Genomic DNA, 72089 nt, shown 5'->3' on the forward strand with positions numbered 1-72089 from the left:
AGAAGGTGATTGAAAGCCTTAATGTAACGTTCAATGACACCAAATTGGAAAGTCTGCAAAGAGAAAAGGATTATAAATCTCTAGAATTTGAGAATATTTCACATGATCCTTTATATGAAGACGAACTTGATATTGCTAGTGTTATACCTATTGTACGTGGAAATAATGATCCTGAATTAAGTGGTCGTGGTAGTGGTAATGCAGATCATACAGAAAGCTCTACAAGAACTATAACGACTCGTATATTTTATTATTTAAATGTGCAATTATTGAATAATTAAGTATTTAAAATATGTGTATGGGTTCTGTCAGTTAGATATTATTTTGTTATTAATTATGTGTGATTATTGGTGTTCGAGGATCATTTGTGTAACTAGTTGTGGTGTTGTGTTAATTTATTTTTATAGTTAAAGGTGATTTTATTTAAAATTTATTTCCATAAATATTTGGATTGTCTCTAAAATAATTTTTATCGCTTTACAATTTTATTTATTATTTTTAGGAGTTTATAAAATTTAGAAATCAATATTTCATCAATTATTTAGCCCGGTACGATTTTCTGATTGCATTTATTTGTAAAATCCGTACTTATTTGTAAAATCCTGCCCGAAAATTTATTCGTTAAATTATTATTTGCGGGTCAGGATTAATTTTCGGGAATACTGTATGGAAAATAAGTTTATTTGTCCTTATCTTTTCTCTCAATTCCATACCACAACAAACCATTTTCTCTCGGTCATTTGTTTTCATTCCTCACATCTCTCTCGATTAAAATCTCTCTGGAAGCTCTCTCTCCATCTCTGTATCTCTCTCGATCCTATCTCTCTCCCTCTTTCTTTTTCTCTCTCTATTTCCCCCATTTTTCCCTTTGCTTCCTGTTTTCCGGTACCGTCGCCGCCGCTCAGTCCGGTAAGGCGGGTGGTTCTGGTTGGTTTTCTGGGTTATGTATATATATAAACAGATGCATATACATGTGTATAGCTGTGTGTGTACTGCGTTGCCTTGCTGTGTTGCTATTTTTTTGCCTTACTGCCGTCCGCGATGAATTTTGATGAGCGGACGGTGGACTATGATGCTACTATCTGAGTCCTATGATTTAAAAATATAAAATACGAATTAAAAAGTAAGAAAATGCGAGTATTAATTGATAATTATTTCTAATTGGTAATTGAGAATTTTGGACTGATATTGATGGTTGAAATCGGTGGTTGGGAATTGGATTGTGATTGGTTGTAATTGACTTGTTTAACGTCGGGATGTTTGACGGGTTAGCCGATAATTAAAGGAGGTGATGCCCAATTTCTGGAAAATTAAATTTCGGAAATGCGAGGCCGTACACAGTAATTATCGGAACGTCGATTGATTATATATAAGTTGTTAGTCCCTAACAATACAACAAGAATTACATAAGGGGGTTTGAATGGAATTCTCAAAACTTTTTCTGAATTACAAAATGTCTATCTTAATATTATATTTAGGTGTTTGATTTGCTAGGTGCGGAATAAGAGTTAGTTAAATCAAAACACAAAGTAATAAAAACACAAGTCTTTAAAACTTTCTGGTGGATTTTTTTTATCGTAGGTAACCCGCAGCTGCTACCCTTCGGGTGCGCACTGGGTAAACCCTACGAACTCACGCAATAACCTGCAAACCACGTGAACCAAGGTAAACCGCATTTAACTGACAGGCTCTGACTCAGGAGGCATAATTATAAATTCTCCTCCCGTGGGATTCGAAACTGTGACCAAGAGGATAGTTATCCACCAGAGATATATATATATATATATATATATATATATTAAGAGAACCCTGTGAAGCTTGAATTGCTCACAGCTGCTTACAACAATAAGAACAACTAAACTTACAGAGAAATACTAAGGATACAGCTTATAATTATTTCTCTGAGAAAATGTGTTACCTAGTCTACTTTTTGTTCTAATTGCTACTCTTGATTTATATATCACCAAGATTACACAGTAATAAGACAAGATAATAAAAACAAAACATATCAAGTCTAATATTATGCTACTTCATTACTCTGTTCCAACATCTTTGAATATCTTCATAATAGCATGGAAATGGCAATGCTTCTTTGTTCTCATAAACCCAGTTGAATAGGCTTCCACATTCCTCTTGCATACACTCGACGTATGTGACTGTGTTGTCACTGTCAACTGATGTTTGAATTGATTATATGTCGGGTACATAATCATCCGTCGGGTTGCCTTGTTGATCATCCATCGGGTAGCTTTGTTGAACATCCGTTGGGGAGCTTTTTGGCACTTGCCTTCATTTCATTTATGCAGAATTACAAGACATCATCTATGTACAATTAATCAACCTATTCTTCATATCTAATTAAAGACAATATGACTTATATGCTACTACAGAATCTAAACAAAGGTGTTTGCAGAAATGTGCTACATGACTTATTACATAAGCTACTCACTTGATGGATAATAAATCATCATCCGTCGGGACTATATTGAGTCATTCGTCGGGACTATATTCCTTATCCATCGAGTCCTACATTTTTCACTAAGTTAAATATACTAAGGTGTTTTGTTAATAAAATCATCAAGTTCAATACATATTCACAACATAAGTACTTTATACGAAACCTGATTATGTGTTGTGATGAAATACTTTACTGAAACTGATAACCTTAATTTCGTAAAATGACAAATATACCTATTTTCTGAAAATGAACATCGAACCGACTTTCGAGAACGTGAACCCTAATTGATACGTGTATTATAATATTGAGTATGTTACGAGTCAGGTTTTATTAACGTACGGGTAAATTGTAGCGAGGATATGTCAAGCATAATCGAATGTCTAAATTAGGGTATTTCGACTCTGTAGGTTCTAGTCGGAAGGCCCAAGAGTTGGCGTTGGTCTAACGATAGCCTAGTGGACAGTCGACGAGCTCAGTAAGGTTCCAACCGAAGGACCTGAGTGTGGAAGTCGAATCCAGGGTAACCTAGTGGTTAGACGTTAAAGCCTGAGCGTCTGTGTCGGCTCAAGGTCAATCGATAATATTTGTAAAGCTCTGCAAGGCAAGTAACCCTGAACAAATCTTTTACAGTTCAGTAATATATGAATAATTGTTGATTTAAATTTATGTACTGGAACAGAATGATTTAAGTTACGTATCCCCTGGGTTTCAAATTGTTTTGTTAACTTGTGTTTTGGGGGAAAAGTATCTTCTGAAAATACCTATCTCTAAACTTTGAATAAAATGATAATGTTTTGGAAAGTGTGTTGTGATTGAATGGTTTTGAAAAGATATAGGTAAGTGATTTGGAAAACTGGATAAAAATGATCAGATAATTGGATGAGTGTGCGCAAGGGGCCCGTAACGGCCTGAAAGATAGCGTAAGAGGCGAAGTGGTTGTGCACCCTACTATAAGCACCAGCCCAGCGTGACAGGGACTTAGCTAGTCTCTGAGTTCCGGAACAAGTTTTCATAGGATGGCCAAGATAGAGTTATCCTATGGAGATAGCCTGATCAGCTGTCTCACCAGGGATCATCCAATATATTTATATATGAGCAAGTGATTTTATGGGTCCTGTGATGGGACAGATTTTATGGGTCCTGTGATGGGACAGGTTTTATGGGTCCTGTGATGGGACAGATTTTATGGGTCCTGTGAGGGGACGGAAGATTTGAAAATGAAAGTAGCATGCTAAAATTGAACTCTGGTATTTACACAGCACAATTAATGAAATGTTTTATAGAGCATGCTGGCTATTGATAATCCAGTTTTCATCAGTTTCATCGGTTTTCTCATGTTTACTTGTTTTATATACGAGTTATGAATTCTGTTCCTATAATTGTTTATCATAAACTATTTTTGATTATTATTCATATAGTGGTACTGCTGAACAATGATTGCTCACCCTTGTAAAATGTTTTATATATGTATTGCAGATACCTAGGAGATTCTTTCGTAGTAGTCGGGGCAGAGTTCCAGTTACTTCTATGTCAGGCTCCTCTGAGGTGGTTGTAACGGACCAGAATTGGTCCGTTGAGTTGCTATATTAAGATAGTATTGTCAAGGTAGTTGCAATGAATTAGTTTTGTGGTAAGTATAACCTAAATCATACTTAAACCTGGTAAATATCTTGGTAAGAGGGGTCGTAATTATGTTTTATCAGTGAAATAAATTTTATTATGCTGGTTGTTGTGTTGTGGATGACGTCAACTCCTGACACTGGGGTTGAGGCCGTCACGGTTGGTATCAGAGCTACAGTTTTGAGTCCCTGATTAAGGTTCAAAATAGAGTGAAAAGAGTGCAGAAAGGTTTATTTATTGATATGAGTCAGCAACTCAATCAAAAGAGCGAGTCTATGAGTTCAGTCAAGGGTTTCGGAGGTGTAACCCTTATGTCTTTTGAGGACTGGCTGGAACCGCCCTAGCTTTTAGTAAGTCTCCCTTGTATATAGGTATCAGTGGCAATGTCTGGTAGAGGTTTCTAGTTTCCTTCTCGAGGAAGCGAGTCTGACCGTGAAAGTTTAGATGGAATGGTAATAGTCAGCGACTGCCATGACAACCGAGTATCATAGTAAATGTGGATCTGTACTGTAATTTATACCTTGAACCTTTATATTTCTTTCCTCGGAGGTTCCATCGGTTGATTGGGGAAAACAATACATATGATTTGACTATTTGTCTGTGTGACAAAGGGTCTGGTGGGCCGCGACCGAATTATGTGTTGTGAACTGCATGGTACTAAGACAGGCCATCTTACGTACTTATATGGTTGCTCCCAGTCATATCCGCATCTTCTTGACTTTTCTTTTGCAATGGATTATCTCGATTTCGAAATTTCATTTGGCATTTTATGGCAATGAATTTCCTTCGGTAACCTCTGTGGTCAGATCATCCTAGTTATGGAAAGTCAACGAAGAGTTGACCGTTAGGAGAAGGTTTTCGTCTTAGAAAAGTTAATTCAGTGGTGGACGAGTCAATGGCAAATAATAAGAAACCGCCTTTAGAAGAATGGTTGGTTGAAATAGGACTAGTATGTCCAACAGTATTCGGAGTTCCTTAAGTTTGACCTGGTTTGCGAGGCTGCTTTTTGGTAGTTGTGGCTGATATAGCCAACCCTGTTTTGTTAGGTTGGTTAGTGATACATATGGTTATTAGTATGTTGTGTGTCACAGTATTGTAAATCGTGGAGTTGAGTGTTGGCAGATGGTTAGTGTGTTTGTTGGTGGTTTGGTTGATGGTGATAGATTGATATGGTTGTTGGTTGATTATTGGTGTCGGCTTGAGTCCGACTGGTAGTCAATACTACAGAGGAAATGCTGCCCAAAATTTTGAAAAAAATACCCTACTTTTAAGGATACAACGTATACTTTTGTCTGTTAGTGGTGTTTCGGTTGATACTCCAATTGGTCAGTTAGATAGAAGTTGGTTCCAATTAGGTTAAGTTCAATTCTGATGTGATTTTCAGATCCGAAAACAAAGAATGTTTAATGTTTCAAATGTGGTCATAAGGGTCATTATGTGTCGGAATGCAACCCAGAAAATCCAGGAGTTACTCGTTACAATTGTGGGAAGGTTGGGCATATTTCAAGGAGTTGTGGAACAGTTACTCAAGGTACTACATCCCAAGGGCCAACATCCAGCACAACTAGAGGCAGAACTTTTAGAGTGACCCAGAGATCGAACGCCTAGGACTCGGGCGTAGTTGCAGGTGCCTTTTTCTCTCAACTCCATACCTGTTAAAGTTTTTTTTAATTCAGAAGCGTCTGATCCTTTATACCAAATAAATATGTGAGTAAAATGAATTTGATATTGGAAGACTTAGTCGAGCCTTTAATCACAAAAGTGGTCAATTAAGATGGACTTTCAGTGAGTCATTTATGTCGTAACTGTCAACTAAACTCCATGAGTATTTTTTTCAGCAAAGCTGACATCCTTTGAGTTAGATCAGTTCAATGTGATATTAATAATGGATTGGATAACGGATTGGTTGTCCTGTCATAAGGCAAAAGTTGATTTTCAGAAGAAGCGAATTGTAAAGTGTACGTAAGCCAAAAGTAAGGTAAGTTTCTAGGGGCAAAATCAAGATAAGGGGTTCTTCCAAGCATGCGAGAAAAGGAGTAATAGGCTAAGAATATAAGGTAGATCCACCACATGTAGAGATACGAAGAAGAAAGTATTTAAGCTGGAAGGAGTTCGAGTATTGCATGAATGCCCTAGAGTTTCTCTAGTGGCCATTGGGAATGAAGTAATTACAGAAATTATCGGAAGGGAGGCGATCATACCAGATATATCTCCGTGGGGCGCACCAGTGATGCTATGGGAGAAGAGGGATGAAATTATGAGATTATGTACTGATTGTCGGAAGTTTAACAAAATGACGAATAAGAATGAGTAACCCCTATATAAAACTGATTACTTTTGTGACCTTATTTAAGGAGCATATTATTCCTCGAGGGTTGACTTAAGATCCAGCCTGAGGACGTATCGAAGACTGCGGTTAAAACAAAATATGGGCATTGCAATTTTTGGTAATTAACAAATGTATCAGTCAGGGAATATGGTGTATAAGGAGTGCTTGAATAAGCATGATTGTATTTATTGATAACATCCTCAGCTATTGAAAGACCAAGGATGTCCTTGTGGAACGACCAAGGATTTCCATACGAAGATTAGAAGGGAAGCAACTATATGTTAAGTTTTCAAGTATGAATTTTGGATGAGAGTAACAAATGATTCTGATTATTCCATTAATGACCATTTAAGCAAAGCCCTATGTGAACATAAGTGTAAGTTCCCCTATATTGAGAGAAAGTGGGAGTAGAAATGTTATTAGGTCCTGAGTCGGTTCAGTGCACCAAGGACGTAGTGGTGTTGATTCAGAAAGGAGTTGAAACAGCTCGGGATGGACAAAGAAAGAAGACGTATTTACATCGAAAGAGTATAGGTATAGAAGTAGGATTTCTGGTATTGATAAAATCTTCACCTTGGAAGAGATTGGTTGAGTTCGATTAGAAGGGGCGAGTCGAGTCCTAAATATAGTGAACCGTTTGAGGTATCGGGGAAGATAGATAAAGTTGCTCATGAGTTAGTATTGCCCCTGCATTTACAGCAAATTTATGGAGTATTCCGCATATCAATATTAAAGCGATATGTTTCTGATTTAAATCAAGTCGTTGACTAGGAGCCAATGGGCTCTCATCCAAACTTGTTCTACGTGGAAGGATTTATCCAAAACCTAGATCGTTATGAGCAAGTCCTTAGGAATGAGTTTATATCTATAGTGAGTATGCTTTGATTGAATCCTCGAGTAGAATAGTCTACCTGGAAGTTAAAGTCAGATATGTTTGACAAATATCCTCACTTGTTTAATTAAGTCAGATTCTGAGGACGGAATCTTTTTAAGGGAGGAAGGATATAACAACTCGTATATTTTATTATTTAAATGTGTAATTATTGAATAATTAAATATTTAAAATATGTGTATGGGTTCTGTCAGTTGGAAATTATTTTGTTATTAATTACGTGTGATTATTGGTGTTCAAGGATCATTTGTGTAACTAGTTGTGGCGCTGTGTTAATTTGTTTTTATAGTTAAAGGTGATTTTATTCAAAATTTATTTCCATAAATATTTGGATTGTCTCTAAAATAATTTTTATCGCTTTACAATTTTATTTATTATTTTTAGGAGTTTATAAAATTTAGATATCAATATTTCATCAATTATTTAGCCCGGTACGATTTTATGATTGCATTTATTTGTAAAAGCCGTACTTAATTCCAGAATTCTTCAAAAATTATGAAATCCATATTTATCTAAGTTTGGAATATTCTGAGGGTTTTAAAATTATTTTGAAAATTTTTGGGATTAATTCCACACCGTATGATTGTTCGTTAAATCGTTAAAGACAGGTTTATTGCTCGAGTAATAAATGCCTTAAAAATTTCAAAATATTTATTTTTATTAGTTTTAAATTCTTGTGGGAATTTTAAAAACTATTCTCGTAATTTTAGATTATTCCTGCCCGAAAATTTATTCGTTAAATTATTATTTGCGGGTCAGGATTAATTTTCGGGAATACTGTATGGAAAATAAGTTTATTTGTCCTTATCTTTTTCTCTCAATTCCATACCACAACAAACCCTTTTCTCTCGGTCATTTTCTTTCGTTTCTCATATCTCTCTCGATTAAACTCACTCTGAAAGCTCTCTCACCATCTCTGTATCTCTCTTGATCCTATCTCTCTCTCCCTCATTCTTTTTCTCTCTCTATTTCCCCCGTTTTTCCCTTTGCTTCCTGTTTTCCGGTACCGTCGCCGCCGCTCAGTCCGGTAAGGTGGGTGCTTCTGGTTGGTTTTCTGAGTTATGTATATATATATAAACAGATGCATATACGTGTGTATAGCTGTGTGTGTACTACATTGCCTTGCTGTGTTGCTATTTTTTTGTTACTTTCCGGCCGCCGCAGTTTGTTTTTCCGGCATGGTGGCCGGCGTGCATGTGATGCACGCGCCCATGTTCCTATTGCGTGTATATATGTGTTGTATGCGTGTATATGTTATTGGTTCTGAAATTTGTTTGGTAATTCGAATATTTCCTTGTTCTGAGAATTCGAGATATTGATTTAAATTATATGAATATCTCGGTTGAATATTGTGATAAATGTAGAATTAATAATTTTTAATTATTTGGAATGATATCGGTGAAAATTCATGATTGGAAACCCAACTCGGGTACCTCCGGATTTTTACTGCCGTCCGTGATGAATTTTGATGACCGGACGGTGGACTATGATGCTACTATCTGAGTCCTATGATTTAAAAATATAAAATACGAATTAAAATGTAAGAAAATGCGAGTATTAATTGATAATTATTTCTAATTGGTAATTGAGAATTTTGGACTGATATTGATGCTTGAAATCGGTGGTTGGGAATTGGATTGTGATTGGTTTTAATTGACTTGTTTGACGTCGGGATGTTTGACGGGTTAGCCGATAATTAAAGGAGGTGATGCCCAATTTCCGGAAAATTAAATTTCGGAAATGCGAGGCCGTACACGGTAATTATCGGAACGTCGATTGATTATATATAAGTTGTTAGTCCCTAACAATGCAACACGAATTACAGAAGGGGGGTTGAATGGAATTCTTGAAACTTTTTCTGAATTACAAAATGTTCTATCTTAATAATATATTTAGGTGTTTGATTTGCTAGGTGCGGAATAAGAGTTAGTTAAATCAAAACACAAAGTAATAAAAACACAAGTCTTTAAAACTTTTCGGTGGATTTGAATGTATCCACAAGAGATATATATATATATTAAGATAACCCTGTGAAGCTTGAATAGCTCACAGCTGCTTACAAGAATAAGAACAACTAAACTTATAGAGAAATGCTATGAATACAGCTTACAATTATTTCTCTGAGAAAATGTGTTACTTAGTCTACTTTTTGTTCTAATTGCTACTCTTGGTTTATATATCACCAAGATTACACAGTAATAAGACAAGATAATAAAAACAAAACTTATCAAGTTTTATATTATGCTACTTCATTACTCTGTTCCAACATCTTTGAATATCTTCATAATAGCATGGAAATGGCAATGCTTCTTTGTTCTCATAAACCCAGTTGAATAGGCTTCCACATTCTTCTTGCATACACTCGACGCATGTGACTGTGTTGTCACTGTCAACTGATGTTTGAATTGATTATCCGTCGGGTACATAATCATCCGTCGGGTTGCCTTGTTGATCATCCATCGGGCAGCTTTGTTGAACATCCGTTGGGTAGCTATTTGGCACTTGACTTCATTTCATTTATGCGGAATTACAAGACATCATATATGTACAATTAATCAACCTATTCTGCATATCTAATTAAAGATAATATGACTTATATGCTACTACATAATCTAAACAAAGGTGTTTGCAGAAATGTGCTACATGACTTATTACATAAGCTACTCACTCGATGGATAATAAATCATCATCCGTCGGGACTATATTGAGTCATCCATCGGGACTATATTCCTTATCCGTTGAGTGCTACATTTTTCACTAAGTTAAATCTACTAAGGTGTTTTGTTAATGAAATCATCAAGTTCACAACATATTCACAACATAAGTACTTTATACGAAACTTGATTATGTGTTGTGATGAAATACTTTACTGAAACCGATAACCTTAATTTTGTAAAATGACAAATATACCTATTTTCTGAAAATGAACATCGAACCGACTTTTGAGAACATGAACTCTAATTGATACGTGTATTATAATATTGAGTATGTTACGAGTCAGGTTTTGTTAACGTACGGGTAAATTGTAGCGAGGATATGTCAAGCATAATTGAATGTCTAAATTAGGGTATTTCGACTCTGTAGGTTCTAGTCGGAAGGCCCAAAAGTTGGCGTTGGTCTAACGATAGCCTAGTGGATAGTCGACGAGCTCAGTAAGGTTCCAACCGAAGGACCTGAGTGTGGAAGTTGAATACAGGGTAATCTAATGGTTAGATTTAAAGCCTGAGCGTCTGTGTCGGCTCAAGGTCAATCGATAATATTTGTAAAGCTCTGCAAGGCAAGTACCCCTGAACAAATCTTTTACAGTTCAGTAATATATGAATAATTGTTGATTTAAATTTACGTACTAGAACAGAATGATTTAAGTTACGTATCCCCTGGGTTTCAAATTGTTTTGTTAACTTGTGTTTTGGGGGAAAAGTATCTTCTGAAAATACCTATCTCTAAACTTTGAATAAAATGATAATGTTTTGGAAAGTATGTTGTGACTGAATGGTTTTGAAAAGATATAGGTAAGTGATTTAGAAAACTGGATAAAAATGATCAGATAATTGGATGAGTGTGCGTAAGGGGCCCGTAACGGCCTGGAAGATAGCGTAAGAGGCGAAGTGGTTGCGCACCCTACTATAACCACCAGCCCAGCGTGACAGGGACCTAGCTAGTCTCTGAGTTCCGGAACAAGTTTTCATAGGATGGCCAAGATAGAGTTATCCTATGGAGATAGCCTGATCAGCTGTCTCACCAGGGATCATCCAATATATTTATGTCTGAGCAAGTGATTTTATGGGTCTTATGATGGGACAGATTTTCTGGGTCCTGTGATGGGACAGGTTTTATGGGTCCTGTGATGGGACATATTTTATGGGTCCTGTGAAGGGACGAAAGATTTGAAAATGAAAGTATCATGCTAAAATTGAACTCTGGTATTTACACAGCACAATTAATGAAATGTTTTATAGAGAATGCTAGCTATTGATCCAGTTTTCATCAGTTTCATCGGTTTTCTCATGTTTACTTGTTTTATAAACGAGTTATGAATTCTGTTCCTATAACTGTTTATCATAAACTATTTTTGATTATTATTCATATAGTGGTACTGCTGAGCAATTGATTGCTCACCCTTGGAAAATGTTTTATATATGTATTGCAGATACCTAGGAGATTCTTTCATAGTAGTCGGGGCAGAGTTCCAGTTACTTCTGTGTCAGGCTCCTCTGAGGTGGTTGTGACAGACCAGAAATGGTCCGTTGAGTTGCTATATTAAGATAGTATTGTCGAGGTAGTTGTAATGAATTAGTTTTGTGGTAAGTATAACCTAAATCATACTTAAACCTGGTAAAGATCTTGGTAAGAGGGGTCGTAATTATGTTTTATCAGTGAAATAAATTTTATTATGCTGGTTGTTGTGTTGAGGATGACGTCAACTCCTGACCTCGGGGTTGAGGCCGTCACAGGAACCATTATTCACATATCAGAATTATCAAGTCATGGTGGTAGCAACTCAAGGGGAGCAGGAATATGATCTATAGTTCACACTCAACATAATATTGAACAAGGGGAAACATCAAGATCTTATCTGCCTAGACAAAGGGTATGGAACAAAGATCATCCATTTGAATTGATCATTGGTAATCCTGACACAGGAGTGAAAACTAGACGTGCCACACAGAATGAATGTCACTTTTTAGAGTTTCTCTCCGAATTGGAACCTAATAAAGTGGATGAGGCACTTGAGGATTCAAATTGGGTTATTGCTATGCAAGAAAAACTCAATCAGTTTGAAAGGAAGATGGTATGGAAGCTGGTAGCCCGACCAAAAGACAAGTCACTAATTGGAACCAAGTGGATATTCAGAAACAAATTAGATGAAGATGGCATTGTGACAAGAAACAAGGCCAGACTGGTAACTAAAGGTTACTCTCAAGAAGAGGGAATAGATTATGATGAAACCTATGCTCCAATAACTAGGCTTGAGGCAATCATGATGTTTTTGGCATTCGCGGCATATTCAGATTTTAAAGTTTATCAAATGGATGTGAATAGTGCATACCTGAATGGGGAGTTGGAAGAAGAAGTGTATGTAGAACAACCTCTAGGCTTTGGAGATCCAAATCTGGTTGACTTTATATACTTTCTATTCAAATCTCTATATGGTCTCAAGCAAGCACCAAGGACATGGTATGACACACTCTCAGAATTTCTACTTGGAAATGGCTTTACTGGAGGTGTTATAGATAAAACTTTGTTTCATAAAATACAAAAAACTGATATGATATTAGTGCAAGTATATGTTGATGACATTATAATTTGGTTCTACTAATGATGATCATTGCAAGAGATTTTCTAAGATAATGCAGAGTAAGTATGAAATGAGCATGATGGGAGAGTTGAACTACTTTCTTAGGTTACAAGTGATTCAAATGAAAGATGGTTTATTTATTTATCAATCCAAGTACATCAGAGAACTTCTCAAGAAGTACAAACTGGAAAATTCAACTCCAGCAAAGACTCCTATGCCAATAGCATATAGACTTGATCAGGTTAAAAGCAGTAAGAAGGTAGACATCACAAGCTATAGAGGTATAATTGGCTCATTATTATACCTTACAACAAGTAGGCCATATATTATGTTTGCAACATGCTTGTGTGCTAGATTTCAAGCCGACCCTAATGAGTCTCATCTTATAGTTGCTAAACGGATTTTTAGGTATCTTAAGGGAACTCCAATTCTTGGTATTTGGTACCCTAAACTTACATGTTTTGACCTTGTGGGTATACAGATTCAGATTTTGCAGGTTGTAAAATTGATTAGAAAAGTACCTTAGGAAGCTATCAGTTTCTTGGAAGAAGGTTGGTATCCTGGCATAGCAAGAAGCAGTACTCGGTATCCACATCAACTGTTGAAGCTGAATACATAGCTGCTGGAGGCTGTTATGCTCAAATCTTGTGGATGAGCAACCAACTTCGAGATTATGGTCTGTTGATGTCAAAGATTCCAAAATTCTGTGACAACACTAGTGTCATAGCAATTCCAACAACCCAGTTCAGCACTAAAAAACAATGCACATTGATATCAGGTATCACTTTATTAGAGAACATGTCACAAATGGCACTGTGAAATTATATTTCGTACCCGCAGAGGATCAAATTGCAGATATCTTCACAAAACCACTTGATGAAAATATTTTCTCTAAGCTGGTTAGTGAACTTGAGATGTTAAATATTTCTAATTGAGTAAATTAGAAATCAGTACTTACATTTTGCTTCAAATAAATTCACATGTTAATTAATGTCAATATTTTTAAGACATGTGAATTTATTTATCATTATTTATTTCTCGTAATTCAAATATTTGTGTGCTTGTATCTAGTTGATAAATTTTTAAGCACATTTAAATTGTCAAAACTATTTGAAAATAATGTAATCATTATTGATTAAATTATGAGTAAAATAATTGCAGCATAGTTTTGATACAGAAAGTTATAATATTATTAATTTAATGATAATTGTTGTAATTCTGTAAGCAAAGTTGTGAATTATTGATTTTGGTGGACTTTAAATAATTTAATATTTAAAGGGTTTACTAAAATTAAAATGAAACAAGCAACATAAATTTATCTCAACAAATGTATGATATTATCCAAATAATGGTAATTATTATATACTTGTGAATAAAATTATAAATATCAATTTTAGTGAATTTTAAATAAATTAATATTTAACAGAATTCACTAAATTGGTAGTGAAAGAGCATAAATATTGTTAATAATTTGTTAATCTCTATCGATTAATGATATAAGTATAAATAAATTATAAAAACATAATGTGGTGCAACAACTTTAAAAAAATTTTAAGTACCAGATTGGGCACAGTAGTCGCAACTTGGATATTTGTTTAAATACCTAAGTTGCGTCAAAAGTCTTCCCTATAGTCGTAAATAAAGGGCACTTAGATTTATCTAAGTACTAACCCTGTAGGCGCAACTATAGGTATTAGAAAATTTTACAGGTCACAACTCCTTTGTACTCGCAAGTGAGGTAACCAAAATTTTTCTAAGTTTTTAACCTTTGTAGGCGCAACTTAGTTTTTATACTAAGTCAAGTGTCGCAAGTGGAGGAGTTCTCATGTAGTCGCAACTGGGATCATCCTTTAAGGGATTTCCCCTGTAGTCGCAACTCAGGACTTAGGATATTTTTTCTATTTGTGTAATATATTTATTCATTCACTCATACTTAGTGTTAGGTCACACACACACTGTAGAGGGGGTGAATACAGTGTAAAGTACAATCAAATCGAACTTTAATAACTCAAGTAAAAGAAAACAAACTTTATTGAAACAATAAACTCTGTTACAGTATGGAACTGTTACCTCTCGGTGATGAACAAATATCACAAGAGCTGCTAGGGTTACAATGAATAATCTTCTCGAATATGATAACACTTATAGTGTAAACCCTATGTATGTGTTTATATACTACACAGTTACAAGATAATCACTAATTGATATGGAATATAATTCTGCTTCCTAAAATATATCAATCAGATATCTTTTCTTCCAAGTATTCTATTCTTTATAGAATTCCTTCTTCATGCATATCTCTTCTTATGTTTGTCTCGATCTTCTTTCCTTTAATCAGCTGCTGTCCTTATCTGAACGTCCTTCAATTTCTTCTTCATGCATATCTCTTCTTATGTTTGTCTCGATCTTCTTTCCTTTAATCAGCTGTTGTCCTTATCTGAATGTCCTTTAGTACTTAAGTTCTGATATCCATCTTCTGATGATTATCTCCTGATAATTATAAGTACTGATATCCTTAAGTCCTGACTTCCAGTAAGCACTGATTTATTTTGTTTAAGTAAGATCTAAAAACTAAACATAAATCATATTAGCCATGACATTATCAAATATATCTAACAATCTCCCCCAACTTGTAAATTAGCATAATATACAAGTTTAACAGATATTTGATGATGTCAAAAACATTAAGTACAAATGCATGAGAATTAGACTAGATAACTACAACTTACAGTCCTTAAAGCTTTACCAATCTTTAACTTCTGATAACAACTTCAGTCTGTACAAATATCAGAATCTAAGAAGTTGTAGATCTTGACTTGGCTTCATCTTCTGATCTCTCTGATGTCAAGAGTTGTTCTGAGATAGTTCTTCAACAAACATTTCTCAGCATATCTAAGTTCATCAATCATCCTCCTTTTAGCATCTTTAAGCTCTGCAGTATCTTCACCAATTTGAAAGATTGCAGCCCTGAGATCATTAATCTTAGCTTTTCTTATATCCTGATCCAGTCTGATCAAATATGCTTTATCAGACTCAAGATTGAATTCCACAGCCCTGTAACCCAGAAAGGTAGTTAAAATCTTAGCAGTGTTGGGCTTAATTTCAACTATATCACCCTTGTGATCTCTGTACTTTGAAAGATATGTGCTATCAGACTTAATAGAATAAAGCCTTTTCTGTCTCTGAATCTGATCCTTCAAATAGTTTGCAGCACTTTCTGTTAATCTGTCATTCACTTGAAGTAAGAATAGTACATGCTCCAGTTCTTCAAAATACTTCAATGGAATGGCATTTTGCCTTATATGATAAACCCTACCATCTGTCATGAAGTACAACAAGATGTGTTCTTTCAAGTAGGTATGGTAAACCATTTGTACAGATTCCAATTGATTCAATCTCTCAGGAGTTGCTCCAATACCTGGTTCACTCAAGGAAGTTGGATCATTGGTAGTGTTCTGTATTCTTCCCAATCCAGTTTTATCTCTTGCTTCCTTTCCAGTAACTACTCTTGCTTCAAAACCACTTACAGCAGTCTTCAAAGGTTGAGTTTGTTTTGCTTTAGTGAATCCTGGTAGGAGTGTCTTTGATTTATCTTCTGATATCAAGTTAACTTGAGCTATGTCAGAGGTTACTTGCTTCTTCGGAATATCAGAACTTACTATCTCTTGATTCTGAACAACTTGAGCCATGTCAGAGGTTGTCTTAAAAACTTTTCTTGAAGTCAGAGCAAGATCATCCTTTTCATCAGTGATTTCTTCATTCTCACGAGGCACATAAACCTTGATAGGTTCACCAAATTTTTCTTTACCCTTGGATCTTGGATCTATCTGTGGTTGTGATTTAGCCAATTTTGCTTCAGTATTTGTCCTTTCTTTTATCACAATGCCTTTGAGTTTTGGAAGTGTCTTTTTACCAGAAGCTTCAGATTTAGATGTGACTTTTTCTGATTTAAGTTTGGCTTCTTCTTCCATTAAACTCTCCAAGTCCATTCTTGGATTTTCCTGAAGAAATAACTGTCTTGACATTTCTTCATCAAGATCTAAAAGTTCATCAGAACTTATCCTTTTACCAATAGCAGAACTAATTCTTTTTCCAGTATCAGAACTTGTCCTGTGACTTGTGATTTCAGCTGTTCTTGATGAGAAACCTCTACCTTGACTATGACCTCTACCCATTCCAGGGTTTCCATGATCATCCTTTTCATCATCCTTCCCCTTCAGTGTCTTATCAGTTTTACATTTGGACTTAATTACTTTCTCCCCCTTTTTGGCATCAGTAGGTAAGAGAAGAGAGACAAGCAATTCCATTGAGGCTTGGATTTCATTAAGTTGAGATTGCTGAGAAGCTTGATTTTTCAGAATATCATCAATTTGAGCTTGTTGTTTCTCTTGAGTCTTCTCAATATAAGCAACTCTGTCAAAGGTTGGTTGGAAGAATTTTTTCTTGTCAATCTTTTGAACTTGTTCTTGCTTAATGAATTCTTCCTGAATCTTATGTAACTCTGCATGAGTAGTTGAATGAAGACCTTGCAGATGTTTAGTACTCAATGCAGTGACTCAAAGCTGTGTTTTAAAATCTTCAGTAATTAACATCTCATCATATTTAGTCAAGTGCTCAACAAGATGCTGTGCAGATGGAGCACAGGTAACTGAGTTCCCTTGGTCCACTCCTGTCCTGCAGGAGTTTCACTCCAAGGCACTGGTGCTTCTCTTGTAACAAACTTCTTAACAAGTTCAGATTTAAGAACAGTTTGTTGAGGAGCATGTCCAGAAGGACCTGCTTCATCAGCATCTTCATTTGGAGCAGCATCACCAGTATCTCCAGCATTTGCAGCATCAGAACTTACAGAATCAGTATCTTCTGATAAAACAACAGTATGAGTAGCAATGGAGGCTTTAGGATCATCCTCTAATTGCTGATCTGGTTCCAAGTTCTGATCAACAACCATATCCTGATGCTCACCTATATTCTGATCATCAGCATCTATATGCAAAGAAGGTGTTGTAGATAATTCTGGAGTTTGAGTAGCATCAGTAACAGGTGTTGTTGATGGATTAGCTGCTGTTGGAGCTTCTAAGTAAAGTACTTCAAGCACAACCAAGTTCTGGATATCAATATCAGCACTTGTGCCTGAATTAATAGGAGATACAGTCTTAGGAGATACAGAAGGTGTGTTGGCCTTTTCAGTAAAAGCTTCCTTAGTTGAAGTTAATGGAGAAGTAGGGGCCTTAGCAGAAACTGGTTCTTGTGAGATCAGAGATTCCTGATCTCCTTCCTTAGTTGATGCTTCCTCATCATCTGAAACTGGCCTTTTTGCCCTCTGTTTCTTGTATCTCTTTGAAGATATGGATTCCTTGGGAGTTTCATCAACAGCCATTCTTCTAAGCCTTTTGAGAAGCCTAGATCCCCCAATTGCAGAATCCTTCTGAGATGGAACTTTCGCAGCTTCTTTATTAACAGGTTTTGAAGTAGAAACATGTTCCTCACTATCAGATACATCTCTCAAAACAATCCTCCTTCTCTTCTAAGGTGTTTGAGAAATAGTCTTTGTCCTCTTAGCCTTGGAAGATGAAGGCTTCACAGTAGGTGCTGAGGATGAAGGTTGAACTGTCTGTGAAGTGGAGAGATATGATTTGAGATATTATCTGAGGGTAGGTTGAGTAGTATGAGTGGTTTGTTCTAATGGTTGCTATGGTGTTTGGGAGGTGGTGGTTGGTTGGACATCAGGATAAACAGATCTGTAGATATCAGGATCAGCATTTACTAAGATCTGTTTTACAGATTGAGGAATCTGTAAGGGTCTAACCACCCTTTTCTTAAGATCAGCATTTACTAGGTCAATAAAAGCTCGTTTTGCAATTTTGAATGGTGAAATTAAGGTACTGGCTAATTGAGGGGGATTAGTACAATAAAATTTATATATAAGCTGACAAAATCTAGCAAAATAAACTACATTTCTATCTTCTATCATCCTATCCCCTATGAAACCTATCACAGTATTTGCAAAATTGAAATGAGTTTGGTTAATGATTGCATACCCGATGTGCTGACTCATTATAGGGTGTTGTGCATATGTTGTGTACTTGATGATTTCATAAACAAAACATCTAAGTAGATTTTACTTAGTGAAATTATGTAGCACTCGACGGATAAGAATTATAGTCCCGACGGATAACTCATTATAGTCCCGACGGATGATTAACTTATTATCCATCGAGTGAGTAGCTTATGTAATAATAAGTTTATAGCACAGTTATGTATGCACCTTTGTATAGAATCTGTAGTAGCATATAATTCATGTTGACTTTAACTAGATATGCAGAATAGGTTGATTAATTGTACATAATTGATGTCTTGTAATTTTGCATAAGTGATATAAAGTCAAGTGCCAAAATAGCTACCGACGGATGATTAACAAAGCCATCGACGGATGATCAAATGACTATCAATGGATGTTTAATATAGTAGTCGACGGATGATCGATTAAATCATCAACGGATGTTCTGAAAGTCGACGGATGATCATATGAAGAATTCAAACAGCAGTTGAACAGTGAAAGCTGACACACAGCCGTCGAGATGTATACAAACACACTGTGGAAGCCCATTAACTGGGTAATAGAGGACGAAAAGTAGCAAAGCTGAAGCATGTTAGATTTTATATTTGTTCAGTCTTTTTGACTTTGTAATCTTGGTATTATATAAACCAAGAGAGTAGCAAATAAAAAAATAACTGAGATAGCTGAAAAACACAAAAATAGAGAAATCTTTGTAAGCAGAATCTTTAGCATTTCCTGTATTCTCAGTAGTTCCATTTGTAAGCAGCTGTAAGCATTTCTGCACACAGAGTCCTCTCGATATATTATATATATCTCTGGTGGAATTGTTTAAATCCACCAGAAAGTTTTTAAAGACTCTTGTTTTTAATTACTTATGTTTTGATTCAATTAAGTTTACATTCCGCATTGTGCTAATCAAAATAAATATATCTATAATCGAGTTGAACATTTTTATTTCAAGAAAAAGGTTCAAGAATTCCATTCAACCCCCCTTCTGTAATTCTTGCTACATTGTTAAGGGACTAACAATTGGTATCAGAGCAAGCTCTTAATCTACACAGAGTTTAAAGATCAAAACAATTCAGCAAGATGAACAAGAAAGATGTTGGAGTCAAGATTCCTTTTCTTGATAAAGATAATTACCATCATTGGAGGCCTATGTGGACTGCATAGAAAGAGGCCCTCATGTTCCAATGAGAGCTGCAACAGGAAACGAGCCATCTGTTCCAAAGCCAAGGCATGAATGGTCTGATCCTGACATTGAACAAGTCAGGAAAGATAAAAAGGCCATGAACATTCTGTTCAATGGTGTTGATGCAGATATGTTTGATAACATAATCAACTGCAAAACTGCCAAGGAAGTTTGGGACATAATACAGATAATTTGTGATGGCACTGAGCAAGTAAGAGAAAATAAAATGCAGCTCCTGATTCAGCAATATGAGCACTTTCACAATGAAGAAAGTGAGTCACTCACGGACATTTTTAGTAGATTCCAAAAACTACTAAATGCTCTTAAGTTGCATGGAAGAGTCTATCAGACTAAAGACTCCAATCAGAAATTTCTCAGATCTCTTCCAAAGGAATGGAAACCAATAACAGTCTCATTGAGAAACTCACAAGATTATAAGGAGTTTACTTTGGAGAGACTGTATGGCATTCTTAAGACCTATGAGCTTGAGATAGAGCAGGATGAAAGAATGGAGAGAGGAAAGAAGAAAGGAGGATCCATTGCACTAGTTGCTGATCTGGAAAAGGAGAAGGAAGTGAAGATGGAAGCTGTAGAATCAACTTCAAAGGTCTGTGAGAATAAGGGTTAGGGGCTAGCTGCAGAAAGTGAATATTCATTGAGCCAAGATGACATGGAGGACATTGATGAGCACCTAGCATTTCTTTCAAGAAGATTTGCCAAGCTCAAGTTCAAGAAGAACTTTGGAGCAGCCAAGCCAAATAGAAACATGGTGGATAAATCAAAATTCAAATGTTTCAAATGTGGCTTGGCAGGGCATTTTGCAAATGAGTGTAGAAAGTCAGATTCCAGTAAGAAAAGATTTGAGTCTGTGGATTATAAGCAAAAATACTTTGATCTACTCAAACAAAAGGAAAGGGCTTTTATTACACAAGAGAATGACTGGGCAGTTGATGGTTTGGATGAAGATGAAGATGTCAACTATGTCAATCTAGCCCTAGTGGCCAAGTCTGATGAAACAGAGACAAGTTCCTCAAGCAATCAGGTAATCACTACAAACCTTGTACATTTATCTAAAGCTGAGTGTAATGATGCAATAAATGACATGTCTACAAAACTGTATCATTTGCGTGTTACACTTAAGTCTCTCACTAAAGAAAATGCTAAAATCAAAGAAAATAACTTGTTTTTAAGTGAGAGGAATAACGTGCTTGAGTCTCAGTTTGTCGAGTTTGAGAAACTAAAAATTCAGTGTAAGATTTCCAAGGAGGAATTAACTGAGTCCTTGAAAAAGGAAGAAATTTTGAAGAAGTAGCTCGAGCGTGAACAAGAGGTGATTAAAGCATGGAAAACATCCAGGGATGTTCATGCTCAAATCACCAAAGTTCAAGGAATTGAGTCTTTTTGTGATGAAGCCTGGAAAAAGAATAAAGAGAAACTAGAACCTATTTTGGTAGATGGGTTGCTGACAGATGTAGACTCGACGGATGATGAGGACTATCCGTCGGATAACAAAAAGTGTTATCCGTCGAATGATAAAAATCCTCATCCGTCGGCTGTAAGCAAACCCATTAGCAAAGCCAAATTAATCAAGCTAAATGAAAAGTATGGGTCTGTTTCCAAGAACTTTGTTTCAGGAGAGTCAAGTCAAGCTAAGAAAGGGAAAAAGGCTAATATTGGTCATATGACTGTCAAACAGTTAAGTTACAGACTTGAGAAAATATAGGTAAAGACAGAGACTAAAAAGAAAAACAATAGGAATGGTAAAGTAGGGATTAATAAATACAATAACTACATACCTGATAAATATGCTCCTAGAAAAATCTGTGTCAAGTGTGGTAGTGTAAATCATTTGTCTGTTAATTGCAAATCTGCCATGCCTACTCCCATGTCTGTTCAGCCTCAATTTCTTAACATGAATGCCATGCCTCCCATGCCTGTTAATGCTATGCCTACACAGAATATAAATGCACAGTTTGCTAATATGCCATTTGCACCTAATCCATATTATGCTGCATACTATATGCCTCAAATGCCATTTAGCATGCCTTACTGGAATAACATGTTTGCACCAAGCATGCTATTTCCTGTTAGACATAACATGTATGATAATCCTGCTGCATTTAGGAGTTTCAAAGGTACAACCCAATTGACTAAGGAAGAATCTGAAATTCCTAAGTCAAATGAGATAAAACCTAAGAAACAGAAGAAGAAAGCTAACAAGGCAGGACCCAAGGAAACTTGGGTATCAAAATCAACTTGATTTCATTTTGATGTGTGCAGGGAAACAGAAGGAATCTTTGGTACTTGGATAGTGGTTGTTCAAGACACATGACTGGTGATTCTACCCTGCTCACAGAGTTTAAGGAGAGAGCTGGCCCAAGTATTACTTTTGGAGATGACAACAAAGGTTATACTGTGGGATATGGCTTGATTTCAAAGGACAATGTCATCACTGAAGAGGTTGCCTTAGTGGATGGTCTCAAACACAATCTGTTGAGTATCAGCTAGCTTTGTGACAAAGGCAACTCAGTAACCTTCAATAAAGAAGCATGTGTTGTTACTAATAATCAAAACAACAAAGTGGTTCTCACTGGTGTGAGAAGAGGAAATGTGTACCTAGCTGACTTCAACTCAACTAAAGCAGAATCTGTAACTTGTCTTCTCAGTAAAGCAAGTCAAGATGAAAGTTGGCTATGGCACAAGAAGCTATCCCATTTAAACTTCAAGACCATGAATGAGCTGGTAAAGAAAGAACTAGTAAGAGGCATTCCTCTAGTGGAGTTTACAAAGGATGGACTGTGTGATGCCTGCCAAAAAGGGAAGTAGATCAGAGCATCATTCAGGAAGAAACTTGATTCAGCAATTGAAGAGCCTCTGCAACTGCTTCACATGGATTTGTTTGGACCAGTCAATGTATTGTCAATTTCAAAGAAAAGATTTTGCCTAGTAATTGTAAATGATTTCTCAAAGTTCTCTTGGACATATTTCCTAAAGTCTAAAGATGAGGCTAGTGAAATCATCATCAATCACATAAGGAAAGTTAACAATCATCCTGATTTCAAAGTTAGAAGAATCAGGAGTGACAATGGAACTGAGTTCAAGAACTATGTCATGAGAGCATTTTATGAGGAAAATGGGATCTTGCATGAGTTTTCAGCAGCAAGGACTCCACAACAGAATGGAGTAGTGGAAAGAAAGAACAAATCTCTTATTGAAGCTGCAAGGACAATGCTTGAAGAATCAAAATTACCAACTTATTTTTGGGCTGAAGCTGTAAACACTGCATGCTACACTCAGAACATCTCTCTGATTAATCAAGCAAGATGCATGACTCCTTATCAACTGTTCAAGAACAAGAAGCCAACTCTAAATTTTCTTCATGTCTTTGGCTGTAAATGCTATATTTTGAGAAATTAAACTGATCAAAATGGGAAGTTTGATGCTAAAGCAGATGAAGGAATTTTTGTTGGATATGTTGTTGGTAAAGCATATAGAGTCTACAATCTAAGAACCAACATTGTTGTGGAATCTATACATGTTGTGTTTGATGATAAAAAGATTGAAGGACTGAAAGATGGAGATTACCATGAGAGCCTCAAATTCGACAATGTTGAGATGGTCTGTGATGAAAGTGATGATGAGAGTGATCAAGAAACAGTGTCTGAGGAAAATGTAGACAAATCTACCACCAATGAAGCACAAAACTCAACATCCGTCGAGTTGCAAAATGCTTCATCCGTCGGAAGGCAATATGTGTTATCCGTCGGTAGACAACCTGCCTCATTCGTCTGTACTCAAGATTCACCATCCGTCGGGTTATCAAAAGGAGCAGGAAATCAAGGCAGATCACCCATAAAAAGTACCCCTTTCTCAAATCAAAGATCCACAAACTCAGGGGGAGTTTCTAGCAATCAAAATTTAATCACACATCAAAACAACATTGAGGTCTCTTCATCTAGAGCTAATCTACCTCAACCAAGGAAATGGACAAAAGATCACCCTTTTGAACTGATTATTGGTGATGTTTCTTCTAGAGTTCAAACAAGAAGAGCAACTCAGGAAGAATGCCTATACAGCAGCTTTCTGTCAAAGGAAGAACCAAAGAAGGTAGAAGAAGCTTTGTTGGATCCTGATTGGATTTTAGCTATGCAGGAGGAGCTAAACCAATTTGAAAGGAATAAAGTGTGGAAGCTGGTACCCAAGCCTAAAGGAAAGAATCCAATAGACACCAAATGGGTATTCAGAAACAAGATGGATGAAAATGGCATAGTAGTAAGGAACAAAGCCAGATTGGTTGCTAAAGGCTATTGCCAGCAAGAAGGAATAGATTTTGATGAAACATTTGCTCCTGTTGCAAGACTTGAAGCCATCAGAATCTTCTTAGCCTATGCAGCCCATGCCAATTTCAAGGTCTATCAAATGGATGTCAAAAGTGCCTTTCTGAATGGAGATTTGGAAGAAGAAGTGTATGTTAGTCAACCTCCTGGCTTTGAAGATCCAAATTTTCCAGAGTATGTCTATTATCTACTGAAAGCACTTTATGGACTAAAGCAAGCACCTAGAGCCTGGTATGACACTTGATCAAAGTTCCTTTTGGAAAATCACTTCACAAGAGGTACTGTAGATAAAACTTTATTTTCAGAAATGTTAATGGCTCTAGCATACTTGTTCAAATTTATGTAGATGATATTATTTTTGGCTCTATAGATGAGAAACTTTGTAAAAAGTTTGCCAAACTGATGCAAAGTAAGTATGAAATGAGTATGATGGGAGAACTAACTTACTTTCTTGGTTTACAAGTTAAGCAAGTTAATGATGGAATATTCATTAGTCAAACTAAATATATTTTTGATCTTTTAAAGAAGTTTGATCTAATGGATTGCACATCTGCAAAAACTCACATGGCCACTGCAACTAAGCTTGAACTAAACACTACTGAAAAGTCTGTAGATATTTCAAGCTATAGAGGCATGGTTGGCTCACTTCTGTACTTAACAGCTAGTAGGCCAGATATAATATTTGCTACATATTTATGTGCTAGATTTCAGGCTGATCCTAGAGAGTCTCACTTGATAGCTATCAAGAGAATTTTCAAATATCTCAAGGAAACAACAAAACTTGGCATTTGGTATCCTAGAGATTCTGGTTTTGATCTAACTGGTTATTCAGATGAAGATTATGCAGGTTGCAGAATTAATAGAAAGAGCACAACAGGAACCTGTCAATTTTTAGGAGACAAGCTTGTGTCCTGGTTCAATAAAAAGCAAAATTCAGTTTCTACTTCTAGAGCTGAAGCTGAATATATTGCTGCTGGCAGTTGCTGTGCACAGATTTTATGGATGAAAAATCAATTGCTAGACTATGGTTTGCAAGTTGAAAGGGTTCCTATTTTCTATGATAACACAAGTGCAATTGCCATCACTGAAAATCCAGTGCAACATTCAAGGACAAAGCACATAGACATCAAGTACCATTTCATAAGGGAACATGTAATGAATGGTACTGTAGAGTTACATTTTGTTCCAAGTGAGAAGCAACTTGCAGATATTTTTACCAAGCCACTGGATGAATCCACCTTTTCTAGGTTGGTAAGTGAGTTAGGTATGCTTAATTACTCTTGAATTTATCTGAGTTATTTTGCAAGTTGAAATGTAGCCAGAAATTTAACTGATTTTTAGTCATGGATGAAATTTTGGCTAAGTCAAAATTTGCATCTCGACGGATGACCATTATCCATCGAGTTAAGTCATCCATCGATATACAATGTGCAAATAAAAATCAATTACTTTTCTGGAATCTTTTAAAACTCGACGGATAACAGTTTATCCTCATCCGTCGAATTGTCTAAATCTTAACCGTTAATTCCCTGAACATTATCCATCGAGTATACTTACAGTTTGTAAGTATTACACGGCGGATAATGGGTGGAATTTTTACAGTTTATTTTTAAAGGACTATTTTAGGCAATTTTTATTGGGTAATTTACTTTTCTTTATTATTTTCATCCGTTGTTTTTGAGGAAGTATAAAAGCTTATTTCATTCCAATTATTTTCTTTTATCATTCTCAAATTCAACTGCTTTTATTTTATTCTCTCCCAAGCAAATATCCTCTTTCTCTTCAAAGCTTTCATTCTCTAACAATGGCACCTGTAGTAAAGATCATGTCTCAGACTGGGTTCATTTATGAGAAGAACAACTTCACTGCTTTGGTCAATAAGGGTATTCAGCAATCAGAAGACTATCACAAGATGATGGACTTCGTGAAGAGCTGCAAGTTAAGTTATGCCATGCTTGAATCACCCACAATTTACTGTGAAGTAGTTGAAGAGATGTGGACCACTGCAATCTACAACTCTACTGACAAAACCATCACTCTAACTATCAAAGGTAATGAGTTATGTATCAATAGTGATGTGATAAAAGCATATTTCAAAATTCCTGATGATAATGTAACTTCACCACACACTGACACTGATATTATCAATATGCTTAATTTCATGCATTATGCACTTCCTACTATTAAGCTAAGTGAGATTAGAAGATTAGGTCTTAGGAAGGAATGGAGTTTCATGTGTGATGTGACTAAAGTTTTCTCTGGAAAAGTCAGTAATTTTGATTCTGTGAACATTTTCATGCTTAACATGCTTTACATGCCAGTCACAGATAAATTTTACAATTTTAGTGACCTTGTCTTGTATGAGTTAGGTTTTAAACTAGGTGAGTTAGCCAAAAGGGGAAAGAATGTATATTATGCTAGATTTTTCATGATATTGGCTAACCATCTTTGTCAAGAGATTGTACTTGAGAACCCAAAAAATAAATTAGCTTGTTGGGTTTAAGAGAGAAGAATTATTGCAGATTTGAACAGAGCCAACCATCATAGGGATGTGCCAATGTTCTACGTCCCTGTAATGCAGACACCTCAGGTAAGTGAGGTAAGTTCATCCATACCCTCAACTATTCCAATCTCCTCAATTTCTTTGAGTTTGGGTGTAGCTATGGCAACTGTGACAATGACCAAACAGTTGCCTACCAAAGCTGCCAAAACAACTGTAATTTCCAAATCCAAGTCAAAGAAAACCCCCTCTGGTATCTCTCAAAAGGTACCAGTTGAAAAATCTACCAAAGCCAGAGAGGGGAGTGTGAAGGAGGGTCAATTAGGTGAGGGAAGGGGTGAACATCAAAGAAACCCCAAGGATAAGGTTGGAGAGTTGAGTGGATCCCAGCCTAGCCACACTGCAGTTTCCCAACAAACTGCAGTGCTTAAAAAGGACAAAAGCTCACTTCTAGCTGCATCCTCCCAGAAGGATGTGTCTATTGAACAAAGCTCTCAGCCAAGAGCACAGGCCAAAAGGGTTAGGGACACAAGCTCACCCCAAACTTACACAAGAAAGAAAAAATCCAAAACAACCGGGGATGTACAGGGCACACACACAGTGCAAACTGGTGCTAAAGACACAGTCCCTGCACTTTCTCAAATTCAGATTGATGTGGCTCCAATAAATGTGGAGTCACAGCCAAAATTTCTTATTATAGAAGCCTCTGAAACACCATACTCACCAACAAACTCTCTGGAAGTGGATATGATAAACACTTCAATTCCTGATTCCCCTTCTTTAACTCTGTTGGGAAAGCCAAAATCTAGTGCAAGTGAACATCATCTTTTAGATGATTTGTTGGCTCACTTGCCAATTCTTTCAGATACTATTGTGACATATGTGCCTCAAATAACTTCAATCAACACAGAGTCAACAATAGTTTCTCTTCCCACCTCATTCATTTCTACTTTCTCGATGGATATTGCTCATCCGTCGAGTAGTGATTATATCCCGACGGATAAGCTTAACAGCAGTTATCCGTCGGATAGCTTTACCACTCACCCGATGGATATCACTTATCCGTCGAGTGTCTCTGCACAACTTCAAACTTCAATTATTTCTAGTGCAGAAGATTTAGTGGTAATACAGTCACTCTTAGGACTGAGAGAGGAGAGTGCTTTGAGTGAGAGGCTGGGTTGCTCCCAGGAAAAAGGAGAGGAAAAGAGTGAATCTCAGCAATCCATTTATTCAGGATTGGAAAAAGTGAGTGAGAGGAGTCCCACCTTAGTAGGTGAGGGTGTGAGGGTGGGGAGCTAGGGTGAGACCCTGATGCAACAAAAGAGAGATTATGAGAGAAAGGCAGGTACAGGAGAAATAAGGGTGGATCCAGCCATTACTAGTGAGTCAATGATTGTGGATGATGCTGAAAAGGGAAGACAATTTCAGCAATATTACAAAGCTGAAATTGATAACATTTCCTTGGATGCTGACACTTTTACTCATCCTGTGTCAGCCTATCAATTGTTGGCTGCTCAGGGCAATGTGGAGGCAGAACAGACTTTAAATTTAGTACACACCTCATAATCTCTTCAAAGAGATAAAGCTGCTGTCAATAGGATGCCTTCTCAAGCTGGTGAGCCATCTGAAGAATTTGGAGTAAATTCTAATGATGATGACTCTGTTTCTTTGGATGGAAGCATGAACTTAGGGGGAGATGAAGGCCCAAGTTCTGTTTTAAATTTACCTGGCTGGGCATGGACAAAGGAATCTACACCAGGACAATTTGATGTGTCTTTGGTCAAGCAAGTGATGGCTATTCAAAAGGCCCTTCAGGAAACTTCAGATGCTGGTGCCAAGGCTATTCTTCAAGCTCACCTAGACTCTCTACATCTAATGAAGATCCAGTACTTAAGACAGAATATGAGTGTGGATGAACTAAAAAGAGATATAGCTGACTTGAAGACATACAATTCTGAGAAGCTGGATTTAGTGATGCCATATGGTACCATGGAAGATCTATTACTAAGATTGAGGAGAGAATTAGATTCTAGAAAGAAGCTAGCCAAGCTGGAAAACAGAGTTCAAGTTATTGAGAATTCAGTGGCTATCCTTCTTCAAAATCAACAGACTCAGACAAATCTTCTCATGCAACTGGCTAAAGCACAAGGCCTAACTCCTCAACTTGATGATAACAAAAAGGGGGAGAGAGAATCAAGTAAGGGGAGAAAGGACCAACTGAGGGGGAGAAACTTCAAGTAAAAATTAGCAAAGTAATTGTACCTTCAATTACAATCTCAAAGCCAACAGTTGCAGATGGTATAGATCTAATTAAAGCAGCAGCAGCAAATTTGAAAGTTGCTGAAAAAGGAAAGTTGAGTTTGATCAACTGGAATAAGATTGATGAGGAGATACAGAAAAAGTTTGAACTAGTCAAGGAGCCAGTTCAGTCAGCCATTGGATCACTCTCATGTCAAGCCAATCAGTGTGAATGAGATGAGCATGAACTATCTGGAAAAAGGACAATCTTTCTGCATCAAGTCTACAAAGGCTGAAACAATTCTTAAACCAAGGGCAAATTATCCGAAGTCATCTTGAAAGAACCCTATGGACACTGTGTATGAGACATCCAAGCCTGATGAAAAGAAGCTTCTGTCAAGATCTATTATCTTCTATAAAGATCCAGCTGATTCAGCTTCAAAAAAGATAATTGCAAAGATATTCAGAAATGGAAAGGAAATTTGTGTGCTAGCTGGACATCCACAGTTTGCTCAAGCAAAGAAAGAAGAAAAAGCCAGACTAAAGCAGGAAAAGAGGAAAGATGCTCTAGATGTAAAGAAGTCTAAACAAAAGAAAGAACAGATTGCTATCTTGGCCAAGCTACAGGCTGTGAATTCTTCTCAACAAATTCCCTCTCAACCATCTGAAGCTGCTGAATCAAAGAAGAAGATTGAAGAACAGAAGAAATCCCCAAGGAAGAAAGAATTGGCTAGAAGAACAAAAAGGAAACTGGATGTTGTTGACAAGGAATTGGAAGATCAATTTCCTAAGGAATCCACACCAGCTACAACTCAAGCATCAAAGCCCTCTATGGTATTTGAAGACATAAGGGTGGTGGATCCCTACAGGAACATACATGGTGAACCTATTGTGCCAAAGGATGAGCCAATAGAGTGGATAACATACCAATTCCTGACTTCAACTTACCAATCCTTAGCAAGACAAAAAGGACAAAGTCAAAGGCAGTCAAGAAAGTGAAGTTGTCACCTCTCAAATCCAAGTCAGTAGTTAAAGCTCAACCCAAGGTCAACAGGGGAGACTACTTGTACTTGTGTGACATCAAAGAATTTTCAGATCGAAACCTTTATCTGGATGAACTGGATGAAGTAAGGGCAATTGATGCATACAGAAACCTACCTGAAAGGTTGGTGTTCAAGTACAAAGGAGGAAGGGAGATTCAGTAGCCATTTCACAGGATTCTTCAAGAAAGCCAAGCTGTGCTGATCAAAGTCTATTCATCCTTCAAGAAAAACTTTGGGTTCAATGTAACTACAAGAAGACTAGTATTGAAGAAGATTGAAGAGCTGAGGAGTGTTAGAGCTAAAGATGCACTCCCAAAGACTCTAATCATCCCATACACAGGGAGAAGAGTGCATCTAAGGCCCTACTGGCTGATGGAATTCATGGATGACAAGGGTGTGAGAAGATTCTTCAGATTAGAAGACCAACTGAGTATCTCTAGCAATGAGACTCTCTTAGAAATGCAAGAAAAGCTAGATCTCTCAGAATCTGATGAACTAGAATTCCACAGGCAGCTCCAGAATCAAATTGAAGAAAATAACAGAAAGCTTGGAAGAAGATTCAGACCTTCAAGGAACTAGAAAAATCTGCTCAGGCTAGAGGAGCATCTTGATTTGACTGTGAGCCAAACCTTGCCCATTTTAATTAATTGAAGCACTTTCAGTTTATCTACTTGTCTTTAAAGATATATGTTCAGGATGTTTTGTTATCATCAAGTATCTCTTAATTTATAGCTACAATTCCAGTAGACATAAATTGGGGGAGATTGTTGTGCAAATGTTGTGTACTTGATGATTTCATAAACAAAACATCTAAGTAGATTTTACTTAGTGAAATTATGTAGCACTCGACGGATAAGAATTATAGTCCCGACGGATAACTCATTATAGTCCCGACGGATGATTAACTTATTATCCATCGAGTGAGTAGCTTATGTAATAATAAGTTTGTAGCACAGTTATGTATGCACCTTTGTATAAAATTTGTAGTAGCATATAAGTCATGTTGACTTTAACTAGATATGCAGAATAGGTTGATTAATTGTACATAATTGATGTCTTGTAATTCTGCATAAGTGATATAGAGTCAAGTGCCAAAATAGCTACCGACGGATAATTAACAAAGCCATCGACGGATGATCAAATGACTATCAACGAATGTTTAATATAGCAGTCGACGGATGATCGATTAAATCATCAACGGATGTTCTGAAAGTCGACGGATGATCATATAAAGAATTCAAACAGCAGTTGAACAGTGAAAGCTGACACACAGCCGTCGAGATGTATACAAACACACTGTGGAAGCCCATTAACTGGGTAATAGAGGACGAAAAGCAACAAAGCTTAAGACTGTTAGATTTTATATTTGTTCAGTCTTTTTGACTTTGTAATCTTGGTATTATATAAACCAAGAGAGTAGCAAATAGAAAAATAACTGAGATAGCTTAAAAACATAAAAACAGAGAAATCTTTGTAAGCAGAATCTTTAACATTTCCTGTATTCTCAGTAGTTCTATTTGTAAGCAGCTGTGAGCATTTCTGCACACAGAGTCCTCTCGATATATTATATATATCTCTGGTGGAATTGTTTAAATCCACCATAAAGTTTTAAAGACTCTTGTTTTTAATTACTTATGTTTTGATTCAATTAAGTTTACATTCCGCATTGTGCTAATCAAAACAAATATATCTATAATCGAGTTGAACATTTTTATTTCAAGAAAAAGGTTCAAGAATTCCATTCAACCGCCCTTCTGTAATTCTTGCTACATTGTTAAGGGACTAACATAGGGATTGCATCAAAGTTGGAACACTTATTCCCAAAAGCTTTAGTGATGCAGTCGAAGAAGAAGCTCCATTCCTTTCTGATATGAGCCCGTTTCAACTGCCCAAGCTTAGCCAAACTCTGCTCATACCCCAAACTGGCCATTAACTCCTGAATAGCTGATTCCTCTGGGGTTGAAAAAGTACATCCTTCTGGTAAATGGAGAGCCTTTCGAATTGTACCAGGAGTTACCACATGTGTAGAATCATCCACTTCGAAAACAATACTGGGAGTACCATCTGTACCACCATTATCAAAGTGCCCAGTCCGCCAAAATGTCAGAACTTGTTGGCTCGAAAAGACTGAAGGTTGGGTCAATGCATACCCAATTTCACTGTGTGCAAGAAGATCTTGCACAAAATGCAACTCAGACGGAGCTTCAGCATGATCAAGAATTGCAGCATAGTTATTTGGAACAAATTTAGCTCTATCAATGATTAAATCCTTAGGTGCCATGAAAATAATCGAGATTTAAGAGTGCCTGTTAGGTGTTTGATAGAATTTCTATATGAAAAACCAATGTTAGGAGAAGAAAGAGAGTAAAAGCAAATAGAGAGATAAAGTATAAAAGTAAATAAAAGATTAAAAAATCCTCTCTCTGTCTTACTTATACTTTGAAAAAAAATGTAACCGTTGGACACCTGTCAGACATGCAGTAAGAATGAATAGTTAATGGGCACGGGAAAACAGTAATCATTACTTACCCACTTGCAGTTTTTCAAGGAAAAACCGTTCCACTTACCCAGTAATTCCATTAATCAAGGTAAATAAGTTTTAATTCAAAATTGAAATTATTTCCACTTATTCAATTATTTTTCACTGCAACGCCAATATTCTGAAAAAAATTCGAGTGAGAATGACCAAAATAAATCAAGGGAACAAGTACTGATAATGTAAAATCAGAACTTAATTTAAATTTAAATTGAAATGGTCATCAGAATATGAATATTTATCAGGATTTATCAATGCATTACAAAACATCTCAGAGACAAGAACTTGCAAAAAAAAAGAAATTTCATTAATATATTAAGAGAATACATTCATGAAATTTAAATTACATCGGAACTTTTACAAGATTGTCCTAAGCTGCTAAACCTAACAACAATAACCTTTGTCCTAGCTCAAGAAGCAGGGCAAGGCTGACGATGAAGAAAAACAGGAAGAAGAAAATAAATCATTTCTTCTTCCTACTCTCGACAAACAGAATAGCGAGTCGGATGATTCGCTCTTGCTGGCGGAGAGCTTCCAGCCTTTCCTCCTCCAATCGCTCCAGATGGTGATGGTAATCCATGTAGAAGAACAGGAGGTGGGTGAGTACCTCCTGGGGAAATGAGTCCCATATCTCATCAAGAATGGTAGTGACGTGCTGCCAGGCTTCACAGCTCAGCTCCATGTTGAATGTTTCATAGTTCAAAAACATATTGTAATTGACCAAGGTGTTTTTGATATTAAGAAAATGGAGATGAGTTTTGTAATAAAAGAGTTGATGTGAAGGCTAATGTGAAATGGTTGTTTATATAGGCAAAAGAAGGCCAGGAGACGCAAAGAAATTTAATGCTGGCAGGTAGAATTAATTCTACCTCATCTCCCTAGACTGGGAAGATGAAAAACAGTCATTGGAAGTGTAAGTCAGGGTTAATGTGCACAAGTAACAAGTAAAAATTATTGTACGTGTCGTGAACCACTATCCCTAATGATATTGACTGTTAATATTCTACCCAAATATAGTCTGATTTAAAATGAAACTATTTTTAGATTTTATCCATAAATAAGTCAAGTAAAGAATCAGAATTTAATATCAGAACTTAGACTTATATCAGAACTTAACAGTTATTAGAACATAATTTCTTAACTCGAAAAATGAATGCCTATCTTAGTAAGTCCTCACACAAATTCTGATATAGATTCTTCAGAACTTAATCATGAGAACGTGCAATCAGAACTTGTCCTCAGAATTTGTGCAATGTGACACATAAACTGTTCATCTAAAATAACATAGATCACCACAGTTATTTTCATCATTCATATGGAGTGTTTAGTGTGTGCATTAAGCTAAATATCAGACAAAGAGTAAAGTCTGATTCACTTCAGTATATCTTAGAAATAAGGAATAACTAAAACTTTACTAAAAACCTGTCATTATTCTGAAACCTACTATTGAATGAGTTCATGCTTGAGTCCACCTCAACTATTTTGTGCTAATTTTGTGCAGCTTTTTAAATTCCATTTTACAGTGGCTTCTCAGTATAAGTCAGTCACGACTGCTTATCAGAACTTATGCTATTATCAGAGTATTTCTCCAGTAATCATAGAGTGTGAAAAGTCACCAAAAAAATATTTTGCTTTTCTGATGCATATTTACTTAATACCAGCAATGCATTTGGGTCGTCCCTTCCACATTTGTACTCTAGATCTCAAAGGAGTACCTGAATTTTAATCCTTGATTCTTTTCTTTTTCTTTTGATAAGAGAGGTTTATCAACACTTAGTACATTCAACAGATTTACTAGCATCAGAACTTAACAGATGAGAAGCATTATTCTAGTTTGTGACTTAGTAATAAGATAGACAAAGTAAACTCAACTAAGCTCAATATCACAATTTGCTTGTGTCAATAGATTTCCACAGAAATAATTACTTCTAACATGGGATCCCTAGTTTATTGAAGACTACTAGGTCAGCATCTAGCACAGGTATCCTCATAGGATTGAATAGTTACATTAATAGACATATCACTATCAGAGTTTAGAAACTTACATCATACAACAGTCAGTACTTAAGCAAATTTTCAATTAAGCACAGAATACACAAAGAGAGTAATTTCTGTAAATACTGATCATAAAGTCTGATGCATCAGAACAAAACTAAGCAGATTTAGAGAAAGAACCTGAAACCATTCCAAGTTCATTTACCAATCTTGTAAAAGTAGCTTCACACAGTGGTTTTGTGAAGATATCTGCTAGTTGTTGATCTGTTGGAACAAAGTGCAATTCCACTGTACCTTCATCCACATGTTCCCTTATGAAGTGGTACCTGATGCTGATGTGCTTTGTCATAGAGTGTTAAACTGGATTACCTGTCATAGCAATAGCACTTTGATTATCACAGTAAATAGGGATTTTGAAATATGTTAACCCATAATCCAGTAACTGATTCTTCATCCAAAGAATCTGTGCACAACAGCTTCCTGCAGCAATATACTCTGCTTCTGCAGTTGATGTGGAAATTGACTTTTGTTTCTTGCTAAACTAAGAAACCAATCTGCCTCCAAGAAATTGGCAGCTTCCGCTTGTACTTTTCCTGTCAATTTTGCAACCTGCAAAATCTGCATCTGAGTAACCTATTAGTTTAAAATCTAATTCTCTGGGATACCACAATCCCAGATCAGCTGTTCCCTTAAGATACTTGAAAATTCTTTTCACAGCTGTTAAGTGAGGTTCTCTTGGATCTACTTGAAATCTTGCACAAAGACAGGTAGCATACATGATATCAGGTCTACTAGCAGTTAGATAGAGCAGAGAGCCAATCATACCTCTGTAATCAGTAATATCTACTGATTTACCAGTATCCTTGTCCAGTTTTGTTGCAGTGGCCATGGGAGTGGATGTACTTGAACAACCTTGCATTCCAAATTTCTTCAGCAAGTTTCTGGTGTACTTAGTTTGACAAATAAGAGTGCCTTCTTCATTCTGCTTGACTTGAAGGCCCAGAAAATAGCTAAGTTCCCCCATCATACTCATCTGATACCTTGACTACATCAGTTTGGCAAACTTTTTTCAAAGTCTGTCATTTGAAGACCCAAAAATGATATCATCAACATAAATCTGGACCAGAACTAAGTCCTTTCCATGGTTGAGGTAGAACAGTGTTTTGTCTATAGTTCCTCTGTTAAATCCACTTTCCAGAAGAAACTGAGCTAAAGTCTCATACCATGCTCTAGGAGCTTGCTTAAGTCCATAAAGTGCTTTATCAAGCCTGTAGACATAATCTGGATATTTGGAATCTACAAAGCCTGGAGGTTGTTCAACATATACTTCTTCCTCTAATTCTCCATTGAGAAAAACACTTTTCACATCCATTTGAAAGACAGTAAACTTTTTATGAGCAGCATAAGCCAAAAATATCCTTATCGCTTCTAATCTAGCAACTGGTGCAAATGTTTCATCATAATCAATTCCCTCCTGTTGAGAATATCCTTTTGCAACCAACCTTGCCTTATTCCTTGCAATTATGCCATCACTGTCAGTTTTGTTTCTGAATACCCACTTTGTACCAACAACAGATCTATTTTTTGGTCTTGGCACTAGGGTCCAGACTTTATTTCTTTCAAATTCATTTAACTCTTCCTGCATTGCTTGCACCCAATCAGCATCTTGAAGAGCTTCTTCCACTTTCTTTGGCTCAGTCTGAGAAAGAAAAGAATTGTAAAGACATTCATTTGAAGTACATGTTCTAGTTCTGACACCTGCATCAGGATTTCCAATTATCAAATCAGGTGTATGTGATTTAGTCCACTTCCTTGCAGATGGAAGGTTTTCTCTAGAACTGGATGCTCCCCCATGATCCATGCTGTCTTCATTTTCATTTTCTGATGCTCCCCCTGAAACTATGCTCTCTGAGTTGGATTCTTCAGAATTTAGATTTTCAGAACTATCAGAACTTGGCTTATCAGAACTTGACGAATCAGAACTTGAAGAGCCAGATGTATGTTCTGATGCTTCTTGAGATGTGGTAAGATCTTGAGTATGCTCCCTCTGCATAGGTGCATCTTCCTTTGGCGTAGTCACCACAGTTTCAATAACGTCAGAGTTTAATCCATCAGAGTTTGCAGTATCAGGACTTAGATTGTCAGGATTATCAGTATCAGAATTTGAGTCTTCATTTTCAAATCTCAGCTGATCATGATCAATAAAATCTTCAAGTCCAGTAATCTTCTTGTCATCAAAAGAGACATTGATAGACTCCATGACCACTCTTGTTCTCAAGTTATAGACTCTGAAGGCTTTTGTGGAAAGTGGATATCCAACAAAGATTCCTTCATCAGCTTTTAGATCAAATTTGGATAGCTGTTCAGGATGAGTCTTAAGAACAAAACACTTGCTTCCAAATACATGAAAATACTTCAGATTTGGCTTCTTTTTCTTCACCATCTCATATGGTGTCTTTCCTTGCTTGTTAATGAGTGTTGCATTTTGAGTAAAACAAGCAGTCTGCACAGCTTCAGCCCAGAAATAGGTTGGAAGCTTTGCTTCTTCAAGCATTGTACGTGCAGCTTTAATGAGAGTTCTATTCTTCCTTTCAACAACTCCATTTTGCTGTGGAGTTCCAGGAGCAGAAAATTCTTGCTTGATTCCATGGTTTTTGCAGAACTCTTCCATTATCAAATTCTTGAACTCAGTTCCATTATCACTCCTTATTGTCTTCACAGAATCTTTGACCAATTTATCCAATTGTTTAACATGATCAATCAAGATAGATGCAGTTTCACTTTTTGTGTGCAAGAAATACACCCATGTGTATCTGGTGAACTCATCTACTATGACCAAGGCATATTTCTTCTTTGCAATAGACATGACATTCACTGGACCAAATAGATCAACATGTAGTAGGTGATAAGGCTCAAGAATTGATGATTCAGTTTTGCTCTTGAATGAGGATTTTCTTTGTTTGGCCTTCTGACAAGAATCACAAAGGCCATCAGGAGCAAATACTGACTTTGGCAGTCCTCTCACAAGATCTTTCTTGACCAACTCATTTATATTGTTAAAATTTAAATGAGAGAGTTTCTTGTGCCAATTCCAGCTTTCTTCAATTGATGCTCTACTCATCAGACAGATTGCAGAACCATCAGTACTTGTTGAAAGCTTAGCTTCATAAATGTTACCACGCCTGTATCCTTTCAGAAAAACTTTGCCTGTAGATTTACTCACAACTTCACAGTGTTCTTCAAAGAAATCAACATGATAACCTCTGTCACAGATTTGACTTATACTCAGCAGATTGTGTTTAAGTCCTGAGACCAGAGCTACTTCTTTAATGATGACATTCCCAAGATTGATATTGTCATATCCCAATGTTTTTCTAATGTTGCCATCTCCATAAGAAACACTTGGGTCAGTTTTCTCCACAAAGTCTGATAGCAGGGCTTTATTTCCAGTCATATGTCCTGAACATCCACTGTCTAGAACTAGGATGTTTTTCCTGTTGCCCTTTGATTCAGCAGCTTCAGAACTGCTTTCAGCACTTGCTTTATCAGCATTTGCCATCAAAGCATAATTCTCCTCACTTTTAGAGTCTGAGGTGTCTGTCCAGCTTTTCTTCTTTGTGACAAGAGCCTTGCCTTTGTCACTCTTCACTTTCTTGCAATCAGGAGATATGTGGCCTTTCTCACCACAGTTATAGCATTTGATATTGGTATAATCTCCTCTGTCAGACTTTCCTCCTCTGCCCTCAGATCTTCTGAAATTCTTCTTATCAGAACTTGTGCCTTTCCTGGAAAACTTCTTTCCCTTCCTGAACTTCCTGTATGCAATCTTTGTGATCCCTTTCACCATAAGAGCACACAGCTTCATCATCTCCTCATCAGCATCAGTCTTAGGCAAGCTTTCAGATTCTGAGTCATCATCACTTTTAGAACTTGATGACTCAGTATCAGACTTTATGAAAAGAGCTTTACCCTTGTCTTTCCTTGAGGTAGCTGCCTTGGGGGATTCTTCTTCAGCCTTAAGAGCAACTGTCCTTGACTTTCCTCCTTTCCTCTTGCTTCTTTGTTCCATCTCAAGTTTATGAGTCTTGAGGATTCCATAAATTTCATCAAGAGTTGTTTCATCAAGATTGTAGTTGTCTCTTATTGTTGTTGCCTTCAAATCCCAGCATTCAGGAAGAGCTAACAGGAATTTAAGGTTTGAATCTTCAAGATCATACTCCTTATTAACCAGTGACAAATCATTCAAGAGTTTGACAAATCTATCATATAAATCAGTCAATGACTCATTAGCCTTTGAGTCAAAGTGTTCATACTCTTGAGTGAATATTTTCTTTCTGTTCTTCTTAATTGTATCAGTTCCCTGACACCTTGTTTCCAGAGCATCCCATATCTCCTTTGCAGTCTTACAGTTAATTACCCTATTTGAAATTACATTATCAATGGCACTATGCAGTAAGTGTCGTACCTTAGCAACCTTAGCAATTGATGCGATATCTTCAGCAGTATAATCACTCTTCTCCTTTGGTACAGTCTTTGCTGCTTCACCTGCAACTGCAATAGCGAGCTTGGTTGGTTTGTGAGGTCCTTCCTTGATTCTATCAAGATATTTTGGATCTGTAGCTTCCAGAAACATGGTCATCCTCACCTTCCATATGGCATATTCAGATGGTCTCATTATGGGAACTCTGATGGTCTCATACCGACTTTGAATTTGTGTTTTTGGAAGTTCTTCAGTTTTGGTGGGCTTAGTTGGAGTTTCTGTGTCAGACATGATTGTGTTTGGATCTTAAACAGTTTGTGCGTTAACAGATAGGCTCTGATACCACTTGTTAGGTCACACACACACTGTAGAGGGGGTGAATATAGTGTAAAGTACAATCAAATCGAACTTTAATAACTCAAGTAACAGAAAACAAACTTTATTGAAACAATAAACTCTGTTACAGTATGGAACTGTTACCTCTCAGTGATGAACAAATATCACGAGAGCTGCTAGGGTTACAATGAATAATCTTCTCGAATATGATAACACTTATAGTGTAAACCCTATGTTTGTGTTTATATACTACACAGTTACAAGATAATCGCTAATTGATATGGAATATAATTCTGCTTACTAAAATATATCAATCAGATATCTTTTCTTCCAAGTATTCTATTCTTCATAGAATTCCTTCTTCATGCATATCTCTTCTTATGTTTGTCTCGATCTTCTTTCCTTTAATCAGCTGGTGTCCTTATCTGAACGTCCTTCAGTACTTAAGTTTTGATATCCATCTTCTGATGATTATCTCCTGATAATTATAAGTACTGATATCCTTAAGTTCTGACTTACAGTAAGCACTGATTTATTCTGTTTAAGTAAGATCTGAAAACTAAACATAAATCATATTATCCATGACATTATCAAATATATCTAACACTTAGATATATATATACACACACAACTCAGCGCAAGTGCGACTTAGAGGTTTTGAGATCGAGATTTTTGATTAATCTAATCGTACTGAAACTTTGCCCAAATTTCATTTGGATTTTAGATTATTGTAACCTATATCAGTGGCTTCACTTTGATCATAAAATCACTTGAATCTATTTGTTTTTTATCAGATCTCTAATTTGGAGTTTCTTAATTTAAGGTCGCTTTTGAGTTTAAACTCTTGATAATTTGAACTACTTAACCTAGAGTTGTTAATTGGTTCACTAGTACTTTGTCTATATTTTCATTCTAGATTTAAAATTAAGTGCATAATTTAATTTATTTAAAAATCAAAATTTTATTCTCATTTTTAATTAAATGGCGTATAATATTAAGATTCCAAAAACAAATTGTGTTTCAATTATAGAACGTGATCCAGTAAAAATGGGTATTTTTGAAAAATGTATCTGTTTGCTGAATGAACACTCAATTGTGCGCAATGCATTAACTACCAATATCAAATTGAATATTGAGCTTCTCAGATATATTCACACAACAGGTGAAGACACATCAGATGACAATCAACTTGGTTTTTACTTCTTAATTGGTGACGAAACAAGCAGAATCACCTAGGACGATTTAAATGAACATCTTTGACATCCTCTTAATCATTTTGATGAAATACCAAAAATATGGGAACTGATGAGCTTCTTTAATCTCATAAATTTCATAATAGAAAATGACAACCATCCTCGATATTTCAACAAGAGTCATATACCGAAGGAATGGCATATATTCTTCAACATACTATCGTATTATCTAGCTCCAAATACTGGTGGATTTCATGGGCTGACCAAGTTCAATCAAATCATTGGTGTATCTGTTGTTAACAATCTCAGAGGACGTCTATTCACAGAATAAATATTATAAAATCAGGCTCAACATCAAGATCACATCTTGTATCCGAGGTTCCTTGAGATAGTACTAGATGCGAAGCTGACGAAAGAACAGAAAGCCTTAGTACGTAGTGATCACTTGGAAGAACCTCTTATGCTGTCTAAAACCATGGTTGCCAAGTTACCCAAGAAAAAATCTTATCCCAATGACAACAAGAAGAGAGCTCAAGTATCACTGACAGATCACATCAGGAAGTACTTTGTTACCATTGCTCAGCAACTTGAAGCTGCACATCAAGCTGAAGAAGGTACATGATTACAAAGTGATCCACAACCTCAAGCTGAAGCTCAACCAATTAAAATTGATCAGGAACCTATCGCTGCTGAACACCAAGAAGAATCTGTGCCAGAACAATCAGAAGCAGATGTTAACAGGCCAGACTTCTCAGGTATGAATGTATCTTGACATAGTGAAACTTTTGAAGATTTTCCTGAATTAATTGACATTGATTCATTACACATGGATGATTTTCACACACGGATCCTTAAGAATCAAGTTAGTATAAGATGAAGTGCGTTTGTTTCCTGCAAATTCATACCACCCTCTAGAGCCTATAAAAGAATCTCAAAATCTCTTAACCAAATCCCTGGAGTATAAGAATCCACTAAGTGAAGAGGGAGAAACTGCAGTAGTTGCAAAAAACAAGGGAGGTACATTGAGAGAATTCACAACTTTGTCTCCTCATAAGAAAAGTAGTACACAAACGGAGACAACTGTAATCCCCCTTGTATCTTCTCAAAAGAATACAATGGCTAACAAGGCAATAAAATAGTTCATAGATCCATCTTCTCAACAAGATGTGTCTATTGAAATTCCCCCGTCGGCCAGGGCATCCTGTATAGTCAAATATTCTTTCAGATTTCTAAGCTCTTGAAGTTCTAAATGCGTCAATCAAATGAGAGGTATTTGGTGAGGAAGAATTGACGGAAATAGGAAGTTCAGCCCTATTACGGTTAGAATGTCCTGTTCAAGGTCCTTCAATGATCAACCTCCTTCACAGGTGTTTGGAGAGAGTGATGTAGTTGCTGCCACATCTAGCACATCACTTACCTCCCTAGGACTAATAAACCTAGATGTATCTGCATATAGGGGATCCGATATAGGTGTGTATTGGCAACCCATTGACCATGAACCAGATTCATCTGGTGAGCTTAACGGGAAAGTGTCTTCACCGACACTTGAGAACACTGAGGATCAGATGCCAAATATAACGACCTCGGTGATTCTCCCGGAAATTCAAACTTTGGAACAGTCATCTCAGAATGACATGCAACTTGTCTTGTACAAGGAACGAGATTCGCGAACTCCCATTGCACCACTACTGACCTTCTCAAGGATGGCTCCAGTGGTTTCTTCAGGTACACCTGGAACTTGGAACTTTGAGCAGAGTGTATCTGTGAGGACTAGTGAAATACAACACCCTAAACCGAGTGACAGAGTGTTGAGTGAAACACCGTGAAAAACCAGTGAGACACCCACCACCCAAACTACACCTATGGACATGTCACAATACCTTACAAAGGCAAATCTTGAAGAGCATTTGTCATTAAAAGATGAATACCTCAAAGAACAACTAGATCTGAAAGATCAATTACTCAAGGTTGAACTGTCTATCAGGGATAACCAGATTGCACACCTTTCCAAACAACTAGAAGTTCAATAAACATTATTCTCTCATTCTGGAAAGGGAAAGGCAATTGCCAATATTGAGCCAAAGCTCTCAGTTAGCAAGAAAGCGCCAATTCCTACAACCACTTACTACTTCTTACCAGTACTAAGACAGTGACCTCATTCAACAGGCAAGTATCTATTCCAGAACTACCTATTCAAAATGCTCATAACTTGATCTTGACTACTTAATCAACCCCAGCTCTGAAGGATAACACAACTGAGGGGGAGAGAAGGGTAGAACAAGAAAAAGTGGTTGCTTTTGTAGAGTTAATTCAAGATGCATTTCAAGTAGTTGGTTCATAATTTGATGAGTTTGGTGACGAGATGGAAGAAGAGAGGGGTGAAGAAATAGTAGATGAAAGGGTGCTTATTAAATCCAGAGAAGGTGAGAAGAGTTCTACAACTCATGGGGAGCAATAAATATCAAAGAAAGATCTTCTGAGCCAAATTATAAAAGCTCAGAGGAATCTTCTATCAGAAGTATATGCTCCAGGGTCCTTATTCACAGAACTTGAGGATAAAGGATTGGAAGAAAGGGAGATTGATGAAAGTGATGTTCCTCAAGGGTTTGAGCCTGCGTTTGAAGAAGTTGAGATTGAAGAAAGGAAGAAGATCTCTGAAGGTGAAGAGTATGAGGACGGAGATGGTTTCACGGATGATTTCATGTTCTATAGAGCTAGTGAAGAGTATAAATTATCATATGAAGCAATTCAAGATGAGATAGCCAGATCAAGAGCAAGAGTCCAAAGAGTTGTTCAAAGAAAGGAAGCTAGAGAAGCTAGAGAATTATACCTTCAAAGAACTAGAAGAGGAAGCAAGTGGGAGGAAGTGAAAAGAAAAAAGGACAAATCAGTAACATATCTGAAGAGAGACACTGACAACAGGAAACTCTTGAATGTTGTGGACAAATTTAGGGAACTCTATGTGAATATTCATATTTTCTTTCACGAGTTCATTCAGATACTTAGTGGTGTCACAGTGAATACTTTGAAGAATGGATGGAGAATTTATGTTAATAACATAGACGGGATTTCAATGAAAAAATATCCACCAGCGTGTTGAGGAAATTCAACATAGCTATACTATTCGTCTTAAGTACAAATATCCCATATTTGACTTCACTTTAGAATGAATACTTTAGAGACAAGCTTCACAAGATGATGATGGATGTGTCTCCTCAAGTATTCCTTGAACCATTTGTGATCAAGAGGTTCACATATGGAAGAATGCAGAACTCACTACGCCATAAATTGAATTCCGCAACCCCAAGAAACCGTTACTAAAGGTCAAAAAAGCGTTGCTAAAGGCCAAAAAAAGGCTATGGCGACTCTTTTTCGGGGTTGCAATTTTAGGCATTGCCATAGAGTTTTTTGCAAACCCGGTGACACCCTATTACAACCCTTGTTTATCCTTTACAGAAATGTGTTATTGCAACACCAATGGGGTTGCAATAGGTCTTGAAAAGTGTTATATTAGGGTTTGGGCTACCAGTACAATATTTGTGGGCCCCACAATATTTGCCGTTAATTGAGCTTTCCTACAACAACAATTATCACGCGAGTATTCGCATGCCGCCTTATGAAGCGTTATATGGAAGAAATTGTAGGTCCCCTATGTATTGGAACGAGGTTGGCGAGCACAAATTAATTGGCCCAGAGCTAATTCAACAAACGAAGGAAAATGAGAAATGAATCGGAGAAGGTTAGTTGTAGCTCAAGATCGAAAAATGAAGTATGCAAATCGAGAATGAAAATATGTGCAATTCGAATCTGGAGACAAAGTCTTGTTAAAGATATCTCCTTGGAAATGTTTAACCTGATTCGGAAAGAAAGGGAAGTTGAGTCTTAGGTATATTGGACCATTTGAAGTACTGCAACGAGTTGGGAAGATGGCATATGAATTAGCGCTACATCCGCAAATGCAACATCTACACAATCTCTTCTAAAGAAGTATAATGCTGATGCGAGCCATGTGATTGAATTGGAACCAGTGGAAATTCAACCGGATTTGTCTTATGTGAAACAACCAGTTCGAATCTTAGACCGAAAGGAGAGGACACTTGGAAATAAAGTTGGACCTCTAGTTAGAGTGTTGTGGAGAAATCCACTGGTAGAAGAATCAACTTGGGAATTAGAAATTGAAATGAAAGAAAAGTATCCCCGTCTATTTGCCTAGACTAGATTCTGGGAACAGAATCCTTTTAAGGAGGGTAGATTGTGACGACTGAGAAGTTTGCGACGTAATTAAGTCAATAAAATATGATTTATGTGAAGTGATTATGATTATGTGATTAAGTGTTGGTTAATTTTCGTTACTGTATATTAGAATCTAGGAGCGTAAGTAAAAGCGTTTCAATTTAAAGAGTCAGCTTAGGAGTTAAGTAGTGTTGTCGGGCCGTCAAGTAGAACGGAACCCGTCCTAATAAGGGATTAAGGTATTTAAAAAGTGAATAATGTGAATGATGTGATATTATGTGTAATAAAATGCTTGAGTAGAGTGTTACACCCTAATGACGTGTCGATCGATAAAGATATTGAGAAGCGTAATTGAAACGCTGAGCGTCGGGCCGTCAGGTTGAACGTGACCCGGTACGCGTAAAAAGGAATAATATTAAAGAAGGACAATTTCTTTGATCAGAGATGAGTTGTGATGTGTTCGTATGTGTGCTTGTTTGTCTGTATGCATGATTACATGATCTGTTGATATTTTATGGATTTAAGGGAATTATTTGATTTAAATAAAGGTTTATTTAACCTTCGCATTTTTTTATAAAATTATCTGAGTAAAATAATTGCATGAGATTTGTTCTTTTATCTTTGTAATAATCCTGTAGACTTTCTAAAAATGATGGACGGATTTATTTCGTGATCGTTGCATTTTAAATTGATTTTTATGTGATAAAATGTTATTATTAGCACAAACTTGTAAAAATCATATAAAATCAACTGTACGCTGAAAATCTTATTATGAGTAATGGTTGGAAAGCTAATTTCGAGATTCACGTTTTAAAATTATCATTCGTATCAAATTCATCTTTTCCAATAGAGATATTTGCTGATCAAATTCGTTTTCTTTTAAGAACAAAAAGTGAATCAAAAATGAGATACCTAATTACCATACTACCCCTCCCTTGGTAGTATATAATCCCACGCACCTCCTCTTCTCTTTCTTTTTACCCGGGCTTCTCTCTTCTCTTTCTTTTTCTCTCATTTCTTCATCCCTCTCGGGATTTCTCTCTCTCTCACTCTCGGTACACTCTCTCTTCAATCTCTCACTTGTTATTCACTCTTTTTCGGTTATAGAACCATGATTGTGTGAGATTTTGTGATATCTACCTATATACATACATGCATGTCACTATCTTCAAGTTTTTGAGAAAAACCAAAGTTGGATTTGGTGGTTTTAAATTCGGTTTTCATGAAAACAAAAGGGCTTTGGTTCTTGAATGATTTAAAGTGAAGATGAGTGCTTGCATGTGTGTAATCACTTGAGAAAATCGGTGGTTAAAGGTTGGAAACCCCCGAATGGGGGCACCACCGTTATGCCACCGCCACCGGTGATGAACTCCGGTGAACCAGTGGTGAGCATGTTAAACACTGAGCTCTAGTATTTAAATCAATTATTTTGTGTTTGCATGTGGTTTCTTTTGAAAGGCCGAATGGTTTTGTAATTTCCAAGTTGATGAGTTGATTCTTGTTGATTATGAATGTTAATCTAGCTTAATGTTAAGAGATTAGTGTGATTAAAGATGCAAAAGTTTGAAATTGAATTTGCATGTGAGGATTCTTAGAAGAGGCTGAATGGTTCTTGTTTTTTTTTGGAAAATCATGTTGATTTGTTGGTGCAAATGATCTATTGATGATTGTTTTAAAAATTGTAGAGTAATTAGAATGAGTTATAGTCCAAATTGATGCATGCATGTTATGATTCTTGGAAATTTCGAATGTTTCTACTTAATTAAGTTGAATTAAGTGTTAAATTGAGTGATCATCCATGATTACATTTGAATTATGAGTTTAAATGAGTTGTAAGAATGAAATTAAACTAGTTTGGGATGATATACTTGATGCATGTCAAATAAGGGCTTTCCATGTTTGATTCTTGATTGTGATAAGTGTTAAGGCCGAATAGGCCATAGGAAATAAAGGTCAAAACTTGATTTTTGGTAATTGAAAGAATGATTGAGTGTTTATATGTGAAAATCTTTGATTTTGCTTTTTGGATTGTTGTTTTGGTTTGAATTAAGGATAAAAAAAAGGGAAATTGAGTTAATTGATTTTAAAAGCTATAAGTGATAGATATGGTCATAAGTAATTAGCTATGAATGAAATTGTGTGTTCGTATGAGTTATAAATGTTTGATTTGGAGAATAGTCAAGATTTAGCGAGTTTAAGTTGGTGATCGAGTATATATATAGAAATATAAAGGCTATGAGAAAAGAATGTGTTATGTGCTATGTGCATGTGTGTATATAAGTTATACTCGTATAGTTCGAGTCAGAAGTATAATCAAGCTATCGTATTGAGTGAACGTTCCGGGAACGAGAGTTGAGAAACTAATTGAGGTTTTAGTTTTGATTGTAGATTTGGAACGTGAGGGCATTTAGGCTAGGAAAGGGAAAGGTATACTAGGTGGCAATAGTTCAACCTTTATGAAACAGGAAAGCGAATTCAGGAAAGTAACTCTAATTACTTGTGTAAATGGTTATAGAGAGAATGTTGTTCATACCTTGTAGAGTATTGAACTGTTAAAATAATGAAACCCTGTTATTGATTTGAGATATCGTGTCTTTGATCTGGTAAAACTGTCACTGATAAGCTTATTGATTCAACCCTTTGGTAACCTATCTTTTATGTTCAACTTATTTGTTATGCCATGAACTGTTATAAACCCTATAATTACCTTTATGAACCCCTTGTAATGATGCCATATTCTTTGATCACCATATCCCCTATTGATCCTTGGAACAGTCTGATTCTTTTAACTTAAGTACCTTGTTATCATTAATTTAAAACCCCTAGAACTTCATCTTGTTTATCCTTAATTCATTTCCTTAACTTTGAATTCTTGAAATTGAATCTAAGAATGAGTTTCGACTTGAAAGAGTCTGAATGATTTCATATTCTTGGTAATGATAAAATGAATTTAGAAAACCTACTTTTTCCAACTCAAGGTTTTCCAAATGAATTCCTGATGGATTGGATTGGACATAAGAGGCTAGTGGGACTAGTCCAGTCATAGTAAGAGGCTAGTGGGGCTAGTCCAGTTTAAGGCTGGAATTATGCCGTATGGTACCATAAAGACCGGATGGAGGTCGGTACGGGCTGATCACCCGTATTATAATGAAATGAAAAGATAAAGTGGTCCAATCAAAAGTTATATGTTGATTTTAAAAAGGAATTGAAACTTCCTACTCAGTAATTGATTCTTTGAAAAAAATGAAAATGGTTTATATTGCTTTGAAAAGAGTTGATTGTGATATTGTGAAGCTTAAAGCTCGTGAACCCTGATTTTATTCTGTTGATCATATAATTGGTTCCATATAGTGAAATATTGTTGCTTTCCTTTCTGAAAGATCTGTTTTGATCCTTTAATGATTTATGATGAATGTCGGCTTTCACCCTGCTTCGAGCCTTGTTCCTTGAAAGCCCCAAATTTTTTCTTCATAACCCGAAAGATGGAAATCTGCCACCTAGAACAAATAAAGTAGAATGCCCTGAGATTGGTAAAGTATATTATGGATTTTATATCGTAGAACTGCTTTATAGTTACTTGCTGAGTTTTATACTTATATGTTTTGTTTTAATCTAAGCATGGTAGTTAAGCAAGAAGATAGCCAGGCTTAGGCGCACTGCTCGTAAGAGCGTACCTGGTGGTCCCTACCGTGTTGAGGGCTTCCGGTTGCCAGAGCAGGTAGTGGTGTTTTTGAGTGAGAAAGCGCTTAGCCAGAAGGTTGTAAAGATACAATGGGTTATCTGTCGGTTCCAAGTCGGAATCGATTATGTTTATTTAATATTATTTTGGGGTTGTAAGTTATATTTTATGGTTGGTAGTTGTAATCTTGTCTCATACTTTATCTTGTTTGATCCTGTTAGTAGTTAATCGGGGTTTTTGCTTATTTAATTATTAGATTAAAGGTATGTGGGTCCTCATTTCCTAACCCCAAGTTTGAGGGCATCACAAGTTGGTATCAGAGCTACAGGATCTAATCCTGAGACAAGTTAGGATTAAAAAAGGGGTATTTTGGGTATATTTATATCGCGAGAGAGTTTGACTCATGTAGAGTTGAGTTAGACTATTAGGTATAGTCTAAGGAAAGTATGTATTAGTTAAAGTGGAAACTAGATTTAGGGTGTGAGATAGCTGGAAGCTTTATTTAACCCTAACGTTGTTCTTGGTTGTTTTTTGTGTTTTCTCTCAGGATCCCAGTAGTGGTAGTGATTCAGATTCCGAGATTAGTTTGACCGGTACCCCAGTGGACCCCATTCCACCCTCTCCAGAGGATCTTGTGTATGTTAGTTCAGACCCAGAGGAGGATCCCTCTGAGAGTAGTGAGATCCCTATGTTGATTTCACCCTTGAGGCCAGATTCAGAGACCCCTACCCTGAGCCAGAGTCTGAGATGACTAAGATTGTACCTGTCAGTGTTGGTGGCAAGTTAGCCCAGGACCGAGACTTTGTTTACTCCCGTATTCCGGAGTTGGGAGCTTTGGTGAATAGGTTGATTCGAGACTCTAGGCAGAGGACCTCAGTAGTGATGAAGGAGTGTAGAGCTAGGATTCAGTTGGTGGAGCAGGTTGCCCGGAGGAGATTGGATGAGGGACCATCCACTAGTGATGCTGATGCTGAGGCCCAGAGGCTGCATAAGATCATACGCTGGATGTTGGTTGTGTTGAGAGAGATTCTGGATGATTAGACGGGACTGTTGGTTGAGCCCGTAGATTGTTGTTTTTCAGCGCCAGTAGGCTTTGTGATACTTGGTCAGATGCCGGGATCCCTTTTTCATTTGTTATGATGTATTTTGGAACATTGTAGCAGTAATTGTTAGAAGTTAGGGGTAGATAGGAGGATATTTTCCAGTTTTTCCTCTGTTTAACCCTACTATATTATTGTACCTTATTTCTGAACTTGTGGTAACCAAACTTTTCTTTATGTACCCTTTGTTTAAATAAATCCAATATCCTGTTTTCCATTGTGCACCCTAAATATCTCATAAATTGTTCTAAATATCATGTTTTCGTACAACCATGTTTAAAATTCATAATACCCTATTCTGTGCCATGATAAAACAACACTGATATGAGGATTATGTAGTAATAGGATTGTATGAGCAAAATTGGGTAAAGCTTAAAACCCACAAAAAGATTTCATAATAAAATGTTGTTGTATATATGCCATGCTATCGTATTGCTAAATAATTGCTCAATCAGGTTTGTAAGAAATGGCCAACTCACCAGATCACCAAGAAGAAGAAATACCAACCCAAGACCCAGAGGTAAACCTAGAAACCACCATGATGAGCAGACTTGCTCAGCTTTTGCAACAACCTGTGGCCCCTAAAGTTGGAAACTTTAAACACTTTCAATCTGTTCATCCCCCAGAATTCTTAGGTTTCCAGACCTGATTAAAGCACAGTCGTGGTTAAGAGAAATGGAAAAAGCTTTTGAGTTAGCAGAAGTTAAGGACGACAAGAAAGCTCAGTATGCGAGTTATTACCTTAAAGATGAAGCGAGTTTCTGGTGGGAGTCTTCGAAAGCGTTGTTGGAAGGAAAGGACTTAACATGGAAGAAGTTCACTGAGATGTTTCTGGAGAAGTATTTGTCGAGTTATATGCAAGATCAGTTGGAGATGAAATTTCTGGACCTTAGGCAAGAAGATATGTCGGTAGCGGAGTATGAAGTGAAATTTTTGGAGCTGTCTAGGTTCGTACCGGAGTATGTAAATACGGAGACAAAGAAGGCTAAGAGGTTCCAACAGGGAATTAAGCCATGGATTAGGAGTCAAGTAGCGTTGTTGGAGATCAAGAATTATGCTGCCTTGGTACAATTGGCAATGATAGTGGAAGGTGAGCGTGAAGCTGCGAGGAGAGAAAACGAAGGAAGGAAAAGGAAATTTGAAAGCTCGGAGCAAGAGCAAGGAAGCTCGAAGTTTAGAGGAAAGTTTGGAAGGAATGGTGGAGGTCAGCACCAAAAGTTTCAGAAGTTTAAACCCGGTAACGGAGCTCAGAAGAACCGTTTCCAGAAAGCAGGACAACCAGGGAAGGATAACAGACCTCAGATTCAAGAGTGCAAGAATTGTGGGGAGAGACACCCGGGAAGGTGTAATAAGTTGGATGTGACCTGTTTCAAGTGCAACCAAAAAGGGCATTATTTTTCAGAGTGTCCAAATGGAGCAAGGAAGCCTGACTTGGCTTGTTTCAAATGTGGAAAGGTGGGCCATATGGCCAGGAATTGCATGGAGCCTGTTCAAAAGGCCAATGTTCTTAGGATTGCTGGACCGCCGTCTCTCCCAGCACCATCAGCTTAACCCAGAGCTAGGACCTTTAATATGACAATGAAAGATGTGGTGCAAGATATGGACGTGGTAGCAGGTATGCTTGTTATTAACTCAGTAGAAGTAAAAGTATTGATGGATTCTGGAGCAACTAGATCTTTTATCTCTGAAAGTATTCTTGATAAGTTAAATTGTGTTGTATACCCTCTGGAACCTAATTTGATTATAGAGGTAGCAAATCAAGAGAAAGTTATTGTTATCAAAGTTTGTCCCGATTGTGATGTGATTATAGAAGGTCAACACTTTTTTGCTGACTTAATTCCCTTTAAGTTAGAAGAATTTGAGGTTATACTAGGAATGGATTGGCTGTCAAACCATGAGGTGCAAATATAATATAAAAGTAAGAAGGTGAAGTTAAGGACCAAGGATGGTGAGGAAGTGATATTCAAAGGAAAGAGGCAAGAGAAGAAATTCCTAACGGCTATCGAGACAATGAGATTATTACGTCAAGGATACAAAATTTATTTGGCTCATGTTGTGGATGTGGAGAAAGAATTCGTGAGGATTGAGGATATCCTAATAGTAAAATATTTTCCAGATGTATTTCCTGATGAATTGCCTAGACTCCCTCCAGATAGAGAGATCGTGTTTACGATTGATTTGGCTCCTGGAACGGAACCAGTATCGAAAGCTCCCTATCGTATGGCGCCAGTCGAGATGAAGGAATTGGCTGCTCAGTTGCAAGAATTGTTGGATAAAGGAGTAATTCGGCCGAGTGTATCCCTGTGGGGCGCACCAGTGTTGTTTATAAAGAAAAAGGATGGAAGTATGAGGTTCTGTATTGATTATCGTGAATTGAATAAGTTGACGATTAAGAATAAGTACCCTCTACCGCGAATCGATGACTTGTTTGATCAATTAAAAGGAGCTTCGTGTTTCTCCAAGATTGATTTAAGATCTGGGTATCGTCAATTAAAGATTAAAGCGGAAGATATACGCAAGACAGCGTTTCGAACGAGATATGGACACTACGAGTTTTTGGTAATGGAATTTGGTTTAACGAATGCGCCAGCCACATTTATGGATCTTATGAACAGGGTCTTCAAGCAGTATTTGGATAAGTTCGTTATTGTGTTTATTGACAATATACTGATTTACTCCAAGACGGAAGAAGATCATAAGGAGCATTTGAGGATTTCTTTGGAAACTCTGAGGAAAGAGAAGCTATACGCTAAGTTTTCGAAGTGTGAATTTTGGCTAAAGGAAGTGCAATTTCTTGGTCATGTAGTTAATAAAGAAGGAATCAAAGTGGATCCAGCCAAGATAGAAGCTGTAATGAATTGAGAAAGGCCCAAGACCCCTACGGAAGTCAGAAGTTTTTTGGGATTAGCCGAATACTACAGAAGTTTTGTGCAAGATTTCTCTAAGATTGATGCCCATTAACAAAGTTGACAAGGAAGAACGAGAAGTTTATATTGACGGAAAATTGTGAGGAAAGCTTTCAAGAGTTAAAGAAGAGACTGGTAATTGCCCCAGTGTTGGTGTTACCTGATGAAAAAGGAGAATTTGTAATATTCAGTGATGCTTCGTATAAAGGACTTGGATGTGTGTTAATGCAACACGGGAAGGTAATAGCATATGCGTCAAGGCAACTCAAGCCGTACGAGCAAAAGTATCCAACGCATGATTTGGAATTGGCAGCAATTGTGTTTGCCCTTAAGATTTGGAGGCATTATTTATACGGGGAAAAGTGCGAGATTTATACAGATCATAAGAGTTTAAAGTATATCTTCACTCAAAAGGAATTGAATATGAGACAAAGAAGCTAGTTAGAATTGATCAAAGATTATGATTGTGCGATAAACTATCATCCTAGAAAGGCAAATGTGGTAGCAGACGCTCTAAGTCGCAAGGAAAGGTTGAATATGTTAACGTCATCAGAAGAATTGATCAAGGATTTTGAAAAGATGGAAATAGAAGTGCACACTCCAGAATTTGGGGGTGAAGCTATATATGCGATGTCATTTCAACCCGAAATTTTGGAAAAGATTCGATGATGTCAAGAGCAAGTGATGAATCGCGAAAAGGATAAGTTGACAGGAGAAGAAATTAAAGCTCAAAAGGATGGAAAAGGAATATACCGTGTTAACTCACGTATTTATATACCTAATGTCATGAAACTAAAGCACGAGATTTTGCAAGAAGCGCATAACTCGAGATTTTCAATTCACCCTGGAAGTACGAAAATGTACCAGGATTTAAAAGAAAGTTATTGGTGGCCAAGCATGAAAAAGGAAATTGTGGAATGGATAAGTAAGTGTTATACATGTCAAAGAGTCAAAGCGGAACATCTAAGGCCAAGCGGATTGCTTCAGCCACTGGATATACCAGAATGGAAATGGGAACATATAGCAATAGATTTCGTGGTAGGATTACCTAAAACCAAGTCTAATCATGATGCGATTTGGGTAGTAATCGATCGGTTGACGAAGTCAGCACAATTCTTGCCAATAAATTAAAGATTTTCTTTAGAAAAGTTGGTCAAATTATATTTGGATGAGATTGTGATGCGTCGCGGAGTCCCTGTATCTATCATGTCTGATAGAGATCCAAGATTTAACTCGAGATTTTGGAGACAATTCCATGATCATTTGGGAACTAAGCTGAAAATGAGTACGGCATATCATCCGCAGACGGAAGGACAAAGTGAAAGGATAATTCAGACAATTGAAGATATGTTGCGAACCTGCGCAATAGATTTCAAAGGAAATTGGGACGATCATTTGCCGTTAATTGAGTTTTCCTACAACAACAGTTATCACGCGAGTATTGGCATGTCGCCTTATGAAGCGTTGTATGGAAGAAAATGTAGGTCCCCTATGTATTGGGACGAGGTTTGCGAGCACAAATTAATTGGCCCAGAGCTAGTTCAACAAACGAAGGAAAGGGTAGAAATGATTCGGAGAAGGTTAGTTGCAGCTCAAGATCGACAAACGAAGTATGCAAATCGAGAACGAAAAGATGTGCAATTCGAATCTGGAGACAAAGCCTTGTTAAAGATATCTCCTTGGAAAGGTTTAACCCGATTCGGAAAGAAAGGGAAGTGAGTCCTAGGTATATTGGACCATTTGAAGTACTCCGACGAGCTGGGAAGGTGGCGTATGAATTAGCGCTACCTCCGAAAATACAACATTTACACAATGTATTCCATGTATCTCTTCTGAAGAAGAATAATGCTGATGCAAGCCATGTGATCAAATTGGAACCAGTGGAAATTCAACCGAATTTGTCTTATTTGGAACAACCAGTTCGAATCTTAGACCGAAAGGAGAGGACACTTAGAAATAAAGTTGTACCTCTAGTTAGAGTGTTGTGGAGAAATCCACTAGTAGAAGAATCAACTTGGGAATTAGAAAGTGAAATGAAAGAAAAGTATCCCCGTCTATTTGACTAGACTAGATTCTGGGGACAGAATCCTTTTAAGGAGGGTAGATTGTGACGACTGAGAAGTTTGCGACGTAATTAAGTCAATAAAATATGATTTATGTGAAGTGATTATGATTATGTGATTAAGTGTTGGTTAATTGTCGTTACTGTATATTAGAATCTAGGAGCGTAAGTAAAAGCGTTCCAATTTAAAGAGTCAGCTTAGGAGTTAAGCTGTGTTGTCGGACCGTCAAGTAGAACGGAACCCGTCCTAATAAGGGATTAAGGTATTTAAAAAGTGAATAATGTGAATAATGTGATAATATGTGTAATGAAATGCTTGAGTAGAGTGTTACGTCCTAATGACGTAAAAAGGAATAATATTAAAGAAGGACAATTTCTTTGATCAGACATTAGTTGTGATGTGTTCGTATGTGAGCTTGTTTGTCTGTATGCATGATTACGTGATCTTTTGATATTTTATGGATTTAAGGGAATTATTTGATTTAAATAAAGGTTTATTTAACCTTCGCACATTTTTATAAAATTATCAGAATAAGATAATTGCATGAGATTTGTTCTGTTATCTTCGTAATAATCCTGTAGACTTTTTAAAAATAATGGACGGATTTATTTGGTGATCGTTGCATTTTAAATTGATTTTTATGTGATAAAATGTTATTATTAGCACAAACTTGTAGAAATCATATAAAATCAACCGCACCCTTAAAATCTTATTATGAGTAATGGTTGGAAAGCTAATTTCGAGATTCACGTTTTAAAATTATCATTCGTATCAAATTCATCTTTTCCGAGAGAGATATTTGCAGATCAAATTCATTTTCTTTTAAGAACAAAAAGTGAATCAGAAATGAGATACCTAATTACCATACTACCCCTCCCTTGTTAGTATATAATCCCACCCACCTCCTCTTTTCTTTCTTTTTACCCGAGCTTCTCTCTTCTCTTTCTTTTTCTCTCATTTCTTCATCCCCCTCGGGATTTCTCTCTCTCTCACTCTCGGTACACTCTCTCTTCAATCTCTCACTTGTTCTTCACACTTTTTCGGTTATAGAACCATGATTGTGTGAGATTTTGTGATATCTACCTATATACATACATGCATGTCACTATCTTCAAGTTTTTGAGAAAAACCAAAGTTGGATTTGGTGGTTTTGAATTCGGTTTTCATGAAAACAAAAGGGCTTTGGTTCTTGAATGATTTAAAGTGAAGATGAGTGCTTGCATGTGTGTAATCACTTGAGAAAATCGATGGTTGAAGGTTGGAAACCCCCGTATGGGAACACCACCGTGATGCCACCGCCACCGGTGATGAACTCCGGTGAACCAGTGGTGCGCATTTTAAACACTGAGCTCTAGTATTTAAATCAATTATTTTGTGTTTGTATGTGGTGTCTTTTGAAATGCCGAATGGTTTTGTAGTTTACAAGTTGATGAGTTGATTCTTGTTGATTATGAATGTTAATCTAGCTTAATGTTAAGAGATTAGTGTGATTAAAGATGCAAAAGTTTGAAATTGAGTTTGCATGTGAGGATTCTTAGAAGAGGCCGAATGGTTCTTGTTTTTTTTTGGAAAATCATGTTGATTTGTTGGTGCAAATGATCTATTGATGATTGTTTTATAAATTGTAGAGCAATTAGAATAAGTTATAGTCCAAATTGATGCATGCATGTTGTGATTCTTGGAAATTTCGAATATTTCTACTCGATTAAGTTGAATTAAGTATTAAATTGAGTGATCATCCATGATTACCTTTGAATTATGAGTTTAAATGAGTTGTAAAAATGAAATTAAACTAGTTTGGGATGATATACTTGATGCGTGTCAAATAAGGGCTTTGCATGTTTGATTCTTGATTGTGATAAGTGTTAAGGCCGAATAGGCCATAGGAAATAAAGGTCAAAACTTGATTTTTGGTAATTGAAAGAATGATTGAGTGTTTATATGTGAAAATCTTTGATTTTGCTTGTTGGATTGTTGTTTTGGTTCGAATTAAGGATAAAAGAAAAAGGGAAATTGAGTTGATTGATTTTAAAAGCTATAAGTGATAGCTATGGTCGTAAGTAATTAGCTATGAATGAAATTGTGTGTTCATTTGAGTTATAAATGTTTGATTTGGAGAATAGTCAAGATTTAGCGAGTATAAGTTGGTGATCGAGTATATATATAGAGATATAAAGGCTATGAGAAAATAATGTGTTATTTGTTATGTGCCTGTGTGTATATAAGCTATACTCGTATAGTTCGAGTCAGAAGTATAATCAAGCTATCGTATTGAGTGAACGTTCCGGGAATGAGAGTTGAGAAACTAATTGAGATTTTGGTTTTGATTGTAGATTCGGAATGTGATGGCATTCAGGCTAGGAAAGGGAAAGGTATACTAGGTGGCAGTAGTTCAACCTTTGTGAAGTAGGAAAGCGAAGTCAGACAAGTAACTCTAATTACTTTTGTAAATGGTTACAGAGAGAATGTTGTTCATACCATGTAGAGTATTGAACTGTTAAAATAATGAAACCCTGTTATTGATTTGAGATACCCTATCTTTGATCTTGTAAAACTGTTACTGATAAGCTTATTGATTCAACCCTTTGGTAACCTATCTTTTATGTTCAACTTATTTGTTATGCCATGAACTGTTATAAACCCTATAATTACCTTTACGAACCCCTTGTAATGATGCCATATTCTTTGATCACCATATCCCCTATTGATCATTGGAACAGTCTGATTCTTTTAACTTAGGTACCTTGTTATCATTGATTCAAAACCCCTAGAATTTCATCTTGTTTATCCTTAATTCATTTCCTTAACTTTGAATTCTTGAAATTGAATCTAAGAATGAGTTTCGACTTGAAAGAGTCCGAATGATTTCATATTCTTGGTAATGATAAAATGAATTTAGAAAACCTACTTTTTCTAACTCAAGGTTTTCCAAACGAATTCCTGATGGATTGGATTGGACGTAAGAGGCTAGTGGGACTAGTCCAGTCATTGTAAGAGGCTAGTGGGGCTAGTCCAGTTTAAGGCTGAAATTATTCTGTATGGTACCTTAAAGACCGGATGGAGGTCGGTACGGGCTGATCACCCGTATTATAATGAAATGAAAATATAAAGTGGTCCAATCAAGGGTTATATGTTGATTTTAAAAAGGAATTGAAACTTCCTACTCAGTAATTGATTCTTTGAAAAAAAATGAAAATGGTTTATATTGCTTTGAAAAGAGTTGATTGTGATATTGTAAAGCTTAAAGCTCGTGAACCCTGATTTTATTCTGTTGATCATATAATTGGTTCCATATAGTAAAATATTGTTGCTTTCCTTTCTGAAAGATCTGTTTTGATCCTTTAATGATTTGTGATGAATGTCGGCTTTCACCCTGCTTCGAGCCTTGTTCCTTGAAAGCCCCACATTTTTCCTTCATAACCCTTTCATAACCCGAAAGATGGAAATCTGCCACCTAGAACAAATAAAGTAGAATACCCTGAGATTGGTAAAGTATATTGTGGATTTTATATCGTAGAACTGCTTTATAGTTACTTGCTGGATTTTATACTCATATGTTTTGTTTTAATCTAACCATGTCAGTTAAGCAAGAAGATGGTCAGGCTTAGGCGCACTGCTCGTAAGAGCGTACCTGGTGGTCCCTACCGTGTTGAGGGCTTCCGGTTGCCAGAGCAGGTAGTGGTGTTTTTGAGTGAGAAAGCACTTAGCCAGAAGGTTGTAAAGATACAATGGGTTATCTGTAGGTTCCAAGCCAAAATTGATTATGTTTATTTAATATTATTTTGGGGTTGTAAGTTATATTTTATGGTTGGTAGTTGTAATCATATCTCATACTTTATCCTGTTTGATCGTGTTAGTAGTTAATCGGGGTTTTTGCTTATTTAATTATTAGATTAAAGGTGTGTGGGTCCTCATTTCCTAACCCCGAGATTGAGGCGTCACATTTAATCTACTCAAGAAGGAGAAGGTAGCCAAGGCAAGAAACTGAAGAAAACAAAGACAAAGAAGACATAGTTTATTTGTACAGGCTAGAGGAACACTTTTTATCTTTGTAATTTGTAATTTAAGAAATTTGGAATTGTATTTGTAATCCAGAATGCATTTAATATTATTCTCTATTTTCAGTACGTACTTTTTCTTATTGTCAGTTGAGTTATCCTTTGGTGATTTGCTTGTCGAACTTTAACAAACAAATAGGGGGAGATTGTAAAGCATAATGTAACGTAATATGTAACGAAGGAAATATAACTCAATGTGAAATATAAATGGATAAATAATATTAACTATGAAGCACAAGAACCCTAAAGATGAAGACTGGATAAATACAAAGAATCAAAAGATGAAATAAATTCTCTAAGTTCGTAACCAGGTCATGAAAAAAGTTTATTAATATGTTCAAGCCTCCATGAAGAATAAAATGTTAAAGGACTTCTAGTGACAATAAAATGTAATGGTTTAAAGTATTGAAGATCAAGGGTTTCAGTGATTGAAGCAATGGATGACTAACATGATGTATCAATTCGGAGTTGTAAAGAGATTAAGTGAATTCAATGTAGTGCTAGTTATTTATGAACTAGACAAATACACCAAGCATCAGCACATCAGAAAAGAACTGATTTAATCAAGTGGAAGAATTGAAGTTGATACAGTATTGAGTGGATCAAAAAATGAAAGAATTGATCCGAACTTGAAAAACCAGGAAAATAATCTAAGTGTTTAACACTCTTCCCTCTTGGCGCAAGTGGAAGAAATCTCAAGTCACAGAACACTTGTTGACGCAAGTGGGAAAAGTTCTAAGTCAAGAAATTTGTTTCTCTCTTCCTATCGCAAGTAAAAAAAAGATAAGGCACGGAATATAATCCCCCTAGGCGCAACTCAGCAAAACTTCGAAGACATGGAATGAATTCCCTCTATATGCGCAAGTGGGAAATAAACTAAGTAATGTTTATTTCTCCATCCTTGGATCAACTCTAATAAAATTCCAAGGGAATTAATTTCTCCTGTGTGCGAAAATGGATATAATTCTAAGGCAAAAAAGTTGACTTTAGTCGCCACTTATGACTTGGTTTATTCTTTGATACAACAGTAATTCAATGTAACCATATGACTGAGAATAAGTCACGCGTACAAATGGAATTAAAGTATACACAAATAGAAGCAGAATGAATTGTACTCATTCAGTTATCTTTTTCAGCCCCCAACTGTATTTTTACGAAGCACCATTGAAGCCCAAATTTATTAGCTTGTAAACATACTGTTATGTTGTTGAATTTATTGTAGTTAACCATTTGATTGATTAGAGTGTAGAAACCTCAAGGTTTATATTAATAAAATAATATATTTCTCAAATTGTTTTGTGTCTATTTTGATTCTGTATATTTAGTGAAGAACTTGAAATGAATCGAAAAAGATTATAGATATCATATTAAACCCCCCTTCTATGATATCTTGGGACTAACAGCCTCTATGACCAGCTTGGCAACGAGGTCATGAGACGCCTCTTTGTGAAATGCCCAATCTTTAGATCCCTCGATAACCATCTTGGCTAGCTAAGCTTTGAGATGCCTCATTTTGAGATGACTTTTTTCGGGATATTTTTGTGACCAGAGGCCCCCTGTGTGGTTTGGCCTGCGAGGTCCCCTATAAGGCACGATCGTCACTTTTAGCGTAGTTCAATATTAAATATGACCAGTGAGGCCCCCAACATGGTTTGGCTAACAAGGTCTCAAGAAGCTCTATCTATCTTTAGGAGTTTTAGGCAGAATGATTAGTGAGATACATGCGTGACAAGGCCGGTAAAGTTTTGTATAAGATCTAGGTTCAAGGAATGATTAGCATCACATCGAATAGCAGCGCTAGGTGGCCAACATGACCTTCAATTATAAATGCCAGGGCAATGTCTTCTGATTAAGCAAGTACAGCCTCCTCAACATGCTTTTCGTGACGCGATTCTTGCCTAGAATCATCCGCTCGCTTTGTATGATGTGATCCACGTATTCGCTGCCTGTTGTAAGCGGCACGAGTCTGGCCTCTGCTCGCTCTGAACGACGGGAGTCGAGCCTTCACCCGCTCTATCCGATATAAGTTGGGCCTCAGCTTGTTGTGAGTGATGCGAGTTGGGCATCATTTGGCTCATTACAATGCGAGCCAAGCCTTCATCCATTTCTTGACATTCATAGGGCCTCCTCCCGCTCAGAGTGATGCAAGTCGGGCCTCTACTCGCTCTGAATGATGCTAGTCGGGCCTCTGTCTGCTCTATACGATCCGAGCACCCGATGATCTACATGATGCGAGTCGAGCACCACTAGAGTTGAAAACACGAGCCAGGCCTTCGCGCACTATTGCGTGAGCCAGGCCTCACACCCTATGCGCGAGCCAACCTCTGCATGATGTTATGACACGAGCCAAGCCCTAGATGCTCTACGTGTGATCTAAACCGGTCCTACACCCGCACAACATGACAGAAGGTTAGCCTCCTCCATCTGCTCCGCGTGATGGGAGCCAAGCCTCTGCTTCCCACTATATGCAACCTTAGCTAGGTCTAGGCCTACTTCGTGTAATTCAAGCCCGACCTCTTCCATCTTGATATGACGCGAGCATGTTCTCATTCGCCCGCTTTGCGGGGGGCGAGTTGGGACTTGGCTTCCCACTATGCGCTAGCCGAACCTCTGCCCGCTCTGTGTCAGTCGAGCCAGGCCTCCTCCACCTACTCTGTGTGGCACGAGCCGGACCTCCACTCGCTATATGTAACACAAGTCAAGCCTCAGCTAGCTATACACGGCTAACTCAAGCAATCTTAGAAATGTGGTGTTTTTCACTCCTAGCCATTTACTTCAATCTAGAAGAATATGGTATTCATTGCATTAAATGACTTTAAGTAACCGGAGGTGGAAAGGATTGAGCTCTCATAACATAAGAAGACAATAAGGTGTACTATACTCGTAAAGATCCCGATAAAGTATGAAAGCCGATTAACGTGAATGAAGAATTTGACCCAACTTGAAGAATAACGAGTTGCATGCCAAGCATGCCAAGATCGGAGAGAGTCGAAGCATAGGCTTCCTTTGCTTTATTCAATGATGTCGAAAAAATGAGAATGTAAGAAATTGATAAAATTCCTTATCGCATCAACATGTCAAAAAGGAGTTTGGGGTAGTTGTTATGCCCAAATTTGGACATGGGCTCTAAACAGACCCATCTTAGATTTCCTCAAAATTGGGTCAAACCGGTCGAGTTGAAGAGAGCCGAAACTCTGACCCACCTCACATAATATAAAATGGTATGTTCAACCTAATGAAGATATTGAAGATAGAAGAAAATCCTAACGACATAAATTAAATCAAGACAAGTAGAGCAGGTGCTCCGACCCATTATGTTAAAAGGAGTTTCAGCTCGTCACTCTAAAGGACTCGAGCTCACCTTTAAATGGGTTCGGGCTCACCTCTCTCTCGAGAAATCGAGCTCTCCTCTCTCTCAGAGATATGGGCTCACCTCTTACTCATGAATTCGGGGCTCTCCTCTCTTAAAGGTTCGGGCTCACCTCTCACTCCCAAGTCCGGGCTCTTCTCTCACTCATAGGTTCGAGCTCTCCTCTCACTCATATGTTTAGGCTCACCTTTTTAAAGAGCTCGACCTCACTTCTCTACCAGAAGTTGTGGCTCGCATTACGGGCAAGATTTAGAAAATGGGTCGTGAACCCATAATACTTAGGCTATTGTGAAGACTTGAAATGTGGTGAGATGCCAGCTTGCTCACATCATGAATATAAAAACATAAAGGAAATGCGGAAAAGAGAGCAAAATGAGGCCCCGATGGCTCACTTCTTAAATTTCTTTGGAAGGTGGGAATGACCCAACCGGGAAGGTTAGTGTGAGCCGATGTGGCTAGGTCGACTCGCATCATCTAATCTTGGATGCATGGGCTGCAGACCCACTGCATGAATACCTGTCACACGATAAATGGACACCGCGCGCTGGGCTCATGAGCTCGCATCTAGTAAATAAATGGTCATGCAAGCTGGAATAAACTAATGAGGAACTTACATAATGTCAGACAGCGGAGAGGCCAGACGGGCTTACTTCTTCATTCCTTTGAGTAATAAGGTTTGGTGCGAGCCGAGGAGAACAGGCCGGCTCCCATCATGCAATTCTAGCTGTATTATGGATAATGACTCATAGATTATTGAGTTATTCATAAATTTCGGGGCCGATACAGGATATTTCTATAATCATGGGAAGAAATGCGGAGATGCTGCGAGATTGTAGGGAACGTGTGGGGTCGGTCGAGATTATGTGATTGATTGGCTGAAGTTCTGACTAAGATATGGGGTTGGGTCGCCCGCAAGGGTTGGCTCAGTTGATTAAAGAGGGGATAACTATCCTCTGGGTCACAGGTTTAAATCTCACATGAGGAAAATTTATGATTATGCCTCCTGAGCCAGAGCCTGTCGCTTAAATGCGGTTTACCTTGATTTATGTGGTTTGCAGGCTATTGCATGAGCCTGTGGGGTTTACCCCGTGCACACCCGAAGGGTAGCGGCTGCGGGTTACCTATGATAAAAAAAAAGGATACGGGGTTGGGCTGCATCGGTAGAAAAGCCCTAACCCTATCCTAATAACTTGTTTCCCAAGAATTATGTGAGACTTGATCCCTATAAATAGTGTACGTAGGCACTTGTATGAGATGTGAATTGACACTCGACAAATAGTAAGAGAAAAAACTCATTATCTATTCATTTGTCGATGAGTCTCGTATAGGCCCAGCCACCATCACAAACAACCTTCGTCCAACATTAAACACCACCCGTAGATATTTATTCCGATCAAGATCAAAAACCTTCAAAACACTGTTATACTAACTAAGTTATGAAGTGAATTTTGATGATGAAGTTAAAAAACTTAATAACAATTATCATTTGTGTCACATTGCCCATAAGTCACCTTTGAAGTTATTTTGAGGTTTAGATTTTTTATTATTTTCTTCAGATATATCCCATGATTTTTTTCTGAAATTATATTAGTGTCTGTCACTAATATAGGAAGACTAAGATAGCACGTAAATATGGTATTAAAATATGAGATCGCAATTTGGACTGAATACGGTTAATTTATATTTAGATATTAAAGTAAGAAGTTGATTATTTTTTATAATATACAAGAAAACATGTCTCCAGATAGTCTAGAATAAAATTGAGCATCATTTATTTCAAAATTAATATAATTATATGTTCATTTTGTATGTCAAAGCATATATTCTCTTCATTGAAGTTTTCAAAATCATAATTTAGGATATTATTTTTAAAATATTTCAAGAATTTATTAAACTTTCTCAAAATAGTAATATAATATTTAGTAAGATGGATTAAATTTTAAATATATCATAATTTGAAATTGTGCTAGGCATTTTCATATTTTTCTATCATTTAACTAAATGTCAACAAATATCATCTTGTTTTTATTAATTTAAATAAGTCGAGAAATCGTCGTGAGGCCACACATTTCAATATATAATATAATAATAAATAACATTTTCAATTAAATTATTTTATAGAACGAAAATACACTATTCAGGAAAGCATAATAAATAATAAGCATTGACCGACACAATGAAAACGGTAAAACAGAAATACACAAAAAATTGTTATTTGAGATTCGTTTTTATTATTATTATTTATATAAAAATATAAATTTAATCACATTTAGTAAAATAAAGAAAAAGGAATTTACCTGATTCGTAGCATGGACATATTACTATTTTATTAGTTCATATCACAAATGATTTTACAAAACGAAATTATATTTTGCAACAAATCAACTTCTCAGTGCAATTTTATTCAATTTTTTTTAATAATATTTGAAAATATCCCCTAATAACATTTACAATTATAAAATATACATTAGCCTTTCAAAAAAAAATGGATGTATGCACAATTATTTACGCAAAACAAAATATATATTAATTTTATTTTATAAAATATCATAAAAATAATTTTTCTTAATACTAACAAAAAGAGCATGATTAATAAAAAGAATTTACCTCACACCATGTGAATAGGGCGAAAAATCCTAGTTTCTATATTTTTATCAATAAAATTGAACTTTTTAGTTCAATCATTTTTAGAGACATCAAAAAATATTTAATCAAGCAAAAATTCAATTACATCATTTTTTTTAAGGGACAAATGTGATGCGAGAAGATCTAAATATAAGAAATTATGTTAATTAGATATTTCATTTTGTAAGTTTCATTATGTTAAATTTTTTAATAATAATTTATGAGACGTGTCACCCATCAGAAGTTATTTATACAAGCAATAAATTTAATTAAATTATTTTTCAAAGGACAAATTGTGAAAATAATCTGCGATTAATACAAATAATCAAACAAGTGTGTGCGTGAGTAAACGAAATCAAACGGAAGAAGAAAAGATATAAACAGAAGAGTGATCCTCGAGTCCAGTTGAAACTGTCTCCTTAAAGCTATTTCGCCTCTCACCGTATGTGCGAGTCGATAGCCTCCCAGGATAAAACGAGGTAGCGGCGGCGTTACGGATAACGAGCACCTTCAGCGAGCTTGAACGGGCACGAAACTATCACCGAGAGAGAGAGATTTGTGTTTAGAGACGAATATGTTTTTGGTGTGTCTAACCCTAACGTCTTAGAGGTGTTTATATAGGTGTAGATAGACTTGTGCGCTACTCTTTTCCATAATTAAATATCATTAATTATGGAATCGGTGTAATACTTGCAAGCTACTCTATTCCATAAATAATCTGAAACAAAATCAGATTGAATATATCAAGACATACACCATATCAATTAATCTGAAACAAAATCAAATTAATTTATGCCATAATATTTGAGCCAAATTCTAATGGAAAATAATAATTTCCATTATTAAGAGAATATCATCATATCTCACACATCTTTTAGTCATAATGCTCAAAAATATGACTTACCAATATGGGACTTATACCCATATTTTCCAACAATCCCCCACATGGGTGAGATTGGTAATCTTAGTAGCACACACCAGACAGACAGACAGACACGGAGTTTGACTTGGTGATAGTTTCTTCGATCAGATATAGCATACGATAGGTAGAGAATGCTCCTTGAACCTTCGCTCGAGTAAGCATACCGACTTTACTGGTAGACAGTAGACGTGCTTGTCCTTGAACTGTTCGACCGTTTATGTAAACGATGATATACTTATCACTATATCGTTTCTGACTCGTTCAGCTCTCATGAGTATGTCCATTTTGGCCATGGAACATCGTCCTGGTTCTGCAGAAGTTTCTAAAGAATTGTGCCTCGCAATTCTCCTTTGAAGCGGCCCCACTTCTCTCCCACATAGGTGATCTTTATCTTATAGAGTAACCCGCGTTTACTCAACTGAATTCCATGCGTTCACTCCTGAGCTCCACGTATTCATCAAAGATCATTAAAGGCTCAAAGCTTAACCTCGTACCTTACGGGTCTCACTGTTTCCTCATCATAGGAACAGGCCAGGGGTTACCCCCACAGTGATTTGGTCATCATGATTTAGTTGTCCCATTGAACCAAGTTCTTGGGATCTCCAGTCAGCAATGGTTGGGTGTCCACCATGATGCCGTTAAGCAATAGGCTTAAGGCCCATCCCTCTCGATGATTTCTCAACCACTTCTCTTGATAACCCTTTGGTTAGTGGATCCGCGATATTATCCTTTGACGGTATATAGTCAATAGTGATAATTCCGGTTGAGATCAATTATCTAATGGAACTGTGTCGTCATCGTATATGACGAGACTTTCCATTATACATCGTGCTCTATGCTCTGCCAATAGCGGATTGACTATCACAGTGAATCCCTATTGCAGTTACAGGCTTTGGCCATCTTGGAATATCCTCCAGAAACTGACGTAGATATTCAGCCTCTTCGGCGCATTTATCTAGTGCCACAAACTCAGCTTCCATCGTGGAATGAGTTATCACCGTTTGTTTTGAGGATTTCCATGATATTGCCGCTCCAGCTAATGTAAACACATAGCCACTCGTAGACTTAAGTGCTTTCTTGCTAGATATCCAATTTGCGTCAGTATATCCTTCTAATACTGCTGGGTATCTGCCATAGTGCAGTCCATAGTCTCGAGTTCCCCTCAAGTACCTTAGTACCCTTATAATCGCTTTCCAGTGATCAGCTCCCGGATTACTCGTAAACCTACTCAACTTGCTAATTGAGTATGCAATGTCTGGTCTTGTACAACTCATGAGGTACATCAGACTACCAATTATCCTCGAGTATTCCAATTGGGAAACAGCTACACCTTTGTTCTTGGATAGGTGCAAAGTCATATCTACAGGTGTCCTAGCTTTCTCAAAGTCATCCTTAAGAAACTTCTCAAGGATCTTGTCAACATAATGTGGTTGACTTAATGCGAGACCCTCTGATGTTCTAGAAATTTGAATTCCCAGAATTACATTTGCTAGTCCCATATCTTTCATGTCGAACCTTGATTTCAACATGTCCTTTGTAGATTTGATAACTTTATCATTGCTTCCAGCAATAAGTAGATCATCTACATATAGTGTCATCATGACATAGCCATTGTCATTCTCCTTGACATAGCTGTTCTCGTTATCCTTGTAATAGGCACAGCTATCACATTCATTGATTTTGAAACCATTGGCCAGCACGACCTCATCAAATTTTTCATGCCATTTCATAGGCGCTTGTTTCAAACCATACAATGATTTCACCAATCTACACACTTTCCTTTCTTGTCCTGGGACAACAAACCCTTCAGGTTGTTCCATATAGATTTCTTCATCTATGTCTCCATTTAGGAAAGCTGTTTTCACATCCATTTGATGTACAGTTAGATTACGCATTGCAGCAATAGCAAACATCATCCTTATGGACGTTATTCTCGTTACAGGAGAATATGTATCAAAGTAATCAAGGCCTTTTTGTTGCTTGTATCCTTTAATTACAAGTCTGGCCTTATACTTATCAATAGTGCCATCAGTTTTCAACTTCTTCTTGAAAACCCACTTGCTACCTAATGGTTTGTAACCAGTTGGCAAGTCCACTAATTCCCAAGTATGATTTTGCATAATTGAATCAACTTCATTCTTGATGGCCTCTTTCCACATAGGTCCATCAGGTGAGGTAACCGCCTCCTTATAAGTTTTTGGGTCACCTTCTTCGAGCAAATAGGTCATAAAATCAGACCCATAGGATTTCTCCGTTCGTTGTCTTTTGCTCCTTCTCACTACCCCCACATTTTCGTCTTCACTTTCGTCACTCTCATTATCGTCATCTACAGACTCATGAGATCGTTTAGACGTCGTAGGTTGTTGGTTTCCTGGATTACAGGGAAACATCGTCTCAAAAAATGAGGCATTTCTTGATTCCATAATGGTATTCTTTTGAATATCAGGAATCTTGGATTCATGAACAAGAAACCGATATGCAGTGCTGTGTGGAGGATATCCGATGAAGACACAATTCACAGTCTTAGGACCTATCTTCACCTTCTTCGGTGTAGGGATCAGTACCTTTGCAAGGCACCCCCACACTTTCAGGTGTTGGTAACTTGGTTTCTTTTTCTTCCACATTTCATAAGGACTTACATCCTTATTCTTGCGCATCGTAATATTTAAAATATTATTTGCGCTTAAGATGGCTTCTCCCCACATCGATTGTGGGAGCCCAGAGCTTAACAACATCGCATTCATCATCTCTTTCAGAGTGCGATTCTTCCTTTCAGCCACACCATTTGACTGAGGGGAGTATGGTGCAGTGACCTCATGGATTATACCATGTTGTGAACAGAATTCCCCAAACGGTTCAACATATTCACCTCCACGATCACTTCGTATCGTTTTGATTTTCTCAGTTTGTTGTGTCTCAACTTCTTCCTTATAGATTTTAAATTTATCTATAGCTTCGTCTTTGCTTTTCAACAAATATACATAGCAGTATTTTGTACAATCATCAATGAATGTAATAAAATACTTGTTTCCTCCTCTTGTTGGAGCGAATTTTAAATCACATATGTCGCTATGTATTAGGTCTAGAACTTTGGTGTTCCTTTCCACACGTTTAAATGATGATCTCGTTAATTTTGCCTCAACACAAGTCTCACACTTATGTTTTGGATCGATAGTAAGTTTAGGTATGTATTCTTTTGCACTTAAACGTCGTAAAGTGTCATAATTTACATGTCCTAATCTAGCATGCCATAAATTAGGAGACTCAAGCAAGTAAGCAGAAGAATTCTTCATTTCATTATCGTCCTTAACGGACATTACATTGAGCTTAAAAAGCCCATCAGTTAAATAACCCTTGCCTACAAACATACCACTCTTAGACAAAATAACTTTATCTGACTCTATTACAATGCGAAAGCCATGCTTATTCAACAGAGAACCAGACACAAGGTTCTTGCGAATATCAGGCACATAAAGTACATTCTTCAAAGTCAGATTCTTCCCAGAGGTCATCTTCAGGATCACCGTGCCTTCACCCTCAATGGTAGAAGTTGCTGAATTCCCCATGTAGAGTTTCTCACCAGCATCGGAAGCTTTGAGGCTAGAGAAAACCGCCTTGTCTGAGCAAACATGCCTAGTAGCACCAGTATCAATCCACCATTCACGTGGATTAGAACCGACCAGGTTCACTTCAGAGACCGTAGCACAGAGGTCTATGTCACCCATCTCCTTGGAGATATTCTCTACCATGTTTGCTTCTTTCTTCTTGTTGGGCTTCTTGGGCTTCTTGCAGTCAGAAGACCTATGACCAACTTTATCACAGTTGTAGCACTTCCCTTGAAATTTCAACTTCGAAATCCCTCCCTTGGGTGCCAGCTTTGCCCCTTTACCAGAATTAGCCTTCTTGGGCTTGGAGCTTTGAGCATACTCCACCATGTTTGCCTTCTCAGTGGCAATGTTAACTTTCTTCTCGGACCCTCTGTTGTCTTCTTCAATACGAAGTCTAACAATAAGATCCTCCATAGACATCTCCTTTCGCTTGTGCTTAAGGTAGTTCTTGAAATCTTTCCATCCAGGTGGAAGCTTTTCAATAACAGCAGCAACTTGGAAAGACTCACTTATGACCATTCCCTCAGCATGAATGTCATGAATGATCACCTGCAGTTCCTGCACCTGACTGACCACAGTCTTAGAGTCTGCCATCTTATAATCAAGAAAGCGGCCAACAATCCACTTTTTTGCCCCAGCGTCCTCGGTTTTATACTTATGGTCAAGTGACTCCCATAAGACCTTAGCTGTTGGCTTTGCGCTGTATACGTTATACAACGAGTCAGACAAACAATTTAACACATAGTTCCGACAGATGTAGTCGGAGTGCTTCCAAGCATCAGCAGCATACACAGTCTGCATGTTACTCTCAGCAGTGAGCAACGGTGGTTCTTCCTTAAGGAAGCGATCCATATGCAACGTGGTCAGATAAAAGTGCATCTTTTGTTGCCAACGTTTGAAGTTCGTTCCGTTGAACTTCTCAGGTTTTTCAGCATGTGCAGCAGGCACAGTTGGCATAACAGGTTCAGCAGGCACCACGGGTGGAACAGATGGTATGTGCGTCTGTACTACAGGTGTATGCACACCAGTAGGCACCGCAGGTATGATCGGAGGAGTGAATCCTGCCGATATCTGTCCAAGAGGAACACTAAACTGTCCAATGACAGTGTGTCCCACAGGCACATGTCCCGAAGGCACATGTCCCGAAGGCACATGTCCAACAGGCGTTTGACCCCCATCAGATCGTACGATCCGTGCGTTAGGGTTAATCGGCTGCTGGTGAACCCCATCAGATCCAGTGATCTGTGCGTTGGGATCAGCCGTCATGTTCATCGAATCGTTTACAGTTTGGTTCTCCATCGATCTGTTACTCAACAAAACAAGCAGATACAGATGTATCAGTCACAGATGTATATAAAATAAATAGCTTTAAGATTGTGAAAACAATCTGCGATTAATACAAATAATCAAACAAGTGTGTGCGTGAGTAAACGAAATCAAACGGAGGAAGAAAAGATATAAACAGAAGAGTGATCCTCGAGTCCAGTTGAAACTGTCTCCTTAAAACTATTTCGCCTCTCACCGTATGTGCGAGTCGATAGCCTCCCAGGATAAAACGAGGTAGCGGCGGCGTTACGGATAACGAGCACCTTCAGCGAGCTTGAACGGGCACGAAACTATCACCGAGAGAGAGAGATTTGTGTTTAGAGACGAATATGTTTTTGGTGTGTCTAACCCTAACGCCTTAGAGGTGTTTATATAGGTGTAGATAGACTTGTGCGCTACTCTTTTCCATAAATAATCTGAAACAAAATCAGATTGAATATATCAAGACATACACCATATCAATTAATCTGAAACAAAATCAAATTAATTTATGCCATAATATTTGAGCCAAATTCTAATGGAAAATAATAATTTCCATTATTAAGAGAATATCATCATATCTCACACATCTTTTAGTCATAATGCTCAAAAATATGACTTACCAATATGGGACTTATACCCATATTTTCCAACACAAATGTGATAAGAAAATATCTAATTATAAAAAATATCTATATAATCAAAAGATTTTATTCTACAAGTTTCTCTATATTTGAAAGATTTGGGTAAGACTGCCAATTTCTTGTGGAGAACCTGTACCTCGTGCTTACCAACTGCTACAGCTTTGATCAGTAGTTTCTCAAAAATGATTTGGGAAAATGTTGGCCTGTTGCAGGAGGTTCAGCCCACGTCGAGTAAAGTGATAATGGATATATATTCAAACGGGTGTTCATGGGAGGATCGAAGGAGAGGAGTGCACTCATAGCTCTGTTGTGTTGATCCATATGAAATAGACGTAACAAATGGGTGTGGGATAGACTGGAGATGTTGCTGTTTGGAACAAAATCTGCTGGTTTGAATTTATTAATGTCGATGCAGCTTTGTTTGCAGACTCAAATTATATTGGTATTGAGAGTGTAATACGAGATGACGAGGACAGATTTATGCATGCTGTGTCAACATGTCGCTGGTTTATGAATGCCCAGAGAAACAGAGGCAATAAGCCTTCGTGAAACTATATCTTGGACTATACAAAAGGGGATAACCAGATGTAACATCGAAACAGATTCAAAGCTTCTTGCGGACGGAGATGGTGGAGATCTTATTTTTATTGTATTGTTAGTGATTTTGTTGAGCTGTTAAAGCACTTTAATAGTTTGCTAGTATTTTTTGTGCATAGATCTGCCAATATAATAGCTCACTCGTTAACAAGAGCCTCCCATTCTATTTCACACTTCAAGGAATGGAGTGTTTGTGTTCCTGATTTCCTTTTGGGTGTTATAATTACTAATTTCAATTAATGTAAGTAAGTTTTTTCTCAAAATAAAAAAAAAATCCTATTTTTTAAAATGGAGAAGGGTCTGCCTTCTTGACAAACTGTATTAAAAAAAAAGGAGTAAAATAATCAAAGATCTAACCTGTTTTTGATCAGGAATTAAAGATCTAAGTTAAAACATCTTTTTTTTTTTTTGAAAAAACGTACTTGCATTGATTAAGCTTTCTCAAAATCAAGATTACATGTAATAAAATCCGG

The sequence above is a fragment of the Apium graveolens genome, chromosome 2 (assembly GCF_009905375.1).
Source record: "Apium graveolens cultivar Ventura chromosome 2, ASM990537v1, whole genome shotgun sequence".
Lineage (NCBI taxonomy): Eukaryota > Viridiplantae > Streptophyta > Magnoliopsida > Apiales > Apiaceae > Apium > Apium graveolens.